The sequence below is a fragment of the Schistocerca gregaria genome, chromosome 7 (assembly GCF_023897955.1).
Source record: "Schistocerca gregaria isolate iqSchGreg1 chromosome 7, iqSchGreg1.2, whole genome shotgun sequence".
Classification (NCBI taxonomy): Eukaryota; Metazoa; Arthropoda; class Insecta; order Orthoptera; family Acrididae; genus Schistocerca; species Schistocerca gregaria.
This window is the reverse complement of record NC_064926.1, coordinates 294,437,375-294,509,463: the sequence shown is the minus strand read 5'-3', so window position 1 is coordinate 294,509,463 and position 72,089 is coordinate 294,437,375. Positions and strand designations below refer to the sequence as shown.

Genomic DNA, 72,089 nt, shown 5'->3' with positions numbered 1-72,089 from the left:
TCACAGAAAACGTATTAGGTCAAAACCATTGACAATTTTCAAGTGCAAAAATGTACACACAATATGACATTGTAGTAGCAAAAAATGTAGGATACTCAAGATATTGAGATATCATAAGGCAAAAATGTTAAAGTCGTTGTTTGTTATATCTTAAAAATTTTATAGTGCATATAGACAAAATTCTGCTTTCGAAAGTAAAACAATCATACATACACAAAAAAATGGAAAATGTGCACAGTCTGATGTCTAACGACAAGAAAAGCGACCTGCTAACCTTCCCTTGCCGGGCACTTGCAAAGAAAAAATACGATCATCAACAGTAAGTAGTCACATAGATATAATTGCATAAGTGGTCATACAAATATCAGGAAATAGCATTACAGTGTGATAAATCATAAAGTATGTTCATTGAATAAAGTGTTTAATGTTGTAAATATGGTGATTGCCCTTGCTTTTTCTGGTTCTTAGAGTTTCGATGTGTACCACATTGGGGTGAGGAATTCTGCGAATACTACATGGACCTGCATATAGAAGCTCAAATTTACTGCATCTACTCTTTCCTCTGTTGGATAGATAATGTGTGCGTACTAGTATCTTCTGTACGATGTAAAGGTCACGGTGTGTACAAACCTGTTTTTGCTGTCTTCTCCGGCTCTCTGCGGCACGTTTGATGTTGTTGAGCGCAATGACAATTATTTCATGGTGGCGTAGTCGACGAGATGTAGGAAAGGATACCAATTCTTTAATTTTGTTGGGTGGTTCAACATTTTTCAATATAACAATCGGAGATAGCATAGTAGATGCATTTAGTATGGAGTTAATTTCATCCTGGAATGAGAGTATATGTGTATCCCAATCAAGATGTCTTTAATGGCAGTATATTCTACACAATTTACCAATTTCTTTCATTAGTCGTTCAGAAGGGTTAGAAGAAGCGTGATACCTGGATATATAGATCATAGAAAGGTTTCTAGCTCGTAACATACGTGTCTATATGGCAAATCGAAAATGTGGTTCATTGTTAGAAATTACTTTCAATACATGACCTACATGAAATAAAAAATGTCTTACAAATGCATTCGAAATAGATTTCGCATCAGCTTTGCGTAACGGAGTGAAGGTAACAAATTTCGAAGTGAGTTCAACAGCGACAAAGATGTAACAAAAACATATATTAGATCATGGAAACGATCCAAAAATATCTACGAGGGTCATATGTCTCAATTTAATCGGTACAATGGGATGTAATGGAAGAATATGTGAAGGCGTGTCTCATTTATCTTTCTGGCAGATTTTACATGACGCTAAAACTCGTCGAATACGTTTCTCCTTGTTAGCAAAATAACAGTTCTGTCTAAGTATAAGAAAACATTTTCTGGCTCCATAATGTGCGTAACTTAAATGAGTATACCAAATTAATTTGTTAACAAGATCCACAGGAAATTCATAATAACCACTTGTTACTGTATGCGTGAGAGCGGCGATACAGAATGTTATTGCGTACAGTGAAACGGTTTCTAATAGTAACGTTACTCCTATATTGCCAAAGGTGTTTAATGTCTTTCCATACGTTGTCTTTGCTCTGCTCTTGTGCTATGTCTCGTAATGGCTACGAAATGAATTTTCAAATGCAACTCGTTGAATATACATGACGTTAAAATTTGCTTGGCACAAGTTGGTTGCAATGTCGTGCTGATTGTTGCTGAGAGAACGTGATAGGGCGTGTGCTACAATATTTTGTGTACGGATATTCTGAGTACGATAATGTTTAGCTTTAAATGTGTCATGCTGTTTAACTTGAAATTCATACATACAACCGGATATAGTACCAGGGATGTTGTCAAAAACTGGAGCTTACTGTAAAAGAAAATTGCGTAGATGAGTGCGTTCGTCATCTGTATTTGCGTTGCTCTGTTTCACTTTCTCAGAAATCGATTGCATAGCGTAATAGTCAGCTTCGTCTGGTGTATTGCAGTTGTGATCGTACGTATCTGTGAACAATGTGGAATGACAGTTCGTGTTACGCGATGTAGAAATGACCTGTGTTCGATTAATTGCCTGTACATCTGCAGATAAAGCGTGCTGAAATTCTAATGTCAGTTGTACATTTTCATCCTTTAACAGTAAATAGGAATTTTGAAAGTCAATAATTGCCTCGTGTTGTAGCAAAAAATTCTTACCTAAAATAACGTCTGTTGTCAATAAGGGAACAATCCAAAAATTTGAGTGGAAAGTATGACCTGCAATATAAAATGATAAGTGTGTCTGTAATTTTACATCTACTCCTTTACCAGGTACTCCTCCTTTTACTCTAATATTTCCTAATGGTAATGTAGGATAGCTATTTTCTTTGTTACGTTCGTTGAAAGTTTCTTCATTTGTAACTGACGTAGGAGATCCAGAATCGATTAATGCTGAAAATGTGGATGACCCAATCTTTACTTCAATAACAGGGTGGGAAATGTACTTTTGTAAAAATGGTTTTTCATGCAAAAGTGTGTCTCCGATGTCGTCAGAAGTAATAACATTTTCATGAACAAGATACTGTGTATCAAAAATATTGCTTACGTTGCTAGAAGATGCAACCTGTACTGTACCTAGTGAAATTCTTTCTGACATACTTTTATTTGCAGGAGGATGCTGTGGCATTTCGACTATTTGTACTGTTCTATTATTTCGTCCTAACGTATTTGACTGAGGATGATACCGACTGTCCGGTTCGTTCATGATAATCTGTTGTTGCGGATGATTCTGCTGCTGATAAGACCTACTGCTATTAAATGTACAGTGAAAACTGTGCTCATTACTTTTACGTCTGTCATAATAATCATTGCTATACGGTGCGTTGCTATATGAATTGAAAAGATATGTTTTCTGTACATACTGATTTCCTTGTTGCGGTGCGTTATTATTTGGTGGAGCTGACGCTATACGTGTAGGCTGCGAAACATTGAAGCTTGGTTGACCTAGTACATTACATTGTTCGTTAGGTATGCTAACCGGCTGGTTTTGTTGTTGTTGTGGGGAAAAGCCTCTATCGTTGCCAAAATGTGTCTGCGGTTGCAAAAATTTTGTACATGCTGATGATTCAAATTTTGTCTGTTATTAAAATTATGCAGGTATTTCTTGTCATTTCTGGAGTGTCTAATGAAAATTGCCACTTTCAGGTAAAACTTGTCATATCAGGTTTTCTTTACTCATCCTTATTCCTCGATAGATCGACAGTTGAAGAGTTACTATTATAGATATAGATGATAGTAAAAGAGTAGGCAGCAGTGCAGAAAACTAAAGAAGAATTGGCACAAATACGCCTCGGGGCTCTGTGCACGCTACGGCACATATTCATCGAAGCGTAATGATTCCCCTGACGCACTGGAAATAAATTTTAGTTTCTGCGTTACAGGCAATGCCGGTGAAAATTCAAAAGCAAGTTGTTTTATCCAATCAAAAGGATGAATCTGTTTTCTGTCATTCTTAAATATCTTAAATTTTCTCATTGATAAAAAGTGCTTATAATCAAAGTTATTGTCTCTACATGACTGAACAGGTACAGGAATGTATGATAATCTGCTTGTCTGTGACTGTACGGAATCTAAGTCACGTACTCTCTGTAAATTATCTAAATTATACTGGCTGTTTAAGTGTGAGAAATGTTTGGAGAGTGGCGTATGCTGTGTCGTGTTAGAAGCTGAGATATTTTTCACTTCTTGCAGTAGAGACGACAATTTTCTACGTAATATATTATTGGACAAACCTATCTCACTAATTGTTTGCTGTATGTTTTGGAATTCTGGTGTTTGATTAAACGAAACTGGTGACGTATCGTTTGATTTGATGTCATTGTAATTTTCGATAACGTCAATACGACTGGACAATTTATCCAATTTTTCAGTCAGTGCTTTTACCTGATCGTCGTTTTTAGTGTCACAAGCATTAACTTGTTTCTGCATTTTACGTGTGGGTTTGTTTAATTTCTTAACGTTTCCTTAAATGGGATCGGGATCTTGTATTAATTCTAATTGTTGAAGTCTGTTGGTCGTTGAAAGTCTACTGTGTGTGTATCTGTTTTTGTTTTAAGATCAGAGATTTTATCATACAATTCAGTGTTCAGCTGTTTGATAGTATTGATTTCGTCTCATACTGTACCAATGTTGTTGTCTACGTATGTTTTGGTTTTCGTAAGTGACTTACGCTTATCTTCCTGTCTCTCTATAGTAATATTTCCATGACTTATCTCTTTACTTAGTGCTATTCCTGTATAAATTTACAATAACGCGTTTCACTGTTTTGTTGGTGGTGATTAAAACGTTATTCAATTTGGCTGTATTGTTGTTCAAATGTCTTGTCGACTTTCAAATCCAGTGTAAGTGAAAGTTCTGCTGACATTAATTTAAACTCGTCGCGGAACTGTGTTTCGTTTTCAGAACATTGTTTAGCTACTGCACTAAATTTATCTCTAAGTAATTTGGTTGTGGCTGCATGTGTATTACTTAATTCTTGTGCAACAGATCTAATTTCTTCACTACTGTTCCTAGAACAAGCTTTATTTTCCTCACGTAATTGTTCTTTAGTATTATGACATTGCACGGCAACGGCTGTAATCTGTTCACTAAGTTGTTTGAAATTGTTGTCTTGTTTTTCATTCGACTGTTTGAGATTTTCATTGAGTTGTTTGTTCAATTCATTAAGTTGTTTGTTCGATTCGTTAATGTTGCCCTGTCTTTTATTCAACTGTTTGAAATTTTCATTAAGGTTGTCTTGTTTTTCATTAAGTTGTTTGTTCGATTCATTAAGTTGTATGAAATTTTCATTAAGCTGTAGCAATACTGCCATAACTTGATCCATGCCAAAATTAGGGACTCTATTTTCTGTGCTGTGTGATGGTGTATCTGGATGTGTCGCGTTTTGTGTAACCATTTGGTCATTGCCTGATTCACAAAGACGTTTGCCAATCGGATGTGCACTGTTGGTCACTACATCGGAATCACATAAATCTGACATATTTTGCGTACATTGTTCACCTTCGTTAGAAACATTTGTCTGTTCACTGTATAAATTTTGCAAATCAGATGTGTCTAACTGGGCAGCGTTTATTGTATCGGAACATGCCACTTCATCAATTGTTAAATTAAATGTAGACATAACTGAATTTGTATGTTTATCATTTGGAATAAAATCATTACTGGTGGTCGGCACGAACAGATTGTCAGTAATTGGAGGATTATTATTAAGACACTTATTGTCGCTAGTATTATCCGTGAAATTATTGAGGTCGGCTTTTTCGCTCATTACACATCGCTATGTACTGTTAGCAGTTTTTCGCGGCATTTTCACAAATCAAAAGGTAAGGATAAAATAAAACAAAGACAAAGCAAAATGGAACAAATACAATAACCACAAAGAACAATAAATTTCCGAAGATCTGTGAAAGAAAGAGTGAAAAATTACTAAATGCGTGGCGCCAGATGCAAACTACATTTAACATTAAGTAAATAAGAGCAGATATATAACAGACTTCTTCTCGGAAATCCACAAAAAATACGATCCTGGCCGGTTGTCGACCAGTGTAACCTCCCAACAGAATTATTCCGTAACCTCCCAACAGTAAAAATGTAAGTATAACCTCCCAACAGTAAAATATATAAGTATATCATTCACATTCAGTGTAACCTCGCAACAGAAAAATTCCGTAACCTATCAATAATAAAAATGTGTGAATAATTTCTCAATAAAATTGTGGCTCATATATAACCTTCCAATAACTGACGGTGAATTTAAACTGGCAAATTTTGGACGTCAGAAGTGCTGCGTCATGGCCCTGGATGATCATACTGAAAAAATTAAAAATTCTTACCTCAGTTAGTTTGCCGGATAACGCATATGTATCTGCTCCTATAAGAAATCTTTCTGGCACAGCCCAGTGCAATGCTGGCCGATAGATTGGTCATGTATAAAAAGGAACTACTAATTTTTCTTTACAATTATCGGGATGACCATGGATTGGAGGAATTAGTACATTCTTTAATTGAGCTGAATGATTGTCAAAAGTTACTTTTTATGAGCAAGATTATGATTAAGACATTTTTTTAAAACATTTACATGGTACTTCATATAACAATACTACATATGCGCGAGGCTGCTTTTACCTTATACTACAATGCTCAGGCACCGCCATCGCTCCATACTACCGGCCCAGCCAACTCCATACACCAGACTGCTCCCTACTACTAACTCCTACTACTACACAGTTCCCACTCCAGTCAACACAGCTCTCTCGTCTCAGATTCTCTTATAGCTTACATATGGCAGGCAGCCCGTGGGCAATCCACCGAAATTACATATGATCGAGTGCGCTAGCAACAAATTCCTTAATCATGGACCTCTTACTATATCATTGATCAGAAATGACAGCAGCGTTTCAATATCTGGGATCAAGAGTCTTGGACACCTGTATATCTTCAGGTGAGACCCAGGAAAGCGTTATGGGACCTTTGTAGGGCCAGACTGACTCCTGGCCAGGGTATTCAGTGCTGTGGGTATCCAAGGGTGATTTTTAAACAAAAGTGGTCTCCAAAATATCTTCTGATTGTATTCACTAGACACAATATTGGTGCTCCTAAGCTGCCCTATGAGGCCATCAGCTAGTCATCCAGTCAGATCTTAGGTGTAGTTACTGGCTGCCGGAGTCAGCGTTCATAATAGATCCGAGACTCTACCAACGGACTGCAGAAAATGCGTAACATCTTTTCCACACCCTCTATTGGCTATTCAGAATGGTGTATTGAGGCTTGTTTGTCAGCACGTTTCACAGAAACCAACAAGTCCTTCTGAAGCGACGATCCTACTCGGCCCTTAGGCCACAATGGAGACTAAAATTTAAGTGAAATGTTTTACTACCCTGTAGATTGGTGCACGACTTAACAGATGCTGTTTGATATTTTTTACTAACAGAGTATTAATGGTAACCCCATACTCTTCACGGATGATGCAGTCGATATTTGATGATGTTATAACTTAAAAAACTCGAATTACTAATGAGATCTTCACAAGGGATTGAAGTGGTCCAAAGTTTAACAACTTGCTTAAATGTAAAATGTTTTTAAGTTGCTTAAATAATGAAGCGCAAATCACAGTAGCCACAGGCAATCAGTATGTCACATTTGGAATCAGGAAACTCATACAGAAATTTGGCTGCAGCAATTTGTGATATTATGGAATGCAGCAAATAGACGTACTATCAGACTTCGTTTCATTGTTATAATGGGAAAATGCAATCAGTTTACATAGGCGATTTCTCAGACATTTATTACATTATAATTCCAGTCACAGACAACAAAATTTTATTAATCAGATAATTAATTTCGATCAGCGATGACTGTCTTCAGGCCTTAAAGTAATATACAGAGTTAGCTTGATGTACAATATTTCCCAATTACATGAATTATAAATTCAGAAATCATTATTACCAAACAGGGCCAGATCTCTGTACCTGAGCAAATCCATTGTTCTACACAATTCGTGTTTGTTACAGTCATATTAATCAGCGATGCAAGCTTCGTCACAAAGCCACTTCTGTAACGTAGTTTTACACTTTTAATAAAGCCTCTTTTGTTACAGATTGTGTTAGTTGTAGCTGACAAATAAAAGCTGTGAGACAATAGCGTTGATTATGTCCAGTGACAAGTTTTTGGTTTCCTTGAATGTAGTTGACTGCCAGTATGTCGGACCTTGTTTGGAAGATGCAATTTGTGGGTGCAGTGTGTGCACTTAGATGAAGTGTTTTTTTGATCTGTTACATTAACGTGTTTTAGATTTTGTTCCAATGAACAATTTAACTGTATAATGATAATACGTAACTTTTAACATAGTATTTTTAACGAACCCTCTTTCCTGTTTAGGTTTTATTACAGAATATATAAGCACAGTGATCTACGTTTTAGAGATATATTTGCGCTTATTCTGTGGGGAAGATTTTGTAGACTTAATCAAAAAGAATATTTCTTTGAAGTTATGTGAAGTGACGTGCAGCAGCGCCGCTTAAACTGCCAGAGTACCGGAACGTCATTCTTCGCTGTATGGCGGTACACGTAATGCCCTTAAAATGTAAATATGTAAGGCATGTTGATGTCCATGGTACTGAAAGTTATGATTATGTGGTATGTTTATTGTTTTTAGGTCGTAAGAGGGTCATCATTGACCGAAATTAATTACTAGGTTAATAATTTTTTGCAATCCGTGACTGAACACATAATAAAACAAATACTTCCAGGATCGCTGTATAATATTGTAGTGGGCACTTCTTAACCCATATTTCTTAAATAAATGTTCAGTCTTACCTGGAACAGTTGGTTTTATTCCAGCATCCGAAGACCATATTGTCTGCTCTAGAAACCCTTAAGTATTCAGTTTTGTCTTAGTATCTGACATGGTACATTTTTAAGGTGCAATACCTCTTTGCATGATGTCCAACGACTTTTTTGGTATCTGCTAGCCAGACACTCCTCACGTAAAACATGATATAGTCCGAAAGCTTCTTTCGTGCCAAAATATTTTTGACACATAACTGTAGACACAGCTTCATCAAAGGAAATAGTACCTATTCATTTCACAAGTATATTTACCTGCTGTTACTAATTACTTCAGATGATACCTGAACGAGATATATACAGGGAAGTATATCTAAGCTTCATTCCTTTTTCGTAAAACAGTTTAATTTCACAGATGAGAAACTCTATAGTGTTTTGAATGTCGTGTAATTTCCCTGTCCATTTCTAGGCACGTTCCACGGTTTTGTAATGTGATATAGGATAATTTAAAGAAACTAGTACAGAACAGTAGCAAAGAGTGTTAGTCCTTATGGAACTCCAACGATATGCACACCACACTTTAGAGTTATGGCCACGTTTAATAATTTGAAACCTTTTCAATTGTAGACAGAATAATGATCAGCTTAAAAATACAAACATCACTTCCTATCTGTAATGTATGTTCATGGTCGTGTGTATATGCCAACTTCACTGCCAATACAGAAGGATCTCCTACTTGAAACGCCACTGAATATTTAAAGCGGAAGACTTTTTCTCCATTAGTCATAATATCTGTATGGGTGTTGGTTAACCTAGAGCTACGTTGTGCAGATGAATTAAGTAATATTTATTGTATTGGTACGCAAATGCTTGTACACACTTTTTCCTCTATTCAAGACGATAGAATAAGATCAATAGGCGCTACATGGAGAAGTTTAGCTTCGATCGAGATGAGTGTAGCTTGTATATCATCCCCAACGGCGCCCATATATAAACGACATTGGACACGTCACAGCCAGCACTCCATTTTGCTGCAATCGCTAATCACTGACACCACTGGCACAACAACGTACGTGGCTGGCAGTTGATATCCGCCACAAGCGGCGGATTAAAGGCGTTCACTCTCAGGATACCCCAGCGTATCCCTCTCGATAGGCAGGCCGCGACGCAACGGCTGCGAGGTGTCACGTTTAAAGTGGATGGTGGCACACGAATTCCATGAGCTACTTCTAAGAGCTACAGAACTTGGTCTGCGCTACATGTACGACTGTGACGTAACTTTACTTGCGCAATAAGAATGTTTAAGGTGTGAGACACTTTCAATACTTCCGTTTCTTAGAGATTCGTTGCTACTCCCGTACTTTATTAGCCAATAATACGAAAGTAAGTTCTCTCAGTAACGCATGTATGGAAATAAAATCAAAACTGAGCCAAATCACACAATACAGAAGAAACGAGCACACGCAGAAAATTTTGCTTTATACGCAGAACGGCTGAACATTTTTATCAAGACGATAGGAGCAGCTACATACAAAAGTACATAAGAAAATGACGAAGAGCGTAAGATGAATAAGGGATTCAAAAGAAAAGACAATTACAGATTAAACCAGAGAAAAGAGGGCAGTTTAAGCAAACTATAACTGGGTCACAGTGGAATACAGAGCATGAATAAAAACTAGCTTGAATTAAAATTTCGCGAGATGGCGCAAAAGACACAGATAACTGAGTAGCAATCGAAAAAGAAAGACTTGTGGTGGAATTGATGATTCAATGGCAGTAGTTAATGCTCGAGGCATAGTACTAGAAATGGAACTCGAAAAATTATTTTCAGATTGTGTACAGTGGAAGAGAATACCGCAAAACAAGAACAACGATACGTGAGTTGTACTTTATCCTTACCCACCCATCCAGATTTAGATTTTCCAAGATTTCCCCGAATCGCTTAAGGCGAAAGCCGGGATGGCTCCATTGAAAGGACATAGCAGACTTCCGTCCCCACACCTGTAATGTCCTTCTCGTCGACGAGACGTCAAACTCTTACTACTGTCCTCGTTCTACTTCACAATAAGGAATCCAGAGAAGACACAGAATTATAGGTACACTAGTGGAAATCAGTATAAAGGCATGGAGATTTGTGTGAAATTTGACGTTCTTGGCTAGAGTAGTTGTGCGCAGTACAACAGTATGAGATCCATAATACCATGGAAACGGTTACTTTTTCGCAAAGCAAGAGCTACAAACATGCTTCTCAGCTTACTGCTGATTTACAGTGACCCATACCTGTCAGACGTGAACGACAAATTATGTCAAATGAGAAGCTTCTTGCATTCAAGAAACGATTACAGAAACCTGCTCTAACACCCAAACATAAACATGCTATACTGGAGTTTGCTGGAAAACGTACTCAAGGACTTCATAACGGGATACAGTAATCTTCATTCATGAGAAGAAGTCGAATTTAGATAGAGGGGATGGTTTTCAATATAACTGGCATGATCTGAAAACGGATTAGCAGGTCAGAAGGAGCAGTAATTTTGGTGGTGGATGAGTTATGATTTGGACGGCCCTCTGTGCTAAAGGTAAATCACTCATTACTCGTTTGAACACTGGAACGAAATCTAACATGTGCACCAAGATTGTAGTGACACAGCTTATTACAATGTATGATGGCCTAGCGATGAAAGTGTAGTATTTCAACAAGATAATTCATCTGTGAATGTTTGTGTTACAACCAAAAAGTGGTATGAAGATAAAGATATCGAAGTCTTGCCCTGGCCTGCGCGTTGCCCGGATTCGAATCCCGTGGAAAATCTTTGAGTATATTTGGAAAGCGTGTTTATCGCAACGGAACGCTATTTCAGGCCGTATGTGAGCCGTAAACAGCGAAAGGAGAAGCGGGGGCGACCATTTCTCTGTAATAAGTACAAATCTTAACAAAACCAATGTTGAAGAGAATTGGCGAGGTAATTAGGAAGAATGGAGGTTGGACAAAGTATAACACAATAGCAGCGAGTGCCTTGATACAAACTGGCACCCTGGAAATGCAAAAGCCTTATTATGTTACTCGTGCTATAAAAGGAACTGTGTATTTTCATGATTGATTATCTCTTACATGTTTCTATTAAATTCTTATAAATTCGGTATATGTATGCTTCAGACATTGTACTAGTAGTTTCGTAGAAAACCTACCATTGTGCAGATTTCCACTGCTCTATGTCATCCTCGACTCATATACAAAATTCTCACGAATAGCAAAAAAGTAACATTATAAAGTGGCTATCAAAATAATTGTTACACAATAGACCATTTACGAAATGTGACGAAAATTTTAGAGCAATAATTATGTATCATTTCTATGTCTGGGATTCATCAAGAATGACAAAGATTTTGATTCAGGTTCATTAAATTCTGTTTTAGTAGTCCTTGTGGAACAGGCCATGTCTCAGTCGGAACGATGATAAGCTGAGCAATCCACGTCTAGGAATGTAGAACATAAGTGCCTTAGAAGAACTTTACAGATGATTACACTGGTTAATTATTGAAGGAAAAAATCTTAATGGATCCTACTTGATTCACCTTCAATTTGCTTTTGAGTATGTGGTCTTGTTTTATTATCCAGATGTTCAATTAATGAAAAAGTTTGATATAATTTGTGTAAATAAGTTTGTTTTCACTAATTAAAACGTGTGTGAAATAACATCAACGGATAGAAAATAAAATCGTATAACACAATAGAATTGAGGATATGTGTCTATATTTATGAGTTTTGTTTGGTGAACCAGAAAATATTTCCACAGTCTAGGATTCTAAAGATTCCAATAACTCTGAAAAACGTCTGTTTAAAACCAGTTTGTGGTACCAGTTCTGGCTCATGGACGGAACTGGTGATATTTTAAGGTGGACACTTCGGAAACTTCCGTTAGACCTGCTCTTCGACAAATGGAGAGACGCATAATGGAAATTAATAGACGAGACAGAGACGTCAATATCAGAGAAGAGATTGACCTTGAATGTATGATAATTATTTCAAAGAAAATTTAATGCAAATGAGTGAAAGATGAAACGAGTTATACTTGTGCCACTAATCTGCATTAGTAACAGTTTGAGCTCCGAAATAAAAACCTGCGGGCACTACCTCCCCTTCGCCACAATAAACAACTTTGCATTTTATGAAACAGTGCGTTAATAATTTGGCCACTGCACACAACCAAAACATAAACATATTGAATTTACACGTTAGTGTATTTATAAGTACATTTGGGCCGGCCGTGGGGGCCGAGCAGTTCCAGGCGCTACAGTCTGGAACCGCGCGACCGCTACGGTCGCAGGTTCGAATCCTGCCGCGGGCATGGATGTATATGATGTTCTTAGGTTAGTTAGGTTTAAGTAGTTCTAAGTTCTAGGGGACTGATGACCTTAGAAGTTAAGGCCCATAGTGCTATTTGAACCAAGTACATTTGGTAAATAGTGGTCATCAAATCGTCGGAGATGTTGTAAGAGGTACGGGTGATAAATGAAACTATTCCACGAAACACTTAATTTTTATTCAGATTAAGGCTACATGGAGCCTTATAGCAATGTGGCTTTTGAAAAACAAACACAGAAAACTACTCTGAAATACTGAAGTTAAATATGTAGGACTTGGATATCGTTAGGAAGACTGAAGGAAGAATAAATTCAGATATCCTCATCTGCACAATTTGTATTTTCAAATAAACAAGGGAAATAACTGAATGAACCCCGCATCTACTAGGTCTACAACTTTGCTTCCGCCGTTTTTTCTCGAAGTTCGGGTCTTTATTTTGAAAAAATTACAGTAAAATTATAATTCATAGTATTGCCCATCGCTGGCCCCTAAATTCTCCCCTCTTTCGGGTGGCGTACGAATCCCGTGGCGGTAGAATTGGACGTCTTTTGTGGGGATCCATGAATCGATTCAATTTTCCACTTGTTGATAAGATCGGAAGTGCCCATCAGCCAGACTCTATGTCTCTGATCGAAAAAGGTGGCAGTCACGCAGAGCAACGTATGGAGAATACGGCAGGAGGACAGGACTTCTCATTTCAACGTTTCCATGTACATTTGGACGAGTTTTTCGACATTAGGTCGAGCACTGACCTTCTGCAAAATTATCTTTACGTGTTTATCGCTGTATTGCGGCCATTTGTGCTTTACTGCTGGGCTCAAACGCATCAATTGCTATCGATAATGATATCCTGTGATTGTCGTCGTCTGTTTCAGTGGCTACAAAAGCATTCTGCTTTAAAATCACCTTTCTTAAGGTGTTGAAAACATTCTCTGCACGTTCTTCCAAAGCTGTTTCACAGAGGAAGACTGCACTGTGCTTCCTTCTCTAGATTGTCGCACAGTTGACAAAATGGTAGATATCGAAGTAGACGACAGAGGGATAGAGAAACAATTAAAATCGCTCAAAAGAGGAAAGGCCGCTGGTCCTGATGGAATACCAGTTCGATTTTACACAGAGTACGCGAAGGAACTAGCCCCCCTTCTTGCAGCGGTGTACCGTAGGTCTCTAGAAGAGCGAAGCGTTCCAAAGGAATGGAAAAGGGCACAGGTCATCCGCGTTTTCAAGAAGGGACGTCGAACAGATGTGCAGAACTATAGACCTATATCTCTAACGTCGATCAGTTGTAGAATTTTCGAACACGTTTTATGTTCGAGTATAATGTCTTTTCTGGAGACTAGAAATCTACTCTGTAGGAATCAGCATGGGTTTCGAAAAAGACGGTCGTGTGAAACCCAGCTCGCGCTATTCGTCCACGAGACTCAGAGGTCCTTAGAGACGGGTTCACAGGTAGATGCCGTGTTTCTTGACTTCCGCAAGGCGTTTGACACAGTTCCCCACAGTCGTTTAATGAACAAAGTAAGAGCATACGGACTATCAGATCAATTGTGTGATTGGATTGAGGAGTTCCTAGATAACAGAACGCAGCATGTCATTCTCAATGGAGAGAAGTCTTCCGAAGTAAGAGTGATTTCAGGTGTGCCGCAGGGGAGTGTCATAGGACCGTTGCTATTCACAATATACATAAATGACCTGGTGGATGACATCGGAAGTTCACTGAGGCTTTTTGCAGATGATGCTGTGGTGTATCGAGAGGTTGCAACAATGGAAAATTGTACTGAAATGCAGGAGGATCTGCAGCGAATTGACGCATGGTGCACGGAATGGCAATTGAATCTCAATGTAGACAAGTGTAATGTGATGCGAATACATAGAAAGATAGGTCCCTTTTCATTTAGCTACAAAATAGCAGGTCAGCAACTGGAAGCAGTTAATTCCATAAATTATCTGGGAGTACTCATTAGAAGTGATTTAAAATGGAATGATCATATAAAGTTGATCGTCGGTAAAGCAGATGCCAGACTGAGATTCATTGGAAGAATCCTAAGGAAATGCAATCCGACAACAAAGGAAGTAGGTTACAGTACGCTTGTTCGCCCAATGCTTGAATACTGCTCAGCAGTGTGGGATCCGCACCAGGTAGGGTTGATAGAAGAGATAGAGAAGATCCAACGGAGAGCAGCGCGCTTCGTTACAGGATCATTTAGTAATTGCGAAAGCGTTACGGAGATGATAGATAAACTCCAGTGGAAGACTCTGCAGGAGAGACGCTCAGTAGCTCGGTACGGGCTTTTGTTAAAGTTTCGAGAACATACCTTCACCGAAGAGTCAAGCAGTATATTGCTCCCTCCTACGTATATCTCGCGAAGAGACCATGAGGATAAAATCAGAGAGATTAGAGCCCACACAGAAGCATACCGACAATACTTCTTTCCACGTACAATACGAGACTGGAATAGAAGGGAGAACCGATAGAGGTACTCAGGGTACCCTCCACCACACACCGTCAGGTGGCCTGCGGAGTATGGATGTAGATGTAGATGTAGATATTAGTTCCGTCATCATTAGTCTTACGCACCATTTTAAGTGCCATAGCCGGAGATTTCTTCATGTTAAGCAGAAAATTTTAACTTCCCGCAAATGGCAAGAAATTGGCACGTACGTTGTCGTACTTAATCGCGAATAACCTTATGATCCAATCACAAATCAACTAATGTTATTATGTATACGGATTCCTAAGCTTATTGCATTACACCTATGACCAACCACCCGAACCCCACTAACCAGTAGTGCTGTCTATTGCGAAATGGCGGAAGCAAAGTTGTAGAGCTAATAAAATGAACAAACAACCAGATAAATGGGAGCTGCTCGGAATACGAACTCTGAAATATGAAGCTAACACATGCTACACCAAAATGCGACACTGATATCAAGAGGCTGCGCCGTGACCACGGGATAACAACTAACATGCAAATGATGAGAAACGTATTGTAACCTATCTACAAGTCATCTTTTATTTTTTTATTCTAAGATTAATAGAATGGAGTATCCTTAAGTGAACCCGAGTGTCATCTGCACTGACAAATTACAGTTAAAGTAGTTCCATGAGTTCCATGTTTAACGGTTGCTTTCCTCAGTCGATACACAGGAGCCATCTAGGTAACAAGAGGCGCAACTCGCTGATGAGTGTCGCTAACGCCTCCAAGGCGGCGTTGTGGCATGCTGTACTGTGGTATGAGAATTATCAACGTCGCGGCATTGTCAGCACGCGTTATGTGGTATGAAAGTTACCCAAAGTAAAATATGAAATTTTCCTTAGTTTATTTATAGTTTACGTATTTCTGATACTTGTAAATGTTACTTGTAAATGTCACTGTATTGTCGTATATGCTGTGATCCGCTGTTTAAACCCATGTGATTAAAGAGTGCGACACAGAACATTCGAAGTACTATTGTTCTTCGTAAATGGATTAAGAGCAGACAGACTGCCGAGAATGGAAACACTTTCAAAGGAGTGAAGACTTTTAAGATTATGGGTTGGCACAACAGCCGATGAGGACTAAGGACTGCCATGGATAAGGCAGACGGCCTAACAGAATATTTAAGGACTGCGCTGCACGTATTACACCTGTACTTACAATATTTGTAATTTTTCCTTTAAGATTGATTAGTTTTCTGAATGACTGAAGTATTTAGGACTAAAGCCGCTTTAAGAAAGGAAGAAAGTGATAATGTAGACAATTTTAGATCTATTTCTATCTCATCAGTGTTTGATAAAGTCATTAAATAGGCTGTGTATTGAAGGATAATTGATCACTTTATATCACACAATTTGCTATCAGAATTACGGTTTTAGAAAATGCTATGTTCTCTTTTCTCTGTGAGTTACTGGATGAATTAAACAAAAGGTTTCGAACCCTGGGAATTTTTTTGATGTAACTAAGGCGTTTGATTGTGTTGATCACAAAATATTGTTCCAGACGTTTGACCATCACGGAATATAGGGAGTAGCTCACTGTTGGTTCACCTCTTACTTTAACAACAGACAACAAAAGTCATTATTCATAGTGTTGAAAATGGCTGTGATGTGGGGTCTGAGTGGGGTGCAGTCAGATGTGAGGTGTCCCAGGGATCAGTGTTGAGGCCACTCATGTTCCTTATGTATATAAACGATATAACCTCTAGTATTACGCGTAATTCTAAGATATTTCTGTTTGCTGATGACACTAGCTTGGTAGTAAAGGATGTTCTGTGAAACATTGGCTTGGTTTCAAATAGTGCCGTTCATGACATAACTTCATGGCTTGTAGGAAATAAGGCTAAATTACAGTAAGGCACAGTTTTTACAATTTGTAATATCCAATTCAACAAAACCTAACGTTTTATTTCACAGAATGGGCATACCATTAATGAAACGGAACAGTTCAAATTTCTAGGTGTTCAGATAGACACCTAACTGTCGTGGAAAGCCATTTTCAGGATCTTCTTCAACGACTTAATGCTACCATTTTTACTACTCGAACGATGTCTGTAGTAAGTGATCGTTCGACACGGAAATTAGTCTGCCTTGCTTATTTTCGTTGGATAATGTTGTATGATATTATATTTTGGGGTAACTCTAGCCATTCTGAAAGGACATTTTTTTGCTCAGAAACAGGCAGTTCGGGCAATAAGTAGTGTAAGTTCGCGAACTTCTTGTCGAACCCTGTTCACTGGTCGATATTTTGACGTTTGCCTCTCAATATATGTATTCTTTACTGTCGTTTCTTGTTACCAATATCATATTATTCCCAAGAATTAGCAGCTTTCACTCAGTTAATACTCGGCAAAAATCCAATCTGCACTTGGATCGCCCTTCGTTAACACTAGTGCAGAAAGGTGTGCAATATAGTGCTGCATTCATTTACAATAAGCTACCACAAAAATTCAAAAATATTATCAGTAATCCAAGCGCTTTCAAATCGAAACTGAAGAGTTTCCTCATGGATCACTCCTTGTATTCTGTTGAGGAGTTCCTTGAAAAATTAATCTTATTCTTATGTTATTTTGTTGATTGCGTTTACTTAAACTTATGGCTTGACTTTTTGGAGTTCATAAATATTTTATCTGTTACTACTCTTATGTCGTAATTTCATGTACTGAACTTTCCATGATCTAGGGGATTTACTCCTCAGTTTGGGCCTGCGGAACTAGACTTGTAAATAAAATGAAAAAATGAAGATATTGAAGGGGCATAACAGTATGCAAAGGAAAATGAAAACGAAGTAATCATGGGTGACTAAGCTTGTTGGGAAGGACTGGAGGAATAGCTTATGTGGGAATGTGGACTAGGCAGTATTAATGACAGTGGAGAACGACTAACTGAGTCTGTATGCACCTGGTAATAGCGAATACCCTTTTGAAGAATCACAAGGAGGTACATTTGGGTAGTACCTAGAGGCAGAGGAAGATTCCAGCTGGACTACTCATTGTCAGAAAGTGTTTCCGAAATCAGGTAGTGGACTTTAAGGCGTATCCTGGTGCAAGCATAGACAATCAGAGTAGACTGAAGTTTAAGAGAAGTGTCCAGAAGAATCGGTGTGCATGGAAGTAGGATAATGAAGAACTGAGGAACGATAGATGCGTTCGAAGTTCTCTAACTACAACTATAAGGAATATCAGGGTAAGAAGTTAAGGAAAAGAAGTTAGCTGGAACAGGAGTGGACGTCTGTAAAAATGGAAGACGCAGATGGTCGAGATCCAGAGTTACAAGAAAAGCAACTCTGACAAGAAGCTTAGCTAACAGACTACATGCTTAAACTGAGAGGTGAAAGAGGTTATCAAAATATAATGGAATACTGCAATATAAAACACTAAGGAATGAAATAAGTAGAATGAGCAAGTCACCCAAGGCGAGCTAGCTGCAGGAAATAGAAAACAAAATAACTGTCGGGAGGACCGAGTCAGCGTATAAACAGAGAAATCAAACTTTTTTGAAGTTAAAAGTAGAAATGGTAAAATTTAGAGTGCAGTGGTAATTCCACGGTTTAACGAACAGGGAAGAGCGGACAGATGGAACGAGTATATTGAGGGGGAGGACTTCCTGGAAACCTGGTACGAAATGAAACTGCAGTCGATAAGGAAGAGGCAGGGGATCCAGTATCGGAGTCAGAATTTAAAAGAACACAGGGAGACTGTTGTTGTTGTTGTTGTGGTCTTACGTCCTGAGACTGGTTTAATGCAGCTCTCCATGCTACTCTATCCTGTGCAAGGCTCTTCATCTCCCAGTACTTACTGCAACCTACATCCTTCTGAATCTGCTTAGAGTATTCATCTCTTGGTCTCCCTCTACGATTATTACCCTCCACACTGCCCTCCAATACTAAATTGGTGATGCCTTGATGCCTCAGAACACGTCCTACCAACCGATCCCTTCTTCTAGTCAAGTTGTGCCACAAACTTCTCTTCTCCCTAATCCTATTCAATACCTCCTCATTAGTTAAATGATCTACCCATCTAATCTTCAGCATTCTTCTGTAGCACCAAATGTCGAAAGCTTCTATTCTCTTCTTGTCCAAACTAGTTATCGTCCGTGTTTCACTTCCATACATGGCTACACTCCATACAAATACTTTCAGAAACTACTTCCTGGCACTTAAATCTATACTCGATGTTAACAAATTTCTCTTCTTCATAAACACTTTCCTTGCCATTCCTAGTCTACATTTTATATCCTCTCTACTTCGACCATCATCAGTTATTTTGCTCCACAATTAGCAAAACTCTTTTACTACTTTAAATGTCTCATTTCCTAATCCGATTCCCTCAGCATCACACGACTTAATTCGACTACATTCCATTATCCTCGTTTTGCTTTTGTTGATGTTCATCTTATATCGTCCTTTCAAGACATTATCCATTCCGTTGAACTGCTCTTCTAAGTCCTTTGCTGTCTCTGACAGAATTACAATGCCCTCATCGAACCTCAAAGTTTTTATTTATTCTTTCTGCGAAGCTAGAGATCAAATAAGGGAGAAGGGACGCATAAAATTCGATCAGACTTTCTAAAATCATTGGGGAGAAGTAGTGTGTACAATCTACAGGACTGGCAACGTACTATCAGACTTTCAGAAAGACATCACTCACACTATTCGGAAGATAGCAAGAAGAGATAAGTGCGAAAACTATCGCACAGTCAGATTAACAGCTCATGCATCTGAGCAGATGACCAGAATAATATACAGAAGAATGGAAAAGAAAACTGGGGATGTGTTATATGACATTCAATTTGGTTTTAGGGAAAGGTAAAGGAACCAAAGGAGCAATTCGCATGTTGCACGTAATACTGAAAGCAAGTTTTAAGGGAAAATCAAGACATGATCATAGAATTCGCCGACCTAAAAATAGCGTTTGATAATGTATAATACTTCAGGATGTTAGGTGTTCTGAGAAAAATAGGTGTAAGATACCGGGAAAGATGGGTGATATGCAACTTTTATAGCATCTGTTTTCCGAACGCCTCAACACACTGGAAGTATTCACTATACTTTAGTCACCTCGTCGTGTGTGATACGATGTGACAAGTTCCAGACGATTAGCATTAATGGAGGAATCAGATTCAACAGCCCATGATCTGCATTCGTAATTACGACGGAAAAAAATAATTATTATCTGGTACAATAACAAGCGGCCAGTACCATGCATTGTGATTATTAAAGAACACAATAGTCGTTAGCCGTCTTCCTGTTTTTGATCATGCCAATTACTTCTAGAGTTTTTCCGTTTTCAGTGGATCTGTATTGTCACCTAATTCTGATACGATTGGCTTTGCGTCCTCGTTACTGGATCAGGAATATCTGATATAGTTTTACGAAGATTTCTCTGGTATCCCATTAATCGATACGCTTGCGACAACATGCGCTACCTTCCATGTTCCAAAGTGCCGCATGTTAAAACAGTATTTTTCCGTGGCTTACATCTCGGGATCTCTTGGTGACAGAAGCGTAGGGTCAATGGTGATGGACAGCGTTTAGGCTAGGTACCATATTTGTACGCACCAGAGGGATCCTCCTACTGTAATTATCCTGCAGTACAGGGTCGAAGTCTCCAGCTTAGATAAATGGCGGGAAGTCGTTGCTTTTTTTTTTATTATCTGTCGTGTGTTGTCCAGCTTAGGTAAATGGAGGAAATCGGTTGCTTATTTTTCCATTTTATGTCGTGTGTGGTTTGCCTTAAGTTGCTTGTGGAGGTATATTTTTCTTCGTGGGCAGTTCCTTAGAAAACCTGAGAAACATGGTTCTTGGGTACAAGAACCGAACCACGGATTTCAAGTCGGTTATGCACAGCAAATTTCTGAAATTTTGGCAGCATATTTCTAAGATCCGATCTCGGACTAACTTGAAAATGTTATTAAGATCTTTATTCTTTTCCAAGGTGGAGAGGTTCAATCTTACTCTGTTGGCCACGTAAAATACAAACGTAATATTTGGTGTGAGGTGGAAAAGAAATTTATAAGATGAGATAACACGGAGAAGAATGCTGTGTCTCCGTTACCATCATAAGTGTTCTGGGAACCCCATTTTGTAGCAATGAAGCAAATGCCGAATTTTTGTGCACATAGAATCCAATATGTTGTGTAAAATTAGTTTCGCTTTGTTTTACTTTCACGTAAATAATGTATAAATATTTTACTGATCCATAAAATTCTTTTCATATGAGTGACATGCTCCGCTGTAGCAAAGAAACGACAAGAACCAGTGGAAAAGTCTCCTATCTGACAAAACGGGCAAATATGCCCCTGCTTGAAAGACACTGACTGAAAATTGGACCGAGTAATGTGGCGCAGTGTTTGGCATAGTGCAGTCGCAAAAGGGAGGTCGACATTTCAAAACCGCGTCCGGCCATCCTGATATAGGTTTTCCGTGACATCCCTAAACAGCACCAGGCAAAGGCCGGGTTGATTTCTTTGAAATGGTACGGTCGACTTCCTTCCCCGTCCTTCTAATCCGTAGTGACCGATGACCTCACTGTTTGGTTCCCTTCACCCAAATCAAGATACCAGCTGAAAGGTGAGGGACCAGCTGCCTCTTCTACCTTCGTCACGGTCTTTAAAAATTGTCCCAAAGAATTTGTCATGTGAGCATGTTTGCGCCATTTTTCATGGAGGGAGAAGGAGACAGAGACACCGGCGAAGAGACGGAAAAGTAGTATATACTGGAAGATAGTAGACAGTTGCTATGTCATAGAAAGAGCGAAGGAGGCAGTGACAGTGTGTAAGAAAGTGACAGTGGCAATGGAACATAGTTGGCACTGGCAGAACAGTACGGAATCTATGACAATGCCAACGAGGAAGAGAGTGATATTCACAGTGAGAAGAGACAGCAGCAGTCGGAAGGAATGAATTACCTAGTTGTAGGCAGCTCGTGATCGTGCGGTAGCGTTCTCGCTTCCCGCGCCCGGGTTCCCGGGTACGATTCCCGGCGGGGTCAGGGATTTTCTCTGCCTCGTGATGACTGGGTGTTGTGTGATCTCCTTAGGTTAGTTAGGTTTAAGTAGTTCTAAGTTCGAGGGACTGATGACCTCAGATGTTAAGTCCCATAGTGCTCAGAGCCATTTGAACCATTTGAGCCAATTACCTAGTAACACAAAGAGAAAGCAACTGGGAGACAATGCTAGTGAGGCACAACCAAGGAAATTCTGGCTGTGAGATAGGAAAGGCTGCCGTTAGAGAGACACAAAAGTACACTAACAATGAACTGTGCTGAGCGAGTGAGTGAGAACGGGCGTGAGTGACTTACAAAATTGTTCAAATGGTCTCAGCACTATGGGACTCAACATCTAAGGTCATCAGTCCCCTAGAACTTAGTACTACTTAAACTTAACTAACCTAAGATTATCACACACATCCATGCCCGCGGCAGGATTCGAGCCTGAACCGCTTGGCCACCGCTGGCGGCGGATGACTTACAGCGATGGACTAATGGATGTGAACGAGTTACAGTTATAGCAGTTTGTGGGAGCTACACTACTGGCCATTAAAATTGCTACACCACGAAGATAACCTGCTACACACGCGAAATTTAACCGACAGGAAGAGGATGCTTTGATATGCAAATGATTAGTTTTCAGAGCATTCACACAAGGTTGGCGCCGGTGGTGACACCTACAACGTGCTGACATGAACAAAGTTTCCAACCAACTTCTCATACACAAACAGCAGTTGACCGGCGTTGCCTGGTGAAACGTTGTTGTGATGCGTTGTTTATGGAGGAGAAATGCGTACCATCACGTTTCCGACTTTGATAAAGGTCAGATTGTAGCCTGTCGCAATGGTGGTTTATCGTATCGCGACATTGCTGCTCGTTTTGGTCGATATCCAATGACTCTTAGCAAAATATGGAATCGTTGGGTTCAGGAGGATAATACGGAACGCCGTGTTGGGTCGCAACGGCCTCGTGTTACTAGCAGTCGAGGTGACAAGCATCTTATCAGCATGGCTGTAACGGATCGTGCAGCCACGTCTAGATCCCTGAGTCAACAGATGGGGACGTTTGCAAGACAACAACCATCTGTACAAACAGTTCGACGACGTTCGCAGCAGCATGAACTATCAGCTCGGAGACCATGGCTGCGGTTACCCTTGACGCTGCATCACAGACAGGAGCGCCAGCGATGGTGTATTCAACGACGAACCTGGGTGCACGAATGGCAAAACGTAAATTTTTCGGATGAATCATGGTTCTGTTTACAGCATCATGACGGTCGCACCCCTGTTTGGCGACATCGTGGCGAGCGAACATTGGAAGAGTGTGCTCGTCATCTCCATACTGGCGTTTCACCTGGCTTGATGGTATGGGGTGCTATTGGTTTCACGTCCCGGTCACCTGTTGTACGCACTGACGGCACATTGAACAGTAGACGTTTCTTTCTAGATATGTTACGAATCGTGACTCTACCCTTCACTCGATCCCTGCGAAACCCTTCATTTCAGCAAGATAATGTGCGACCGCATGTTGCAGATCCTGTACAGGTCTTTCTGGTTACAGAAAATGTTCGACTGCAGCGCTGGCCAGCACATTTTCCAGATCTCTCACCAATTGAAATCGTGTGGTCAATGGTGGCAGAGCAACTGGCTCGTCACGATACGTCAGTCACTACTTTTGATGAACGGTGTTATCGTGTCGAAGCTGCAGGGGCAGGTGTACCTGTACACGCCATCGTAGCTCTGTTTGACTTAATGCCCAGGCTTATCAAGGACGTTATTACGGCCAGAGGTAGTTGTTCTAGATAGTGGTTTCTCAGGAGCTATGCACCCAGATTGCGTGAAAATTTTATTACATGTCAGTTCTAGTATAATATATGTGTCCAATGAATACCCGTTTATCTTCTGCATTTCTTCTTGGTGTAGTAATTTTAATCTCCAGTAGTGCAGATGTAGATGTTTAAAAGTGCATGGATATGTTCGCATGGCAAAATTTTGAACGTGCTGATGAAGGTAGAACGAAGCAGCTAATATAACACTTTTCAGTTTTTTAATAAACAGGAATATATTACCTTTTTTTGAGCTCCTGAGGGAGCATTTCTACGTGGTTCAGAATTACCTGTAGTTCCTTTACTTGGAACTTCCGTTATTTTCACTACTTTTCTTTAGATCCAGTAACAGTGTTACAGATTAGAGCGTCGATGAGCACAAGGTACCATAATTTGACGGAGAATAGTCTGAGTTAAGGAACCGCTTAATTCCATTGTAAGCGTCACACTTTTTGTAGGTTCATGTTACGCGAATGGTGAGTCGAGCCTAAGACCGCATTGTTTTGCTGCGCTGGCGGTACAGGCTCTTGCGATTGACAGTACTGATCCGCATTCCGCCGTGCATTTCGGCAGAGGGTGAGGCGACAAAAATAGCCGTGTTCCCGCGGCGGCTCTCTCTTCCGCCAGCGCCAGCCACGCACATGTCGCGCCGTGTCGCCGTGGCGGTGAGCGGCCGTGCGGCCCGCCCCAGGGAGAGGCGCGGCGCCGCTGCCGGGTTTTTGCAGCGCGCTGCGCCCAGCCGCCCGCCCCGCGGGCCACGGCTTTCCTCCTCGGGTCTTTCCGGTCCCACGGCGCGCTGGAAAGCCTCCAGCAGAGGAAGCGGCGCCGCTGGAGAGGAACGCGCCGGTATAAAGCCCGGCAGCGCCCGGCCACCGACAGCGGCGACTGCTTGCGCTCGACAGTACGACGCCACAAGACACAGCGAGACACACGGAGATGGCGGCTGCTACGGCAACCAGAGTCGCTGCTGCGACAACGGCACTTGTGCTGCTCCTAAGCTGTGCAGCAGCTGCGCAGGAGCTGGTCGAGGACATGCAGGTGCGTCTGTGCATACGGCCACCCGACACTCACCAATACATCCACTCACCGCCAGAACGCTTACCAGCATTGCCAATTTTTCACGTACACACTCCCTCCCCTAAGGGCCGATTGCACCAGCATCGATTAAAATGCCAAATAACTCAGGGTCACGTGATCGCGGTTAAAACTTAATCGTGATTATGTTGTCTGTACCGAAGTTAAATGTCGGTTATGAAAATGCGTTCAGCTACCCAGAGATTTTAACACTCTTAACTGATTGTATTACACAGAAAAGCGCCCATTATACAAGCAAGATCATCACAATCGGTGTCTGTAGTGCTTGTCTCTAACCTGTTTGTTCCTTTTGTGGGATTTTCAGGTTGTTCTCCTAACGTAGGTATTCTTATTGCGCTATGAAGTTCCAGAAGAGGAATTTCTGAAAATATAAGACTGATTTCCTTTCACAGCTAGTCAGCAATAATGCGAGAAATTTTAAACGCAAACGAATGGACAGGTAAAAAAATGTCGTGTGAGTAGGGCCTTCCGTCGGGTAGACCGTCCGCTCTGTGAAACTCTTTCGATTTGACGCCAATTCGGCGACTTGCGCTTCTATGCGGATAAAATGTTGACGATTAGGACAGCACAACACCACAACACCGAGTCCCTGAGCGGAGAAAATCTCCGACCCCGCCAGGAATCGAACCCGGGCCATTAGAACTGACATTCTGTTGTACTGACCACTTTCTCTCTAATTTTTTTTTTTTTTTTATCTCACTTTCTTCTCTTTCGTTCCTCATGTCTGCTAGCGACGGACGTCGTAAGACATCCGTTTAAGTTCGTTGTTGATCGATTAACTCATTTTTATTCAGGAGGGCTGCTAACCTTCTGACCGAACACGCTGAGCTACTGTGCCGGCGCCACTCAGCTACCGGGGGCGGACAATTGACAGGTGCAACGTTAAGGAGAAACTGGAAGCTTGATGAACTAAGACAACCCAATTTAATTCCACTCCACGCTGCCGAGCAACGGTGTCTCATAGGCTGTTATTAAACTGTGGTCACTGATCATTTGGCATTTAAATGTAAAATATAGTTTTCTGTTGCGGAAAAATTCTACATTATATCCCTGGGGAAAATGCATTTTCTTCTGAGTACAATCCACTGTACCAGTGACTCCACGATATCCATCCACTACTCTGAAACACTCCCTCAAGGAAAATAATTCTGTTCAAGAATGAAACTTTGTCTATTACACAGGCATTGCTACTACGATCATCTATGCAATACTCATAATTCTTTCCGCTGTTGTACTATGAATATCAGCACTATCATCAATAACTATATTAAATGCAGCAGATGTGTATGTCTTTGAAGTCATTAGAAGCCTGTTCACGTGAGAGACTGGATTACTTCCATGATTAGGAAATTCCAATCTCTCCCACATTTGACTTAATAATCACTACACGTATTCTTTTGAAAGACGAAGTTGTCTTTGGATTTCCATTTCCCATAATCTACGACAGGATTTTTCATTGCCACATGTACACCAGCACGGTTGCAGCAACAGTGTACATGGTCAACATATAATATTTGTTCTTCTCTTTTGCCATCTGAAACATCAATGCGCAATCATCTTAATACTTCACGTGCTTACTTCATAATAATCGCGGTGGATTGAGGATAAACGAGTCTCTAACCACGGTCAACGTTAACTGCAGTTAGCCCATTTAACCGAGGTTGGTGCAGTCCAGTTTTGGGTTGATCAGAGTTGAATGCTGACTTTTTCTGCGGTTAACATTTAATGGCCCTAAGAGTATTAGCTTCGTCGCTTCTTATAGGCGAAGATCAGATCTTGCTTCTCGCTACACAAACTTTGGCATACTAGTCAGTTGCCAGACGGAAGTAAGTACTAGTTTTACAAGCTGTGACATAGTCGCAAAGAAGGACAGTTACCCATGTAGCACAGGATTTGTTTCTTAAATTCCAGTCTATGGTTAAAAAAAAGGTCACCAGTCTATCGGTTGCAGTCTGTAATGAACGTTTCCAGAAATAATCAAAATAGGAGAAGCCTTATGCAGGATGGCGAACGATATTTCTCTCAACTTATGATAGGCAGCCCAGCATAAGCACCTAGGGAGGATGATGTAAGCTGGGCTGTCTGTCTTAAGGTGAGTGAAATATTTTCCAAGCCTATTTTATTTTTCCAACCCTATGTTACCTTAATATTTAGCCAGCGTATCAGAATCAAAAGTAATAAACAAGGTTAGTCTAGTATTGTCTAACACATATAACGATGTAGTGCCAACTGTGAAACAATGCTGGTGGAATTTTGATGTGGAAGTTACTTCTCTTAACAGCAAACTGATGATGTCACAACGGCACATTAATTTGTTTGTCTGTGATTTGTTTTAGGGAAGGTGGTTTTCAACAGCTCTAATATGTCTAATAGTATTTACTGGAATGCGCTAGAGGTTTTCCCTACATGAACCATATCCAGGCACTGTCGAGTGACAGAAGATGGCGCAAATAGCCATACTAGTAGCACAGACCAATAACGTTTATACAGCAGCCAGTGGTGTACATAAACATGTATTTCATTAAAGTAATTTTATTTTTGTCTATTTAGAGGATAATACGAAGAACAGATTATTCACTTTCATTTCTGATAGCAATCACAGCTCTGACCCAGCTCGGAATCTAGTCGAACTGAGCTTGATTGACAGATATGGATATATCATTCAACACTGCTTCGGTTTCATGCCAGGGCACATCATTTGTAGTGCATGGAAAGTGACCCTGAGCCACTCTCTCTGCAAACCATGACGACATCAAATCAATGGGCATGGGCGAGAGAGCTGCAGAACGGGCTGGCTTTTTAACTATGTCAGGACACCACACCACAGACATCACACTGTCTCGAGGTATCTTGTTGGATTATGTCATGGGCACGTCGGCTTCTCCACTTCATAAGTATCAAGGTTGTGGTCCAAATTATCAGCTATGCAGACCATAGGTGATCGGGTTGTATACACATATCACATTATCATCACAGGTATTGGGCCGGTGTGGAAATAACTAATGCAATCTGGCAACATTGACTCTCCTCACAGTATCCACACACTGGTATATACATCGTGATGTTGCAAAAAGAAATGGTACCCTTCTGAAAAGACGAAATGCTGCTACTTACACGTTATTTGTCGTTAATGGGTGCAACATTGTCGACTGCCGTGTCGAGGGAAGCTGCAACACTGGGCTGAGAATCAGCAGCTCTCTAGATGTAACCGCATTGTCCATGTGATAGTTTCCATGCTGAAACAAATCCATTCTATTTTGGCAGATGAGAAGTGGTTGTGTGATCCTGCATGGTCGCACTAATAACATCTTGGTCTCGTCGGGTGTTAACCAAATGGGCGGTTGAGAACCATCATGAAATTATGGCCTTCAATGTTTGCATGATTGTCATTGAATCTAGATTGTGAATAAAGCATTGTGGAATGCTACATAGTAATGTGTCTGCCTACATGTTGGAGTAGTCAGCTTAGATGGCTGCGATCTAATGTTCGATTCCTAGTACTGCCAAAGATTTGTGGTTTTCTGGTGGACGGGTATGGGGTGCACTCAGCCTCATGACGCAAATTGAAGAGCTGCTTCACAGAGTAGTAACGGCTCCATGGTCTGGGAAGTCTAAAAAAAAAAACGGCCAGGAGAAGTCTAAAAATCAGCCAGATGGCTGTCCATGCCGCACATGCATGATGCTGCAAGGTAGTTGATGACATAGCAGCGGATAGACACCCCTTGGGCCTTCAAGGACTGGACAGGAGTTCTTCAAACCTGTCTCATATGCCACAATCCTATATTTATGGGTCAAATATTATGATCACTATTCACTATCCAATGGTAGGTCGAATGTCACCTAGTGGCGTTGCATAGCATTTAGTGTCGTTTCGTGCATAGATATGTAGAACAGGGTAGACTGGGTCAACAGTTTGAGTGGCAAACAGTATAAATCCATTGACATAAGTGACTATCACCAAGCACAAGTTGCTACTACCCAATGTCTGCAAGTGAGCATATCGGAATTGGCTCGTGTCTTACTGTGAGAGCATCTATGGGAAGTGATTGAAGGATTGTGGAAGTATGAGGAGGAGCCAAGGTGTTGGACATCCAAGCTGTTCACAGGACAAAAAGATTGGAAGCTTCCTCCCCCCCCCCCCTCCAAAGTAGAACAGACATCGATCTTTGACAGATATAAAGCACAAGTCCTTCGTAGCACACTATTTAGCGCACCTTAATGAACTTGCGGATCTGCGCAGACCTACCCAAGATGAACCAGCGACGTCGTCATCTACGACTGCGGTGGTATGAGGTCATCGGCAATGGACCGTGGATTGATGGAAATATGTCTCGTTATCAGATGAATCAAATTTCGAGTGACACCAGATCTATGGTCATGTCCAAATGCACTGTCAGTCAGGCGAACACTCGTCGGAACACGCGTTTCACCAAGGATTCATGCTGATGATGGCCATGTGATGGTATGGAGAACAGAAGCATGGCGTCCTTGGCATCTGTAAAAATTGTTGACCACCCACAATCTTCATGCATGATGGGTTCTCCAAAGACGGAGGAGGAATACTGTCCACACCACAAGACCACAGTTGCGATATGTTTTCAGGAGCTTGATAGTTAACTGTCGATGTCTTGACCACCACGTTCACCTCATCTCAATCCAACGAAACAACACCTGCGACATGACCACGAACAACTAGCCCGCACTTACAGGAATTACAGAATCTGTGCATAAACATCTGGTGCAACATGCAACGTAGGATTTGTCGAAACCATGCAGAATTAATGCTGTATTGTTTACAGCTATGGACCAACGCACTGTTAGTGGCATGTCATAGATTTTTGTCGCCATGTAAAATGGGTAGACTAAGTTCGAGGATCAACCAGACAGAGGCGGAGATCGTTCCTCCACGGCTCCAGATCCACAGAGAACCATGCATCTTCCCCTGGGAGTAAAAAGTGGCCCTTCACCCTTCCTGTCTTAGCGCTGCGGCGAAAAAGATGTTGCACTATGTTGTTAGCCAATAGCCTGGCCACATTCTTGTGCTTCGGATTTTACTTGTACGACAGGCTGTTGGCTTATCAGAGGACTATGTAGTTGGCGATGCTGTTACCTACCTCGTGTGGTTGCATTCAGTGCTAATCACTGTTACATGTGAGCATAACAAGCAGATGTTTGTTGAATGCCACCTTTGTGTGTATAATTTCTACGGACAGCAGCTGAAATTAAAGGAAGAGTTGCAGTCTTGCCGAAATTGGACTCATCCACTAACAGGGAGAAACCGGCGGCTTTTAAATTCCGTCGCAGCTACGGCGGAAACATTATGGAGGTATCATCTGGTGTCGTTCATAGAACATTCAGAAGCGACGACGGAGAGAAGAGGAGCAGAGCAGTTGTGAGTAGGAAGGGTGATTCTCGGAGACGCTGTCGCACAGTGGCAGCAGCTCCTGCCGGTCACGGTGTGGTTCCAGCAGCAGCGGTGTTAATGACGGCTGGCTTTCACAGTGCGCCGCGCCCCGTAATTACGGATTACCTCCCGAGGAGGCCACAGCGCGAATGGCAGCGCCGCGACGCCTAAATGGCCGACGGGCGGCGCCTTATTTACTGGCAAACAGCGCCGTAGCCGCTGCCGCAACATCCGCTGCTCTCATCTGGCCAGAGCGCCGCGGTGCACCGTAATTACTTTGGCGTACCGTTTCCCGCCCCCGCGGCAGCCAGGCCCTTCGCTCTCCAGGCGTGCTGAGGCTCCACGCTGAGCAAAAGAGACGAGACGGGACGGGACGAGATGGCCGAGACCGCCGCCGAGAATAGGAGGGCTGGAAGGAGGGAGAGAGGAAGGGAGGGTGGGAGAGGAGGTTTGCTCCCGTAATGGTCGGCCTGCTCCTCTCTTGCAGAGCAGTGCAGAGCAACAGCGTCTAATGGGCACGACGTTGCCCTCGCCTTGGCGCACCATTTCACTATGTTTCTTGTTTTCCTTAGTTCTCGCAATATGCTCACAGCCGTGTCTACCAGCCGACAAGTTTGTCGTTACGTTCTGGCCTAACTGAGAGGTCAAGTTTTTGTTTTCAACCTCCGATCTGTCATGACATTACAACTACAGGGAACATCCGCTGATGCCTTGTGCATAAGTATTGCACAGTGTCTCTATTACACCCACCTACCACGTCATATCGTACTTTTCAATTCTGAGCGCACAGTGAGTGCTTAAATATGCCTCCAAAACATAGTCTCAAGCAAGGCGAAGTGCCTGCTGAGAGGCTTCACCTGATTTCAAGCAGCCCACGTAACGTAGCTGTCATGTGTCTCCTTCTCTTCTTGACAATTCTGGGTCACATACAGCAGGTGCAAATAAGACGCTCCTGCAGGGTTGTCAATGGGAAGAGTTCCACCACCCCACCTTCCCCACCATACAGCCCGGATTGTATACCATCCGATTTTCATCTCTTCGCTCACATAAACTGCTGGCTATAAGTACAGCATTTTGGCGTAGACAATGAGCTGTAGACCAGTGTAGAGACTGGAAGAATGCACAAGTGGCTGTCTTTTACAACGAGGGCATTTGAATGTTGGTACAACACTACGACAGATGTCTAAGTCGGAGCGGTGACTGCATAAGGACGCAGCTGGAAGGCGTATCTAACTATAGCAGACAAAAAATTATTGATTTCCATTTCGTGACCGATCGGACCTTACTTCCGAACAGGCCTCATTTGACGAGGATATCGGAAAGTTGGTACCACACTATGAAAAATGTCAAAGTTGGAGTGAGGACTTTGTAGAGAAGTAGCTGGTAGGTGTACCTAAATGTTTCAAGTAAAACACATATTAATTACACTGTGGTTTTCTTTTAATGACCAATAGCAGATTGAAAAGCGTAATTCCTGTTACAAAAGTATGTGTTGCTTTCGTCGTCTGCACCCTTATAAATCTAGTTTCTGTAGTCAATTCCCCATCCACCGGTACAATTTTAAACTAATACACTTCCTACCGCTAGCAAACTGACGATTTCTTCACGTGTCAAGATGTGTCCTGGACAAGCAGTCCTTCATTTTAGCCAATTTGAACGACAAATTCCTTTCTCCCCAATAAGATCTAGTATTTTCAGATTATTTCGAAAAGAAAACCGTCTATACAGCTTAGCAACATCGTCAAATCAAAATGTAGATCTTATAAAACAACGTTCATTGTTAGTCAGTAAAATCTTTGTCTGACTGGGCGTCAGCTGTTGACAGTTAACGTAACACCTAAATATAGGTTCCGTTCACTAAGACTGAGCGGTGTCTTGATCTGATGACAGAAGTTTGTAAAACAACGTTATAAATAAAGTAACGCATTCAGCGAACTAGACGGCTCTGTTTACAATAAATCGAGAATGACGGCTTAACCTCTCCAACAAATTTGCTTCCTTTATTAACTAACTCCTCATTTGTTATTTCACCTCACCATACAATTTGCAACATTTATCTGTAGCGTCACATTTCAAAAACTTCTGTTCTCATTTTGTCTTAACTGCTCATCGTCCACTTTTCACTGTTACACAGTGCTATGCTTCATACAACCACTCGCTACACGGTGGTCTATACGTATAACACTTCTAGTTATTCTCTTTCCAATTCCATTCAGAAATGGAACATACAAAGAACGATTAACTATACGTGTTCGTACGGGCCTTGATTTCCCTTATCTTGCCTTCGCCTCTCCTACGCAAGATGTTCGTAAGCGGTAGTAAAATCGTCCTGTAAATTGTCGCAAATGTCGTTTCTCCACACTTCCTCAGTAGTGTTTCGCAAAAAGAACTTCTTCTTCCGTCTAGGGCTTACCATTTCAGCTTACGCAGCCTCTCGGGAATACTCTTGCGTTGGTCGAACCTACACGTGGGTAATTACTCCAGGGACTGCTTAGATGTATTCCTCTCATCTGCCCTGGTGACAAGCCCAAACACTAGAGCAACACTCAATTGTCGGTCGCACAGGTGTTCAGAATACGACGTCCTTTATAGATGGGCTACACATTCCTAGAGTTCTCCCAGTAATTCGAAGTCGACCATCCACGTTCCCTCAAACGATCTCATATGCTCGTTTCATTTCATATCGCTTTGCAGCGTTACCCCCAGGCAGTTAATCGTGGTTACTGTTCAGTAGCTTACCTTTATTTTTCTCATACTTTGTTGCTATTACGTCTGCATGTCGAACCATCGTATTTTGTTGATTCCATACTACCGCCTGGCACAGATACATCACATCAGTATTGACTAGTTACATGACCGCTTGGTTTCTAAACTTTCTTCTTCGCTCTAAAGCGACCGGTGAGCTCCATCCTGGGGCAGATTAATATTACGTCCCTTAAACATGTAACTCCGCACAGTATACTCCGATCTTAGCTGCTACGGAACTGGTCATTCAACACGTTGTCAACATTTAATTTCAGAATAGATTTTCTTCAGCAAAACGTAGTTACTATCATGTATTTTTTCCTTCCTCGTAAAACATCATTTTCACTTCTTTACTGAGTCTGCCTCTACGTTTTCACGTTTACTCTGCCTTCCAACTTCATAAAAATGTATAAAAAAGCCGTAACGCATTCTTTAGAAATGTTTCCCACGACACTGAAAAATAAAATATTGCAAAAAATTACCACAGTCAGGATAACTGGGCATTCAATGCTCCCATTTATTTATTTTGCTTATGTATATTGCTTATATTCGTGAAGCTAAGGAAGTAGAAAGTCAGGGTTTCAATTGTACTAGAAAAAGGTATTGAAATAAGCGAAAGAAATAAAAAGACCTCTCATAAAACCTCAACTGATATGTATATGTATAGCGTATTCGCCTACATTAATATATATTAGACTTCATTGTTCTTACTTTCATTATTTTTCGTCACCTGGCTGTTGCTTCCATTATCATTTTTTTTTTTTTAATCCAAGCCTGCTGTGGTGGCAGAGCGGTTCTAGGCGCTTCAGTCCAGAGCCACGCAGCTACTACAGTCGCAGGTTCGAATCCTTAGGTTAGCTAGGTTTAAGTAGTTCTAAGTTTAGGGGAGTGCTGACCTCAGATGTTAAGTCCCACAGTCCTTAGAGCTCATTTTTTTTAATCCAATGTTGAAGATAACATATGTCGTAGGAGTTACACCAACGAAGAAACCTTAGCATTAGCAGATTGGAAAAGAGCAAGACATATATCCCCAAGGAAAAAGTACGTCTAGTATTAAATATTGACACAGAACTGAGAATGCAATTTCTGATACATTGAACAAAATTCAAGAAAAGTAAACAATTATTTATCATCAACAAAGATCAAAAAACGAAAACCTATCGGATAAGGTGTTATCGTTACAGAAAAGTGTTAAATGAAATTCTACCGACAAGATGTAGAATTAAATTTCGCCCGAACAAGCCATGAAGGTCCAAAAGTGCCGAAGGGCCACCGTGTCATACTGAGACCCCAGGCGTCACTGGATACGTATGTGGAGGAGCATGTGGTTAGCACACCGCTCTACCGGCCGTATGCCAGTTTACGAGATCACAGTCGCTATTTCTCAATCAAGTAGCTCCTCATTTTGCCTCACAAGAGCTGAGTGCAGCCCATTTGCCAACAGCACTCTGCAGACCGCAGACCGGATGCTCACCCATCCAAGTGGTAGCCTAGCGCGTAACTTCGGTGATCTGAAAAGAAACATGTTGCCTCTGCGGTAAGGCCGACCATCAAGACTGATGACGTAATTATTATAGACTCTCAAGAGGTTATTTAGAAAAATGATCATGCACACAGATATCGTTATTGGCATTCGGAATTAGTGGTAACAGTAGTAGTATTAGCATTATACAGAGAACACAGTGCATTACGCAGGACTTCCGAAAATACCAAAGGTTTAGATGAACTAACTGAGACATTGAGAACTATCAAAAATATTGTTTTTCATGGACTCGAAAAATTAAATAATGTTATTCCCAACGGCTAGGGACAAAAATTTGTAGTCGTTATCACTTTGAAATGCCACAGTACTACAGAAAAGAGTGTTCACAGTAATGGTGAAAAGTGAATTGCATAATAAATATAACATGAAAATTAGCATTTTGAGGCCTATAAAAGACCAAGAGAGTTCGTGGGAACGACAGTAGTTTGCATTAGGCGACCCTAGAAATTTGAAATGCGTTATAGAGCGTTGACATTTTGACACCTAACTGTTACTATGGGCGTGCAATAAATCCCATTTAATGCATAACACAACAGCCATAAAATGCCTTATTGGAATTTCGTCTTCTTTTATGCAGCTGAATTTTCGTCGACAGGTAGAAACGACGACAACATTATTTTTAAGGATGCAAGTAGGTAATTTCACTGCATAAATCTAATCCCGAACCATCCTGATAGGAAATTAAGTTGAGAAAGGATTCGGCTTTAAATGGCGAGCTGTAATTGAAAGGAAATCGAGCAAAAAAGGCACAATGAACAGAGGCGCTGGCCAGTCATGCTTGACTGCCAGCCCACGCCTTGCTGGATCGTACTTCCTGCTCCCTAACACTCTAACTGTCAATGTTTCCTCATCCATGCAGGCGACACGTACAACGACGTTCTTCACTGTATCTCACCAGCAGCCTGGTAAAACCCATTCAACATATTTTCAGGTGGCAGCATTTTGTAGCTTTCATACTTTCAGCGACAGGCACAGTGAAGCAAAGAGTAAGTGCATGCAATTCAGAACAGAGGAGAGTGAATTCAGAGAGAAAGTACAAGTTTATATCGACAACGTAGAGAAAGTAATTTGACGTAGCTCCTACTGACGGAACTGTACCAGTACTCACCTATACTGATACAGGGAAACCGAGTAATTTCGGATAACAACTGCCGAACCGTTTCGAAACTCTCTCTCCCCAAGTTCGCTGGGCAATATTGCTTGCTCCATTACAAAACACTTGAAAATAAGTTTTAATAACAACGGTTCATAGTTAATAGTCATAATTAGAAAATAAGTTTAAATGTCTGATACGATAATAGCATTATTCGATTATCTGACCGTTTTTGAAAGAGAAAACGAAAACCAAGTTTTTGTAGATTGCACGCACACAATTATACGTCATATTGCGGCGGTGCAGCGAAGTGAATGATTCATGTAGTAAATAATTTCTGTACCTATGTAAAACATGCAATGGTAAGCCACAGAAACCCTGGGGCCTAGGTCCCTCTAAAGTCGACAGGAGGTGCCTATTGTGAGAAATGAACACTGTGAATAAATTATTAGAATTCACACATACATAGACCACAATTCAATACGAAGAAAACATTAAATGTGTCGACCAATTAAGAACATTCGTCCTCAATTAGCTAAGACTCTTCATATACCAGGTGATCAAAAAGTCAGTATAAATTTGAAAACTGAATAAATCACGGAATAATGTAGATAGAGAGGTAAAAATTTACACACATGCTTGGAATGACATACGATTTTATTAGAACAAAAAAAAGTATTGCTAGACGCGTGAAATATCTCTTGCGCGCGTCGTATGGTGATGATCGTGTGCTCAGCCGTCATATTTGGCCTCCCAGGATCCCAGACCTCAGTCCGTGCGATTATTGGCTTTGGGATTACCTGAAGTCGCAAGTCTATCGTGATCGACCGAAACATCTATGGATGCTGAAAGACAACATCCGACGCCACTGCCTCACCATAACTCCAGACATGCTCTACAGTGTTGTTCGCAACATTATTCCTCGACCACAGCTATGGTTGACGAATGATGGTGGACATATTGAGCATTTCCTGTCTTACTTTGTTATTCTAATTATTGACATTCTGATCAGATAAAGCGCCATCTGTCGGACACTTTTTCAACGTTTTTTATTTTTCTGGTTCTAATAAAACCTCATGTCATTCCAAGCATGTGTGTCAATTTGTACCTCTCTATCTACATTATTCCGTGATTTATTCAGTTTTCAAATTTATACTGACTTTTTGATCACACGGTATACTGAAAACGTATGAAAGCAGCCTAAACTGAAAGCTACTGACTATTGAATGAATGCTGCAGCCGAGTCAATGGCCGATAAATTTCTGGGTATTTACTATGATACTAGCATTATGTGAACAGTTCTAACGAGACTTGCCTTCTGAGGAACAGTCTTTAGAATCTCATTTCTAACTTGAACGACCACTTCCCTGTTCGAATACAGCCCAACAATGGACTCATGGAAGACAGCTAATGACTCTACTACTTGGCTCTTCAAGCACTATTTGCAATTCTAGAGGGTAGGGTGTTGTGTCCATTGAAATGCAGTCCGTGGCGTTCATCCTTTTAAATTCATCTTCTTTAACACCTGAAGAGGACACTAGGGAGATTGGGGAGTCAATAATCACTGAAGTCCATGTTGAAGTGACATTTACTGTAGATGCTGATTCGTGGATAGCAGGAACGCCACTGCTACACAGATGTAATAAATACAGTTGAACATATCTATGATATGGAAAGCGCAGTATCGTTCGCAAATGAATTGATACACGCAGTCCAGACGAAGAAGACGTCTGCAGTAATGTGATCAAACTCTTCGTTGCTGAGTTTCAAATCGTTATCGGTCGTCCTGGGTTAGATTTACTGTAGTTCCTGAAATTTATTTAGGTAATTACCTAAGTAATTTCTTAAACACGGTGGAATATTTTCTTTGGCACTTCCTCTTATTCATCTTAGATCATCATGTGCTAGAACCTCCACGTCGAATACGAATTTTAATCTTAAATTTATTTACTTTCTTGGAGACGTCATTCTTGCACTGTCGAATTTGCGTCTTAACTAGTTCTCTTTGAGGCAAGTTTTCTACATAGGCATCAGCATAGCAATCCAACGCACAAAAACTGTAATTTATAGAAACTAATAAACTGTAGTCCAGGAGGCTGCACATTGGAACTCCGAATCTTTGTCATGCGTCGCTATTTGGTGGTCGAGAAAGCACAGTTGTCTCTACTGTACTAGTAATTTAAATGATAGCCAAAGAACGATACATAAAGCTCGATGTGTACAGCGTTACTGCTGAAACTGCAATTCGCTTTCTCTCCCTGTAATTTGTCACTAGTATCTTTAAATGACCTCTAAATTCATCGGGCACCAGTTTCCACAAACTGTACATCATTTTTGCAATCAGAGCATCACCGTCATCATCATTATTATCATCATGCGGATTTCTTCAGGTCAGTTAGTGGTTCTTACTGGTATTGACGACTTCTTCAGTTGCGTACCTGTCTCCTTTGACCTTCTGATTTGTAGTGTGAAGGTGTTTTGGCTATCCTTCACTCACGCATTCAGTAGTAGCGCTGTATCCAGTATTTAACTATATTTTCGAAGAGACGTTCAAATCCTAGTTTCTTTCGTATGGCTTCATGGCTTTCGTTGTCAAGTAGTTAACCGACCATCACGCAATGCACGAAGTTCGTTTCCGTTGGTGCTACAGTGTTTGTTTCGCCTACAATGAATTTAGAGTACAGTGTACAACACCACACAGCAGTAATGGTAACGTAACTGCCGCATGTATCGTCTAAGTAAAGTCTCGTTCCGTCTTTTGTGGCCCGTTGTCCATTGTATTGTTCCCACGAGATGTCTAAATCCTCTACGATGATGTAATTTGTGATATTTGATGTAATTTATGATATGTGAAAGTCCCAAATCAGACATCTGCGATTTTTTGTGGTCAATCTAAATTTTTACAGAAAGTGTTCTCCTTGGAAGGCTATTACGATGGTTTTCGTCGCAATTACATTTTTATAGTATATTTCCTGACAACATCTTAACGCTCCGTTGTGTATACCAGCTACTGAACGAGCTGTGAGCAGCAAATAGTACTGTTGCGAGGTTATTGTCACCTATTTCTTTAAAAGTTTCTGTAACCATGTAGTGACTCCATTTACATACATTCAAATAGTTTTGCTGACAGAGGAAATCGTTATCTGGTTCCAGTCAGAATAATTTAAATAAGATTTGGAACTTGTGAATAGGTTGTGTTAATGCTTGTGTGGCCTTCAAACTTACTCGTGAAAGCGTGGTTATTCATTTGGGGAGAGTATGTGATAGTACATTTACTTAGTCACGGAATTCAATTAAAAACTAAAATAGGAAACCTGGACTATTGATTTTCGATATGTCCTCGAGGCGAGAGCGAAACCAAAATTACCTCTTACCTTCTCTCAAGACCAAGAGAAATTTTCGGGCCGGTTAATTCTAATACAAAGCTTTTAGAAATGTATTTATTGGCGGTGCCCTAAAGGGCAGTGGCCGTTAGAGAGGTTCTATGGTGTGTTGAAGGACGCCAGGAGCGGAGGAATGCCTTCGTGGGACGTATTTGGTCATTAGGACCAGCCTGGAAATGGCAACTTAACAGATCTCGTTTGTCATAGGGTTGCAACTTCTTGTAGAAACGGTCGTTTAGGATGTCGATAGAACATAACGCCTACCCTTAAGGTCGGTGTCTTGGATGAGTCATCAAGTAGCGTCAATGTCCTTCAAAGAGGACCTCTGAGTAAGCAGCATGTTAGCGAAACTGTGGCTCTGAAGACTCACGCTCTTATAGTAGTAGTGATAGCTCTTGAAAATCGAGTATGATGTCTACAATTAGCGAGACGTAAATGGTCAATGTGATTAACATGATGAAAAGACAACAGCCGGCCTCCGTCTGCAAACCACGGCCTTATGCTACTGCCTACAGGATGGGTAACAAGCCATCATGCTCAGGGTGTTGCTCCACATATATATCTGTCACTTCCCTGATGACTATACAGGCATCCCTCATTTCATTTTATAACTTTTATTTGATGTTGATGTTTAATGAAATGTGAAACGTGGTAAAGAATATTAGGGCTCAATATCGCTTTCCTGTTTGTCAGTAAATGCTTAATGTGGAATAAATTATAATTATAGTGTGCAGAAAGGCAGCATAAGACTCCTTGGTTATTTTTCCACTTGAAACTTGATTTTTCTCACTCAAGCATTTTTTTAACGAAAATTGATCTATGCGTTTTAATATTCCATCATTTTTAAAGCCTACAAAGAAGGATATACAACGTATCATAAATATTTACTATCCTCTCGTCTTCCCTACTTACACTTCACCGCTGTTCTCCTCCCTCTCGCAACCCACCCGCTTCTTTGTTCCTTTACCTTTGTGCGTTATAGCGACTTTTTCGTAACTTCTTTCTTTGCATTTCAAATTTACATGAAGAACAGTAGCTATGAAAGTATACATAGCGTTTAATGCACACCCACTGGGAGATACGCAACTTGTATTGTTAATTAACGAATTTTATGTAATTAAAATAAGTTCATAGCATCGTCCATGACGAACTACATACTGTAGTAGTCAGTATTTACCTTAAGGCTACGGTCACATACAGTTCATAAGTCAACAAGTCTGTATCTACTACAATATTACACCCATGCACGTCATGCGAAGAGCTACGCTGTTACGTCGATCTGTTAAAGAACATGTAAAGTAATATTCTCATTTCATCACGGTACTTCTTGCATTCGAGTGCTTGCATTTGTAAAGACGCTCGACTGGGAGATTGTTATGAGTTTGTATTGCCTTATAGGTACACGCTGAACTTTGTCTATCGTTTTGTGATGTAACTCTGCTTAGTACTTTTCTCCCTTAATTCTTTTACAATGCTGTTACATGTTGGAAGAATGTAATAGACAATTTACCAGTATTGTCGTTACTTCTTTAACTTTTTTAAATTTTTTAAAATTTTGTTGGACAGGTCTATAAGCAACTGGTTGACATTTAACAACACCAGCACTCGCTTGTGACTGGCTACAATTAAGACCACTTAGGATTGAGTCAATTTGCACTTCGTTGTGGTACACATCAGATGACTAGCAAAATGTACCCATATGTCAAAATTATCAGCACTATATTAAAGTGAAGATTTTTTGTTTTTAATATTTAACTATCCCCATATACCTTAGCAGATTCATTATGACATTAATGTACCCATTACCTATTTATGTAGCCTTGTATATAATTTTTTAGTAGCCTTTGGATACGATGTAGTAAAGGAAGGCATAAGGCAATTTTTACCCTGTAAGATATGTGGCTGAGGGAAGTGAAGTTTCGAGTTAAATTAATGAGTCGAATTAGGATTACCCCAGTTAATGTGATGGTGGTACTGCCTTTCATATTCAAGTTAGCTGTCTAAATAACGCCGGTAGGTAGGATCGAGGCAAATGCTTGCAAGGCCACACGGGACGTCATCACTTTCATTGAGTTCCACTTGTTTGGGGAAGTCAGGTGGCAGGGGTGGGGATGGTAGAGGGCGGGGTACACGAATACAAGTAGGAGGAGGGGGGGTACCGACCAGGAGAGCGCGCTCATGGGTGGCGGTGTTGGTTTCCGGCGGCTGCAGATGGTGTCGTCGGGTCAGCGAGAGCACTACGTGCACAAGGACGGCGGCGACCACGGCACCGTCGGATACCTGCGCACCAAAGACAGCCGCGGCGACGACGGCTACAAGAAGTTCGACAGCTTCCACAAGAAGGACGGCGACTCGTACGGCTACGAGCACCACACGTCGTACGGCAAGGCGGGCGGCGGGGAGTCGGGCGGCTCGCACGGCGACAGCGGCTCCTACAGCCAGGTATTCCCCTCACCATCCACCCAAAACCCACGGCAGGAGCAGGCATTTTCGGGGCGGTGGCCGGTGGTGTAACTCACAGAAATCTTCAAGCATAAAAGTAGCTCTGTGGGTATACCTACAGCGAAATTACTGTTCACGATATCAGCTCAGCAGGCGAAATATTAGTCACCATTTAAATGTCGTGCTGGTCGGTTTAGAACAGCGCATATTCACTATAGAAAGCTATAGGGGAAGATGAGTAATACAAATTATGTGGAAAACTGAAAAGAGAAGAAAAAGGAGTAGAAGACTGGATAATATAGCGGGTGATCAAAAAGTCAGTATAAATTTGAAAACTGAATAAATCACGGAATAACGTAGATAGAGAGGTACAAATTGACACACATGCTTGGAATGACATGGGGTTTTATTAGAACCAAAAAAATACAAACGTTCAAAAAATGTCCTACAGATGGCGCTTCATCTGATCAGAATAGCAATAATTAGCGTAACTAAGTAAGACAAAGCAAAGATAATGTTCTTTATAGGAAATGCTCAATATGTCCACCATCATCCCTCCACAATAGCTGTAGTCGAGAAATAATGTTGTGAACAGCACTGTAAAGCATTTGCGGAGTTATGGTGACGCACTGGGGTCGGATGTTGTCTTTCAGGATCCCTAGAGATGTCGGTCGATCACGATACAGTTGCGACTTCAGGTAACCCCAAAGCCAATAATCGCACGGACTGAGGTCTGGGGACCCGGTAGGCCAAGCGTGGCGAAAGTGGCGGCTGAGAACACAATCATCACCAAACGACGCACACAAGAGATCTTTAACGCGTCTAGCAACATGGGGTGGAGCTCCATCCTGCATAAATACCGTAAGTTCGAGCAGGTGTTTATCAGCCAGGCAGGGGATGATGTTGAAACGTCCTCATCGAGGTACCTCTCACCCGTCAAGGTAGCAGTTACAAAACCAGAATCACGCATTTCCTCGAAGAAAAAAGGCCAGACAACTTTATTTTTCGGTTGTGATAAAACCCCATGTCGTTCCAAGAATGTGTGTCAATTTTTACCTCTCTATCTACATTATTTCGTTGTTTATTAAGTTTTCAAATATATACTGACTTTTTTATCACCCGGTACATTGCGTACAAGATCCGCGAGGGAAATATAAGAACGGAGGACCAGGGATCAGTTCCTCCAATTAGAAACGATGTGGCACAGAATCGGGTCTTTTGGCCCTACTCTTCAGTCTCTACATGGAAGAAACAACGATGCAAACAAATGAAAGTCACAGTGAGATTAAAATTCAGCATGAAAGGATATCAGTGAAAGGCAATCCTTACTGAAACTCAGGAAAAGTTGCAGGACCTTTGAAATGAAATGGACAGTCTAAGAGCACACTCAATGGATCTGTAGTAAACTGAAAGAAGATGGAACTGTCGAGTAGTAGAATCGAAATTAGCAATAAAATGAATATCGAAATTGAGGACTATGAAGTGGAGGAAAGAATGAATTCTACTACAATGGAGGCAAAATAATACATGATGCACAAAGCAAGGAGAAAAAAGTAAATGCTATCACAAGACGCCTAAAAGCTTCAAATGTCAGAGTTTCTTTGAGGAAGAAATTTCTGAGCTTGCACCTCTGGTGCTGACTGCTGTACAGTAGTGAATAGTAGTGAGTCACTGGCTGTGGAGAAAATGGAAACGGAAAGAATCGAAGCGTTTCAGATATGGTGCTGTAGGAGGTTGTTCAAAATAACATCAACTGTTTAGACAGTGAATAAGAATGTTATATACGTGGAAAATAACGAAAACTAGAAGGGACAGGGTGGTAGTAACGCGTTAATACATAAAGAAATCACTTCCGTGGTGCCTGAGAAAGCTGCAGGGGATAAAACTGTAGAAAAGACAGAGATATGAATAGATCAAACAAATAATTGCATATCTTGAGTGCAAGTTCTCCTCTGCCATGACGTGCTTCTTTTAGGAGTGAAATTCGTGGCGGGCTGCATCTAACTAATCAGGAGAACTATAAAGGAAGATTGTATAACTTGTATCAGGCGGTCACGTGACCCTTCACAGGTCACTATCTGATGACACTAAGGCTGTTTGTATGTTCCAGTTAGGACTATGGCATAAGCGTAGTTAAGATGGGTCCAAGTGTTCATTTTGTTTAGAGCGGTTCTGGAACTGTCTTGCCATGGATATATCCCCACTTCTCAATTTTATTTTTGTATTTTGTACCGTCTTCGCCTTACTGTTTATTTATGTCAATTTCTTATAGTTCTTCTTACACCTCTCCAATCAGTTTGATTGCCCTTCAATGTTTCTAAATGTTGTACAACCTTCCTTTTCAGTTATCTAGAACAGCTTCTACTGTGGGCCTCTGTCAGCGATAAGTCGAACTGGATCAAAAAGTTGAACGTAAAGATTAAAGGATTTCGAATTTTTCTCGAGAACCTTATTTACTTATTTACGAGTTAGTATTTTAAAGACGAACACTGTTAGTGTGTTAATAAAAGGGTGAAATCTTCGAAGTTGTTATAAGCAATTGCAGGAAGTTTCCAAGTATAATACGGAATGTACGTGGCTCTATTGCCGAAAACAATTAATGATATCTCTGAAGTAATAAGGAAATCCATACAGAGAGCGTGATGGCTAAGCTCAGAACAAACACGTGATAAAAATTTCGCCTCCATCGAAGGGTATTTCTCACAATAGAGAACCCGGATTGATCAAAAGAAAGGTGGCTTAGTGAGGTTGCAAAGCAGCTGGAAGTAAAGAGGCAACATGACCCAAAAAAGGAGACGTAATGGCAAATCAGCAATGTGGCGAATGGCGCAGAATACAAAGTCGGCACTGAAGTACAGAGCTGTATCATAAAAATGGAATGTGTAAAGAAAATCTTATTTCGGTACGGTGGAAATATGTAACAGCGTGAATCAGAAATTACCAAGCATGAGTTCTGTAACGAATACATACGAAGATCTATGTAGTTAGGCCACTACGAAGCGTTAATGTTGTAGTGGGAGAAACGGGAGGAGAGTTTAGCCAGTTCCAGAAATTTACCATTTCATGGAATGTTTCTAAGTAATGCGTTATCTACTAAATTCTCTTTTCAACATCTACTCCAGAAATGCATATTAGGAATTGTGTAACGCTGTTGACAAGAATTCTAGTTGATACGGTGAAGCCCTTTCTAAACTCTTTTTCACTAATAACACCTTCAGTATATTGCTAGTGTGTGGTGGATTAGTATTGTATAGGAATGTCTCCCACCTTTGTAAGTATATACTGAATTTAAAGTTTCCTACGATATCAGTTTTCATGTATACGCTAAAAAGAATGGACGAGCTTAAAACTCTACCCATACTCAAGTAGAGGCAGAAACACAACCGGCGGTTAACGAGGTAGTGATTCTTTCCCGAGACTGCATAAGTCGTCAAAACCATTATCTCGTGCACTTTAATGTGGAAATACCTTCCTAGATATCTGGCGCATGAAGAAGTTTTCATCACCTCGCTGGCTGAGATGAATAACAGGAATACCTCTGTAAGCGTTTTGACGAACAGAATGTGGACTCAAATCTAGGGCTTAATCCTTTATGTCTTACCAATAACGTATCGTATCATGACATTTGTCAATTTTGGTTATTATTCATTAATCAAATATCAATGCCAGGCTCTCAAGTCGTTTTGATCGTCCTCTGAAGCTGTACACTACCTTCGGGGAGAGTGTTCTGTCTCCTGCAGTTCCACCTCTTCCCTTCTCTGATTGCTATGTTTTGTACAGTAGCCAGTCTCTATCGGATAGCTGAAAATAACATTGTAGATTGTAGAAATCGGAACTGACACAATGGAATGCTCATTACGACGAAGAGCAAGAACCGATAAACACCGACAAGAAAAGCCAGACTCATTGCAAACAGTAGCTTCCACAATTAGAGTTCCAGGTTCGAAGGTTTGGTCTATGAAGAGAAGCTATAGCTGCATTTGCCAATCGTCACACTGAAACTTCAACGTCAAGGAACCAGCTGCAGATGCACCCACCAGAACATGTGATTATCTTCTGCAGTTAACCAACAGGTATACCACGGAGCGTGATCCGCAGCGACTCTTGCAGTCACGGTCGTACACGCCGGAAATGATTGCTAAATCGATGCTATTGCTGAAACTTTTGGTCAGTTTTCATACGGATGTAGTGGTGGGACGTAAGATCACTTGGAGCACAAACTCAGCGACACAGTCTCCAATTACGTGTCATACTTGTATGACACATCTCACACCTCATCAATGTGGTGCAGGAAGACGTTGCAAAAATATCTCCAGTAGGAGTTTGCCAAGAGAACAATCTGTGATGCCTCACATTTACATTTTGTTCAGTGATGAGACTTGTATATTTGCTTCGCATGAACATAAAAAGATTCTGTTCATCAGAAAATGTAAAACGTACGAAAGAGAATCAGCATGACCAGAACTCGTAATTTGAAATATTCTGTTGAAGTCATTAACACTTGAGCGATAAATCTGCCATTATTTAGACTAGAATTTAAGTTCTTCTTTTCACAGTAACCCACATACACATTCTACAGTAACTTCAATTACTTGTGATTTATCTAGTATAACTTACAGTATGATCAAAAAATTGAGAATTATCTGTTTCATTTGTTACTGGGATAACAGCAATCAACGTAATGTACAGGAAGTGCTACAGACAATCCAGTACACATTTATCTGTAATGTTATTATAGTATTCTTCATTGTGTGTTTGCAACGAAGGGGAACCTCATTTGTTTTGAGCGCAGTGTGGTTGTTTTGTAAATAATTGTTGGCATCTGCATATAGACAGGTACTCTTAATCAATATGATATGTCTAATTAAAATATATTTTATCCTCCATGAACCTTGTTGGGATCTTTATGAACCACTAGAACAGACACCCATATACTATGTGGAGCTTTAGAGTCTTTAGAATTAGTAGATGAATCTGACGCTACTAAGGTTTCGTTTCTTAGTTAGGTGCAAAGTGATTCTCACTGTTGGAGTTTTCTGCTTATTGCTGAGTTTGATCGTAAGTCATGGCAGCGCAAGATTACAGCTTCCGATTGCATTATTTTTCATCCTAACATGTTGCTGACCTGTCAGGTATCAAACCACGAATTTAACTACAGCATTTTCTGTGCCACATTTAACTGCCATATATACAGTGTTGTTTATCATATAGTATGGTTTATTGTTCCATGCGGATTCCTTTCAAACATTATATTCGAATGCATGTATTAACTTATCTGAAACAAATTAATGGTGATACAAATATTCCGTCGCCAATGTTTTCGACATTATGTTTATGTCACTTTCAGTGTATTTCCATTGTTAAATATCAAATTTTCGATTCGTTACTGGAGCTTGGACGAAGCTTTCTGTGGCCTTCGTGTACATACATCTTCAATATGATGCTTTTATGTATAAACTAGACTCTTTCCTAAGTTAATCGTGTCTGTTTCATTACTATCATTTCTAAACACTATTGCACTGTCTCTTCCTATTCGCCTTGCATTTTATGAGATAAAACTTCTCATTCATTTAACTTCAGGTCTTATTTTAGCATTATTTTAACAGGAATAGGCTACGAAGTTAAATGGAAAAACTTACGCGCCGAGATGCTCACAGAAAACTGAGAGGGAAATGTTAACAACACTTGCACGAACACACTTCTTAAATTTTATTTTACGATGTCAGAGGTTAAGTTATTGATGACATCGTTACATTGATATTCAGTATGAAGAGACTCTTTATCAATATATTATCGACATTTCAAAAACGTTTAGAGTTTTTTTTCTCGGCATTTGGAAACCTTTTCAACTCTTTTTAGGTGTTCTAGAAAGGAATATTTCAGGCTGATGTAGACTTGATGACGTTGAACATAAATTAAATGAACAGGCAATTTTAAACTGGTAATTCGCAATGGTACAAGCTTTGTGAATATTAAGTGACAACATGTGGAGTTTTCGGACTTAACCTGACAGTTTCTCTGTGTCGGACAGTTCCTGCAAGTACAGATTTCCAGTTGCTTCTATAAAGAGGCGACAGCGCTCTTAGCCAGTGCGTGCATGCCCACAGGGTGACCACCACGGCGCCGGATCGGAGCACTACCTGCGCGCCATCGACGGCGGCGATTCGTACGACCACGGCGGCGAGCACTACGAGACCCTCGGCGGCGACTACGGCGGCGGCCACTCGGCCCACTACAGCAGCGGCGGCGGCAGCGAGGGTCACTACGGCGGCGCCGGTCACTACGAGTCCGGCGGTGACGGCGACGGCGGCCACCACTACAGCGAGCACTACTACTCGAGCGGTGACGACGGCGGTCACTACACAGGCGGAGAAGGCGGCCACTACACAGGCGGAGAAGGCGGCCACTACTGAGCGTCGCTAGCGATCTGCGACGCCTCACGCCACCTACCGCCATCTACCGGCGCCACGCAGTACTACTCCACGCCGAGTGTTTCTCTAAATAACCTCGCGGGGCAGTGGACTTTCCTGTAACTTATACAGCAGCCAACTCACTAGGAAAGCACTTTTAAAATATGGTTCAAACGAGAATCAACGGCTTTTGTCACAGCATGCTAGTTGTGACGCAGTAAAACACTCTAAGCTCTTAGAGACGCTGTTCTCCAAGTTTACTAACAAATTCGGACTTGTTCAGCTGTGTGCAATTTTTAAAGCTAACTACACGCGCTACTACAGAACCAGAATGTGGCATACGATCTCAGCTTAAGAAAACACAAAACCACCCCATCTTCCTCTCTGTTCGGTCAATTAAGCTCCATATTAAATTTATCACAAGCATTCTATTCTCTTCTTTTTGAATGTCTAGTTTCAGAATGGGCTATTCTCTTCGTGGTCTACAGTCTCGTTCTGATATTTATGTAAGTGAATTTGCATAACACCAAAGCTTGGATCTCGTCCAAATCCCTCCGAATGCTGGCAGCTGACTACATTTTCTCGTTATTTATCTTGTGCTCTAGTCCCTGATTTACACAAACTGAACGAATTAATGCGTTTCATCGAAAATGTTACACCAGAGTGGCCCCACAAATCTAGCTTCACTTCTTGCAGTACTGAAGCAACTTTCAAATTTAGTTGACGTTTCTGGAGTAGTATTTACGTACTGTCTCTTAACGATAATGTTGTTTGTTATTAAATTGTTATCTGTTACTAATAAACTTTAAAAATAAGATCATGGTGTCTACATTTATTTACTCTATCAAAGTTTACAGTATTAGAAATAGTGACGATAGAAAGGCAATAGTAAATTAGTTACACATTACCGCATTTTACACACGCTTGAGCGTATGACTATTAAAAACTTCAAAAACTGAGAAGTAGCTAAATATCACAAAAAATATTTTGGAATTCCATACCAAGCATTTCTGTTGCACACATAATTGATTTTATAAATTAACAACAGATTAATGGGTAGGTACTGTCATAATGTTCAAAAATGCAGTTCTCACTTTGGTTAACGTACCACTTATTAGTTACAAAACATCGTTTATAGATCACAGAGACGGTGTCTTTGCTGACAGCAATCTACAATGGAGGAAAATTTATTAATTTTACAATGCATAAAAAAATTATACCAAACTGAATGTAAAAACGTTCTCTCAATGAATATCCCCCTTCCTTGCTCTCGCTCTTTTATATAAGACCAGTCTGTAGTGTTTAGGAAAGCTGAATTTAGTAACCTTCAGAAAATTTTCGTTTAGTTTCTCCGTGATTTTCCTACGTAACTCCTAGTTACGGGTTTAAGCAAACAGCTCACAGTTGATTTCTGCCAATACCCAAGTTCAACTAAGTTCCTGCACAGGCTAATAACGGATCTCATTTAGTAAAATACAATATTTATCCCGTTACGTAAGAAAAAATTAATGCGTCTCCGCCATAGTAACAGGGAAGTATTACCCTAATTACATCTCACATAACGGAAGAAATATGTCTTACGTAACGACATAAATCCGACCACATACTTTCCATGATATCAAATGGAGCAGTCTTGCAAGAGGCCGCGCATGAACTGGCGAAATTTGTCATCGGTATCGGCTGTACTTCCCGGGAGCCACAACGCTCATCACTTATTCAGATACATAATTTAAATTTTAAGATGATAAAGGAAGAAGCCCTCGCAAATGGCAAAATCAAGTATGTCGGGGGCAAGCATTATCCAACTGTAGTTATAGTTGTTGTTGTGGTTTTCAGTCCGAAGACTTGGTTTGATGCAGCTCTCCGTGTTAGTCCTTTCTGTGCGAGCCACTTCATCTACGAATGACAACTGCAACCAACATTATTCGGATTCTGCTTACTAAATTCATGTTTTGGTCTCCCTCTATGATTTTTCCCCCTACGTTTCCCTTCTATACTAGACTCGTGACCCGTTGACGTCTCAGAATGTGTCCTGTCAACCGACCCCTTATTTTGGTCAAAGTTCTGCAACAAATTTTTGTCTCCCAGTTATGTTCAGTACCTCGTCTTTAGTTACGTGATCGATCTAGTTAATCCTCAAATTCGTCTGTAGCACGTTTTGAAAGCTCCTATTCTCTTCTTGTCTCAACTGTTTTTCGTCCATGCTTGCTACACTCCAGACATATAACTTCCGAAAAGGCTTCCTAACGCTTAAATCTATATTCGATGATAAGAAATTTCTTCAGAAAGTATTTTCTTAACATTGTCAGTCTATGTCTGTATCTTCCCTGCTTCGGCAATCACCAGTAATTTCGTGGCCCAAACAACAGATCTCATCTACCACTTTAAAAGTCTCCTTCACTAATGTAATTCTCTTAGCATCACCTCATTTAACTTAACTACCTTCAATTATCCATATTTTGCTTTCGTTGATGATAGCCTCCTTTCAAAACAGTGTCCATTATGTTGTACTGCTGTTCCAAGTCTTCCGCTGTCTCCGGCAGAATGAAATGTCATTGGCCAACCATAATGTTTTTAGTTCTTCTCCCTGATCTTTAATTCCTATTCCATTGTTTTCTTTGGTTTCCTGTACTGCTTGTTCTCTGTACATATTGAACAGCATCGAGGATCGGCCACAACACTGTCTCACTCTCTTCTCAACCCCTCTTTCCTTTTCATGCCCTTCTGCTTTTATAACTGCCCTCTGGTATCTGTAAATGATTCAAACAGCCTCCCGATCCCTGAATTTTACTCCTGCTATCTTCAGAGTCAAAGTTGTCAAATTCTTTCTCTAAGTCTACAATTGCTAGATATGTACGTTTGTCTTTCCTTACTCTATCATCTAAGATAAGTTCCAGCGTCAATATTACCTCAGGTGTTCCTACATTTCTCCGGAATCCAAACTGATCTTTCCCAGAGTCGGCCTCAACCAGTTTTTCCATTCTTCTGTAAGAATTCGTGCTAGTATTTTGCAACCATGACTTATTAAATGAGCAGCTCGATAATTTTCACACCTGGGAGCAACTGTGTTCTTTGGAATTTGAATTACTACATTCTTATTTGCGTCTAATGGTAGTTGGCTGTTTCATTTACCTTGCACGCCATGTGGAGGAGATTTGTCACGGCTGGCTCTCCCTAGGCTGTCAGTAGCCCTGAAGGAATTCGTCTACCCTGGGGTCCCGTTTCGACTTAGATCTTTCAGAATTCTGTCACATTCTTCTCACCGTATTATACCTCTCACTTTCTCTTCATGCCCGTCCAATTCTCTTTCTATAGTATTGCCTTCAATTTCATCTTCCTTGTGTAGACCCTGTATATATTTCTTTTACCTTTCAGGTTTCCCCCTTTTGCTTAGAATGATTTTTCATTTGAGCTCTTGATGTTTAGACAGCTGCTTCTCTTTTCTGCAACGGTGTCTTTAATTTTCTACTAGGCGGTTTCTGTCATTGCCTAGTGAAACATGTTTAAAATCTTTACATTCGTCCTCTAGCCATTTTTGCTTACCCATTTTGCACTTCCCGTCATATATAAATCGGATTTTAAAACACTTACAAGTTAGCAGCAGGGTACGAGGGAACGAACGGAAACATAGCAGAAATGTCTGACTCTCAAATCTACTGTCATCTGTAGCACAAAAACAACTGCATTGACCATCCCGTTGGCACTGGACAGACATAAAAATTGGGTTAAGAGTGATCTGTTGGCAGCGTAATGCGTAATCACTTCGAACAACCAACATGGGGATAGCCAGACAGTAACAAAAACCAGAGTCGGAATGTACATTAAATCTTTCGCAAATTGGCGTGATTATTATTCACAGCATAGATAATAATTTTGAAAACTGTTGAGTAAGTAAACTCTTGCCTCCAGATGCTATTGACTGCAATAAGTAATTGTTCTACGTGTTTCTAATGGACAATAAATCTCTAGGAAATACATCACAGTATGTAGTGAACCCCAAGAAGTTATTTAATGTAAGGTTAATTCATTCCAAACTAAGAAAGGGGTGTCCGAACTTTCCTAATGACCGCGTGTAAGCAGGTTTACAAAGACTCATCGAGAAACTGAGGAAAATTCACTTGCGAACTGCCAAGGTTCAGGTCAACCATCGGAAAGACAGCAGAGCGTACCCTGGCTATATGCGGTTCCCACCAAGCCAGAAACTAGTGTGTCTATGTCAGCTGTTTGCCCTCAAGGCGCTCCTGCGAAAAAAAAAAAATCACGTCCAAACTGACGACGCTTAAGCGGGACACGTGACCTGTTGCTCCATACGAACGTAAGAGGAGACCATCCGAGTGATACCCTCTGACCAAAGATGAAAACGAATACCCCAATACATGTCGGGACTTTAAAAAAATTGCTGAAACATCACCTGTGCGAAATATATCTCTAGTTACCCAAAAGTTGATGTGTTGTAGTGCTGCTACTTGCTTGTCCTTAGAAGTATTTCTGTTAGTCTTTCTTGTTCACTTATTCACGTGTAATCAAAGTGACAATTCACATACGATTAAACACGTCAGCCACAAAACTAGCTACGCGTTTAGTAGTAAATAATAGCATTCCGCTTATGAACCGAATTTTCTAAATTCATACTGTTGATCCATTCATTTCGTCTAAAGATTACTTTATCCTCCCATCAAAGTATTTAACTTTGTTCTTAACGCATTTCCTCCCTAACAATTTGTGACAGTCAAGTATCAAACAATTCTTCCTGGCCTACTCCATTATTTTAGGAGATTTTACGTGTAGGTCCATTAATCCAGTCAATTTGCAGATACACCTTGCAAAAGGTGGGGTAGAAGATATTATTTTTTTAACTCGTTCATATTGTTGGAAAGGTTACAGAACAAAGTTTTGCCAACAAAATTTCTCTTGGGAATACTTTCTGCAATCAAAAAACTTCGAAAATATCGGACTTTTTAAAGTTTTTTTCCAAATATCTCAGTTTCTTTTGCTCCTATCGCTTTAACGTCTGTTTTATTTTTTAAAGGGCACCAAATTCTCTACAAATTTGATTCTTACCATTTTTTCTACTCCTAGTACCAAAGGCGCTATAGCGCATCACAATATATCCAATTTTTCAAATTTTGAGCATAGTGGCAAGATACCTTATTTTTTAACACTATTTTTTCAGTTTCTGTTTGTGTAGTATAAATACATTATACATCATGCTACATGTTGGAATTTACCACCTCACTTTCAGGTATTCAATTTCTCTGTATACAACATGAGGATTGCTGGGCACCCAACTATTGTGATTCTTTCATCACTACCGGAAGTTCACTATGGGCCACCTCAGCCCTGGTATTTGTAAAACTATAGATATAAAAATACATCATTAAGACACACACACACACACACACACACACACACACAAAATAAATTGTCTCAGGAAACTGAACTGTTATTAATGCAATAGGCAACGTAATTAGGTAGGTAATTATTCTTGTATATAAAGGCCACACAGTTGACATTAAAAATAAGTAGCTTTATTACAATTAAAATGCATTGTCAGTTACTAAAAAAGTTGACAGTTCTGGGTGTGTAATACTTGTAATATCGCACTTTAGCGCACTTGAGGCAGGTATGAGCATCACTTCCAACGTTTTGATGGGCCAGGTTCCTCAGTGTCACCAGAAATACCTTGAGTTACGGACTCAGGGTCTGTACATAGAGTTGATGCCAGATTAATCTCTTCTTTAAACAGCGAGTCAGCCTCAGTACGTTCGTTGATTTCGTCAGCGGTTTCCTCAACATCCTCCATAACATCTTCTTCACTGTCTTCATATAAAAATTTTGACACGTTTTCACAGTTGACCCCAATACATTTCTTGCAAAGTGAAGAACATTTCAAACCCGATTTTCTGCAGGAGCATGCTCCGCCACAGTTCAGGTTGCATGAGCATGAAACAATGTGAAGAAGTGCTTCAGTTACTGGATCTTGGCTCATTATAACGAGTATTGGACCGTGGTCACCGTGATTCCAGCCCCATTTCTCAGGAGGTTTCCAGTTTCCCATCCAACTTTGGACTTGTTGGGAAGTCCGCAACGAATGATGTTGTGCAGCATCTTGTGTAGGTGGCAACTGTGCTAGATTCAGTTCGCTTTTTGTGCAGACTTGGCGAATAGCTGGTACCGCAAATGGTCTAGAATGTGGGAACTGCTGACACCTCCACTATACAATGCGGTAGTAACCTGTTCTCCTGCTGTTATTATTTCTTCACGGGTAGCATGTGGTTTATTGAACGTGCAACAATATTGCAGCACTTAATTTTTCCTTGACCAAAAAAAAGTGGATGTTGCATCACATCCGCTAAAGGCGTGCGTGAACAGAATCTATTCACTGTCAAACTTGTAAGATGCAGTGGAAAACCACTTGTCTTCTGCATTTCCTCTTCCTGGCTTTAAGAAAAATAAGTTTTCAGTGCCTTGCCCCAAACCGGTCACAAGCAAAAGCAGGTCAACATCTTCTCCTACAATGACAACACTTCCAAAATCTTTGGTCCTTGAAATGGCAGATGTTACAATCATAACGTCAGCATCTTCTTGTGCATGGCTTTGAAGCTGTTTCAGCTATCACCACATCGTCACCATATTTCTAGTTCGAATATCAGGACGAGGTGCTGTGGGTATTTGCTCTAATAGATCGTCCATAGAAAACTGCCATTCTTCCGTACTGTTTTCCAGGTAGGCAAATATAGCGTCCATGTCTTCATCTACTTGTGTTGCAGGTAGGTAACCTCTATTCTGTCCAGTAGATGAAACACGGTGAAAGAACTTTCTGTAGCTAAATCTCTGGTGTCACCCATCTGCAGCAAACAAATCATTTACATTTTGAATCTGCTCTATCACTTGTTGACCAAATTCATCACCACGTCGTTTAGCCTGTTCTAATACTGTCGATTGCACTTCCAATTTCATTACATTGTAAACAAAATTTCGTTTGGCATATGGCAATCTTAACTGCTTGGTTAAAATGTTATCAGAATTCCCTTTTGCAAATAAGAAGCATTTCTCTTTGAAATTGAACTGACCTTTTTCCTGCGACCGACGTAGCACGCCTGTTGGTTCCTGAGGATGTCGAAGGCTAGCTTCTTGTAGCATGCTTCATGCAACATCACTTCACTGAGCATTTTCAAAAAACGGGTGTGGGTAGACTCCCTGCGTTGAGCACTACAATCGATAAGAGTGCTCAGTCCTTCCTTTTTCACAAATGGTTCAAATGGCTCTGAGCACTATGGGACTTAAGGTTTATGGTCATCAGTCCCCTAGAACTTAGAACTACTTAAACCTATCTAACCAAAAGACATCTCACACAGCCATGCCCGAGACAGGATTCGAACCTGCGACCGTAGCGGTCACGCGGTTCCAGACTGACGCGACTAGAACCGCATGGCCACACCGGCTGGCTTCTTTTTCACATTGCGTCCACCACTCACCACAGTCTTTCGCAAATGAAACACATATTCATGTCAGACATACTCATTTTCAGCATCACAACATATACTGAATGGAGGCGACTCCAAACTGTAGGACCCTTATTGTTGTGTCCTAATAGCTGTCAGCGCGCTGTGAACAATCACCAGAGATAATAGCCTTCCGCCCGCCAAAGAATAAATACGCTTTTGTTCGCTAAAGAACAATTCCTACATACTTTTTCTTATAACTGATCATTAACGTCAATCAACTGTAGAAAATGTACGGTACCTGCATGCAATCGTATTACATATTGTAACATAAATAAACCACGCAATCCGACGTGAATGTGTTCATTGTTACTGAATATGATGCTGTTTGTCCTGGCCCTGCAGCAGAGTGAGGTGGTAAATTTCAATGAATAATATGATGAGTAATATGTTTATACTACACAAATAGAAACTGAAATAACAGTGTTCAAAAATTAGGTTATTTGCCACTTTGCTCGAGATTTGAAAAATTGGTATTTTTTGACGCATTGTAGCGCTTTAGATACTGGGAGTAGAAAAAAATGGTAACAATCAAATTTGTAGAGAATTTTGTGCTCCTTAAAAAAGAAAATAGACGTTAAAGCGATAGGAGCAAATGAAACTGAGATATTTAGAAAAAAACTGAAAAAAGTCCGATATTTTCGAAGTTTTTTGAGTGCGAAAGTTTTCCCAAGAGAAATTTTGTTGGCAAAACTTGGTTTTGTAGCCTTTCCAACAATATGAAGGAGTTAAAAAAGTAAAATCTTCTACCCCACCTTTTGCAAGATACAGGCTTCTTTTTTGACAGTTTCACTGGACTACATAGTTGACATTTTTCTGAGAGTAGCGGTTCCATAGTACACTACTTTGCTTTAATTAATATTTATTTTCCTAAGACTAGACGCGCATAAAAATGTATTCAGTAGTACAAATCATTGCAAATACTTTCCTGAAAATTATTAATCTAAAATGCATCCTAAGTGCATACAAAGTTAAATGTCCCACATGTTTATCTTGCCACTCAACTTAGCGAAGAGACTCTTTAGTATTACTTTCCGTATTGGTGATGGAGTCAAAGTTTCTGACCACTTGGTTAACCCAAACTCACTGATTCGTTTAAGGTCATCTGTTGACCGTTGATGGTTGGATAGTCTTCTTGGAAACAAATAGGGGATCGCAATCCTTATTTACAAACTGTGGTTACTTGTATTTACATACGTTATTTGAATAACTTTGAACGAATTCTGTTCACTTTTTTAATCATGCCTTTGTTTGCAAAGATGTGGTAGAAATGTGAGTATGCTTTATTAAATTGTAGGCACGCTATTTTCATATGTTATCCACAGATGAGCAGCCTGTACTCACTTTGCTTTATTCGTTCGTGTCGTTATAAGCAGACCCAGAGGGATGGCACTCCTTACAGTCAGAAGGATTGTCTACCTAAATCAATTCAGAACATCATCAATGCAAAATTTAGATTTCTGTCGAACACCGAGACTCCAAAGGAATCTAAAAAAGTCTATGAACCCTCTTGTGTGGAAAAGTTGCCATAAAACAATATTTTGCTGTGCCAAAATGGTTAAAATTTCGGTTTATAATGCAGTCATGTATTTATTGGTAGCAGTTAAGTTCTTTCAGGGAATAGGTATCAAGGTTGGAGCATTCACTCGAGACATTAACACACAACATATAACTGCTGCTGAGAAATTAATTGAAGATCCAGCAAAGACTACAAGACAGAAAAGAAGAGGACAGAAGAGGGGCCTTGAAGAAAAGGAGGAGACTTTGCACAGTTCTGGAGCGTTTAATGCAGGGAATGGAAAGGAGAAAATGTTCAGTTTTCAACGGAATTTTCTCACAATATCATTTTCATTGTTCGGGTAGTTTTCTCGCACACTAGAAAAGATGGAGGCATGATTTTTGGCATTACTTTTGCAGTATGTATAACAAACTTAATCACTGGGGTAATTTTTTCAGTGAAAAAGGCAACATAAATATTCATTAAATATCAGTGTATTAAAATGCTTATATGGATTTGTTTCTGTTAATTATGAGGCTATACTGTAATATTTACAAGGCAATTTGTTGGAAAAGATCTGAGGAAGTGGTTCCTTTGTGAATCATAGTGTCATAAAACTTAAAAATTAAAACGAAAAACATCATAACACAAAATAAAACCATGGGTATAACAAATGGGTATAAGTATGATGTGGAACTGTTCCCCTATCAGACTTATCGTCACTACACGTATTCCGTTTCGTGAGCTCGAAGGGTAAACGGGTTCGAAGGGAAATCGTTAGAAGAAAAATACAGATGTTTCATTGGGAATCTCGGGAGTTTGGACTAGAAGGAATATTGATTACTGCTCGAAAACAAACCATTCGTGATTAATAATTTACATCACTATGTACATCCACTTATTGATTGATAATGTTAAGCTAAGTCTACGTTGAGTAATCTATATTGGCATGACGTGAATAACTGTTTTTTTATGTGTGCCTAAAATAAATTTAGCAAACGACGATATACTTATTTTTATGCGAACAGACTCTTTCTAAATAAGTAACAATGCCTGACTTGTAAACAGCTATCCTACCGTTTATTAAGGAAAAACATTTGTTTTAATTGCACTTTACATCTGACAAATATAGAGAGTAAAATATTACTGAATTATATTGGAAAACACCACACGTGCATGTCTGTAATTGTCAGTAACTGTAATTAAAAAAGATGTCATTCATCTGAGAAGCAGAAGAATACCTATGACATGCAGGTCAAGTAGAGGCTATGAAACAATAAAATAACGGTGTCACCTCAAGTCAAGTCTTGCCTGTTTACTCGTTGTAAATACGTAAATATCAGAAGACGTATACTTTTAGTGCCAATCGATGGTGAGGCCAAGGCAAAATTATGTTTTAAATTTGCTATGCTACTTGAACTACGTTTCATGATATTGTACTTAGTCAGTGGCTCAAGAAAGTGTTCGCCGTTAACTGCATGAAATAAAAGACACTTTTATAAATACAGGGTGTTTCAAAAATGACCGGTATATTTGAAACGGCAATACAAACTAAACGAGCAGCGATAGAAATACACCGTTTGTTGCAAATAAGCTTGGGACAACAATACATTTTCAGGCAGACAAACTTTCGAAATGACAGTAGTTACAATTGTCAACAACAGATAGCGCTGCGGTCTGGGAAACTCTATAGTACGATATTTTCCACATATCCACCATACGTAGCAATAATATGGCGTAGCCTCTGAATGAAATTACCCGAAACCTTTGACAACGTATCTGGCGGAATGGCTTCACATGCAGATGAGATGTACTGCTTCAGCTGTTCAATTGTTTCTGGATTCTGGCGGTACACCTGGTCTTTCAAGTGTCCCCACAGAAAGAAGTCACAGGGGTTCATGTCTGGCGAATAGGGAGGCCAATCCACGCCGCCTGCTGTATGTTTCGGATAGCCCAAAGCAATCACACGATCATCGAAATATTCATTCAGGAAATTAAAGACGTCGGCCGTGCGATGTGGCCGGGCACCATCTTGCATAAACCACGAGGTGTTCGCAGTGTCGTCTAAGGTAGCTTGTATCGCCACAAATTCACGAAGAATGTCCAGATAGCGTGATGCAGTAATCGTTTCGGGTCTGAAAAATGGGCCAATGATTCCTTTGGAAGAAATGGCGGCCCAGACCAGTACTTTTTGAGGATGCAGGAACGATGGGATTGCAACATGGGGCTTTTCGATTCCCTATAAGCGCCAGTTCTGTTTATTGACGAAGCCGTCCAGGTAAAAATAAGCTTCGTCAGTAAACCAAATGCTGCCCACATCCATATCACCGTCATCAATCCTGTGCACTATATCCGTTAGCGAATGTCTCTCTTGCAGTAATGGTAGCGGCACTGAGGGGTTGCCGCGTATGAATTTTGTATGGATAGAGGTGTAAACTCTGGGGCATGAGACGATAAGTGGACGTTGGCGTCATTTGGACCGCAGCTGCAACACGGCGAACGGAAACCCGAGGCCGCTTTTGGATCACATGCTGCACTAGCTGCGCGTTGCCCTCTGTGGTTGTCGTACGCAGTCGCCCTACCTTTCCAGCACGTTCATCCGTCACATTCCCAGCCCGTTGAAATTTTTCAAACAGATCCTTTATTGTATCGCTTTTCGGTCCTTTGGTTACATTAAACCTCCGTTGAAAACTTCGTCTTGTTGCAACAACACTGTGTTCTAGCCGGTGGAATTCCAACACCAGAAAAATCCTCTGTTCTAAGGAATAAACCATGTTGTCCACAGCACACTTGTATGTTGTGAACAGAACACGCTTACAGCAGAAAGACGACGTACAGAATTGCGCACCCACAGACTGCGTTGTCTTCTATATCTTTCACATCACTTGCAGCGCCATCTGTTGTTGAAAATTGTAACTACTGTAATTTCGAAAGTTTGTCCGCCTGAAAATGTACTGTTGTCCCAAGCATATTGCAACAAACGGTGTATTTCTATCGCTGCTCGTTTAGTTTTTATTGCCGTTTCAAAGATACCGGTCATTTTTGAAACACCCTGTATATGTTCACATGAAAATACATGTTATTACTAATTGCACAATTACCTGAAAGTTAATCCAATTGTCGCCATTATCGACTGTAACTTGGTACCTTTTCCCTCTCTCCCCGGTAAATCATCCACGTTTCCAACCTCTAAATACCGTATGACCAACTTCGAGACGAATGCCTTTGACTTTATAAGAATTTCAGCAGTAGCTCCATATGAAAGTTTTGGTGTCTTTGGATGATTAAAAGGAACACTGCCTTGTGACGCTTAAGATATTTTGAACTCAGTTTAAATTGCAAGCGACAAAACAAAACAGTCTACTCTCACACTGTTTATCTATACACTTCAGAATAACGGATTAACGAATCATTTATTTGTGAATAACTCTAGACATAATGCCTGACCATGTATTAAACAAGAGATATTGCATTCTAACGTCAGGATGGTTTTCTTTTTCTTTTTTTCATCTTCACTCCATTTCGTGCACACACCCATGTGTAAGTGATTTTGTTTGCCGTTTATTTTCCTCTTTCATTCGATGCGTGGTTAGAGATGAGGATGTTTCTAACTTGCGAAAGTAGAACAATGGTAACCTAGGATCACCACACAATCACAATAGGTATAAAATCAATTTCGTTGATATGTACGAGGCAACGCACGGGTAAAACACCCAAAAATGCTGCCATGTAGCTGGTAAAAAGGATACCTGTGAGCATAAAACTGATCCTGTAAATACTATAAATGTATTTTAGCTTGTGTAATATAAGGGAAATACACTATGCAACGGAATCATGGGATTAGTTTTTTGAAAGTCCATTAACGTGTCCCTTGCGAGACAATTGTTTGAAATTTGGCACAAGAGAGTCTACAACTTTCCTCTTTAATGACAAAAAAGTGTGGAACCCTGCGATTGCATCCTGAGGCTCCACTACGCTGCGCCGGCCGCGGTGGCCGAGCGGTTCTATGCGCTACAGTCGAGAACCGCGCGACCGCTACGGTCCCAGGTTCGAATCCTGCCTCGGGCATGCATGTGTGTGATGTCTTTAGGTTAGTTAGCTCTAACTGTTCTAAGTTCTAGTTGACTGATGACCTCAGAAGTTAAGTCCCATATGCTCAGAGCTATTTGAACAATTTTTTGTCCACGACGCGTCAAACAGAAATGTGTCGACACATGCAGAAAAAGGGGCAAAGCTAAGAAGCTCATTTAGCTTGTAATGTGCTATAATTATGTCACAGTGGCATTAAATTTCGCCAATGTTCTGCCCAACGCCACAGTGGAGGTGTCACACGATCGGAACGTTGTCATAGCTCCCTATCAGCCACATTTCACCCCTTGTTATGACGCCGCTAAGATGGAGATCAGAACCCCGACGCCCAGCACTGAAACCACTAGCCGTGTGGTCTAAGGCGCCTTGCCACGGTCCGCGCGACTAACCCCGTCGGGTCGGAGGTTCGAGTCCTCCCTGGGGCGTGTGTGTGTGTGTGTGTGTGTGTGTGTGTGTGTGTGTGTGTGTGTGTTGTCCTTTGCAGAAGTTAATTTAAGTTAGATTAAATAGCGTGTAAGACTAGGGACCGATGACCTTAGCAGTTTGGTCCCATAGGTACTCACCACAAATTTCCTAATTTACTGAAATCTCGCGGTGTTCTTGTTGGTGGTCGAGGGAAACGTTTAAGACACCGCCGCACAGAATCGGAACAAAGAGGCCTCAGGGGATCGCACACGGGGCATCAATGAAGCGACCTCTTACCTTGGGACCTTGATAAGCACACAGTTCAAATTCCAAGCCCTGTTCTTAGTGCGATGAGCAAAAGGAAGACGCTCTTGACAACATCTGACACTGCTGACCCCTCGGACATTTCAGCACTTATCTATGGACATTGTGGGGCTTCATCCCCATTGAAAGAGATCGCACGGCTTTGAGCTGCACTCTAAAGTGCCTAGGTCACATTCAATAGCTTTGAAGCCGTCGAGAAGGATTCAGTCGCCTAAGAGGTGAGGTGTTAGAAGTGATAAGGGTTGTCAAGAGCTGAACAGTTCCGGCATAAGAAGTCACCCCTCATTCTGCCAAAGGCCTTGTCAAAGAGGGCAGGGGAGCAGACAGATGTTCAGCGCACTCTATTGTCCTAGGGATGGGAAACTCTCCCTAAAGGCGGAAGAATCAGCAATGATCAACGGCATGAGGATCCAGAAGGCAATGGAGACCACGGCAATAAAGGCACGTAACGTGTTTCCACAGGACATTTGGCATGTAGCTGAAGAAGTGTCATGATGATCTCTCCACTGGAGAAGGATTGCAGAAAGTCACCCATTCGGATCTCCGGGAGGGGCCTTCCAAGAGGAAGGCTACCATGAGAAACAGACTGAACAATCAAGGATAACGTTCTACGAGTCGGGGGGTGGAATGCCAGAAGCTTGAACGTGGCTGGGAAACTAGAAATTCTGAAAACGCCAATGCAAAGGCTCAATGTAGATATGGTATTGGTCAGTAAAGTGAAGTGCAAGGAATACAAGGTTATCAGGTCACATGAGTATAGGGTAATATCAACAGCAGCATAAAATGGTACAACGGGAGTCGGATTCGTCATGAATAGGTAGTAGGGCAGAATGTGTGTTACTGTGAATAGTTCAGTTATAAGGTTGTTCTTATCAGAATCGACACAAACTAGCATCGACAACGATAGTTCATGTATACATGCCGATGTCGCATGTGACATTAAAAGTAAGGCTGATAACGTTAAGAGTGCAACAGGAATTCCACTGTCAAATGCAGAGTAGATGGCGGAGAGGTGGAATGAATACATCGAAAGCCTCTTTTTTAAAGAGGTAGTGAATGTGTATGAGGATAATGAAATGGTTATACAGTACGTAAAGGGATATGAAAATCTAATTGTCATAGGAGACTGGAATGCTGTTCTGGGAGAAAGAGTAGAAGAAAAGGTTACAAGAGAATGTGGGCTTGGTACAAGGAATTAGAGAGGAGAAATACTAACTGGGATCTGTAATAAGTTTCAGCAAGTAATATCGAATACCCTGTTCAAGAATCATAACAGGAGGACGTATACTTGGAAAAGTGCGGTTGATATGGGAGGATTTCATTTATATTACATCATGGTCAGACAGATACCGAAATCAGATACTGGACTGTAAAGCGTACCCATCAGCAGACAGAGACTGATATCACAATACAGTAGTGTTGAAGAGTAGGCTGAAGTTTAAGACGTTAGTCAAGAAGAATCAATACGCAAAGGAGTGGGATACAGAAGTACTAAGGAATGACTAGATACGATTGAAGTTCTTTAAGGGTTTAGATGCATTAAAATGGAATAGCACAGTACGCAGTACAGTTGAAGAGGAATGGACATCTCTAAAAAGGGCCACCACAGAAGTTGGGAAGGAAAACATAGGTACAGAGAAGGTAGGTGTGAAGAAACCATGTGTAACAGAAGAAATAGTTCAATTGATCGATGAAAGGAAGAAGCACAAAACTGTTCCAGGAAACTCAGGAAGACAGAAATACAAGTCGCTTAGGAATGAAATTAATAGGAAGTACAGGGACCTAAGACGAAATGGCTGTAAGAAAAATGTGAAGACATCGAAAGAGAAATGATTGTCGGAAGGACAGGCTCAGCCTACAGGAAAATCAAAACAACGTTTGGTGACATTAAAAGCGAGGGTGACAGCGTTAAGAGTGCAATAGGAACTACGCTGTTAAATGCAGAGGAGAGAGCGGAGAAGTGGAAAGAATACATGGAAAGCCAATTTTTTAAAGGGAAGATTTGTCTGATGTGATAGAAGAAGGAACCGGAGTTGATTTAGAAGAGATTGGTGATCCAGATTAGAACCAGAATTAAAAGAACTTTGGAGGGTTTAGATCAAATAAGACAGAAGGGATACATAACATTCCTTCAGAATTTTTAGAATGGAAGTGGCAACAAAACGACTGTTCACGTTGGTGTGTAGTATGTAATTCATGTGATCAAAAGTATCCGGACATCTGGCTAAAAATGAATTACAAGGTCATGGCGCCCTCCATCGGTAATCCTGGAATTCAATATGCTGCACAGCTTCCACAATCGCAGGCAAACGTTGAGTCAGGTGCTGGAAGGTTTCTTGGGAAATCGCAACCGATTCTTCACGGAATACTGCACTAACGAGGGGTATCGATGTCGGTCTGTGAGTCCTGGCACGAAGTCGGCGTTCCAAAACATCCTAATGGTGTCCTACAGGATTAAGGTCAGGACTTTCTGTAGGCTAATGCATTGCCGTGATGTTATTGTCGTGTAACCATTCAGCCACAGGCCGTGGATTATGAGTAAGTGCTCGATCGTATTGAAAGATACAGTCGCCATCCCCGAATGGCTCTTCAACAGTGGGAAAAAGTGGCTCTGAGCACTGTGGGACCTAACATCTCAGGTCATCAGTCCCCTAGAACTTATAACTACTTAAACCTAACTAACCTAAGGACATCACACACATCCATGCCCGAGGCAGGACTCGAACCTGCGACCGTAGCGGAGGCGCGGTGCCAGACTGAAGCGCCCAGAACCGCTCGGCCACACCGGCCGGCGTGGGAAGCAAAAAGGTGCTTAAAACATCAATGTAGGCCTGTGTTGTGGTAATGCCACGCAAAACAGCAAGGGGTGCAAGCCCTCTTCATGAAAAACACGACCACATCATAACACCACCACCTCCGAATTTTACTGTAGGCACTACACATGCCGGTGGATGAAGTTCAACGAGCATCCTCAACACCCACACCCTGCCGTCAGATCGCCACATTGCGTACAGTGATTTATCACTCCACACAACGTTTTTCCACTGTTCAATCGTCCAATGTTTACGCTCCTTACACCAAGCGAGGCGTCGTTTGGCATTTACCGGCGTGATATGTGGCTTATGAGCAGTCGCTCGACCATGAAATTCAAGTTTTCTCACCTCCCGCATAAATGTTATGGAACTTGCATTGGATCCTAATGCAGCTTGGCATTCCTGTGTGCTGGTCTGGATAGCTGTCTGCCTATTACGCATTACGACACTCTTCAAATGTCGCCGGTCCCTGTCAGTCAACAAACGAGGTCGGCCTGTACGTTTTTGTGCTGTTTGTGTCCCTTCACGCTTCTACCTCTCTATGACATAGGAAACAGTGGACCTACGGATGTTTCGGAGTGTGAAAAACTCGCGTACGGACGTATGACCCAAGTGACACCAAATCACCTGACCACGTTCGAAGTGTGCGAGTTCCGCGGAGCGCGCCATTCTGCTCTCTCACGATGTCTGATGACTACTGAGGTCGCTGGTATGGAGTACCTGGCGGAAAGTGACAGCACAATGCACCTAATATGAAAAACATATGATTTTGGTGCTTGAGGATACTTTTGATCACATAGTGTATGAGTCTGGCGACATGCCATCTGACTTTCGGGAAGCGTCATCTACACAGTTGCGAAGACGTCAAGAGCTGACAAGTGCGATAATTACGGCCCAATCAGCTTAACAGCTCACGCATCCAAGTTTCTTAGAAGTATAATATACAGAAGAATGGAAAAGAGAGAATGTGCTAGTTGACAATCTGTTAGGCTCTAGGAAAGCTAAAGGCACGGAAGAGCCAATTCTGACGTTGTGGTTAACAATGGAAGAAAGACCAAAGAAAAATCAAGACACGTTCATTGGATTCGTCGACATGGAAAAAGCGCTCGACAGTGTAAAATAGTGCAAGATGCTCGAAATTCTGAGAAAATTACGGTTAAGCTATAGGAAGCGACTGGTCATACACAATATGTACAACAGCCAAGAGGGAATAATAGGAGTGGAAGACCAAGAAGGAAGTGTTCGTATTAAAAAGGGTGTAAGACAAAGATGTAGCCTTTCGCTCCTACTGTTCAATCTGTTCAGCGAGGAAACTATGATGGAAATAAAAGGAGGTTCAGGAATTTAATTGAAATTCAAGGTGAAAGGCTATCAATGTTAGGACATTGGTATTCTGAGTCAACGTGAAGAAGAATTACATGTCTGCTGAACGGAATGAACAGTCTATTCAGTGCAGAATACGGATTGAGAGTAAATCGAAGAAGTAGCAGAAATGGGAACAGCGAGAAAGTTAATATTGATGGTTACTAAGTAGATGAAGTTAAGGAATTCTGCTACCTAGGCAGTAAAATATCTAGTGACGGACGGAGCAAGGAGGACAATTAAACTGAGACTAGCAATGCCAAAAAGGGCATTCCTTGCCGAGAGAATTCTACTAATTTCAAATAGCTGCCTCAATTTAAGGAAGAAATTTCTGAGAATGTACGTCTGGAGAACACCTTTGTATGGTAGTGAAACATGGAATGGGGAAAAACCGAAACAGAAGACAATCGAAGCACTGGAGATGTAGTGCTACAGACGAATGTTGAAAATAAGGTGGACAGATAAGGTAAAGAATGAGGAGGCTTTACGCAGAATCGGAGAGAAAAGTAATATACGGAAAACACCGAGAAGGAGAAGGGATAGGACACCTGTTAAGACTTGAGGGAATGACCTCCGTGGTACCAGAGGAAATGTAGAGGAAGACAGAGATTGGAAAACATCCAGGAAATAATTGAAGACCTAGCTTTCAAGTGCTACTATGAGATGAAGGGTTTATCACAGGAGAGGAATTCGCGGCGTGCCGCATTAAACCAGTGAGAGGAATGATGACAGAAAGAGGGACACCCTTTTGCTCATTGCTCTGCGCGGCGAAATGTGTGGGAATCAACGTCCCAAAGCAAGCAGTTGTTTCATTGACGCTCTGAACCCTTTCGTTTCGATTCTGAGCAGTTCTTTGCCTGTTTTCCTCAGCCAACCATAAGAATCCAGCATGGTTTAAATACTGCGCGTCGCGGTTATAACCCCATTGCAGAGATGCTACAGGAAAGGGTGAAACGTAGGTAAGAAGAGCTGTGACGACCTTCCTGTCGTGTGCCATGTCCGCTCTAGTGGTTAGCAGGATTCTAGTGAAATTTGGTGTCAGTAATAATCCTTGTTACACGTCCCATGAACTTCTGATGTCTGGACTTTTTTCTAGATGTGTCAACACCTTCCTGTTTGATGAGTTGTCGAGTCTGAGGTGCCATCGCTTGGTACCAATCTTTCTCGCCATTTCAGGGGAAGGTTGTAGGCAACATTGAGCCAAATTTCAAACTTACGCCCTGGAATGAGAGGCAATTATGACGTTGAAAAGAAAGTGACGCTTTAATTCTGTTGTGCACTGTATTTCCAATCTGGCTTGAAGTATCGTTCAGAGAACGCGGTATGGCACTTAAGTCAGTAGCACATGTCGATACCACAGAACTTATAGAGGGTCTCGCCGCAAGCCACGACGACATATGGGAGACGCTACTGGAGACGACTCCTTCCCTCCCAGCACAGCGGCGCCCTTACGCAGAAGTTAATATAGTCCCGGGCATGCAATAACACAGCCCATTGTGTGACCTGAGCTTCAGCAATCAGCATCATCTAGTAGTGTTAGTGGAATTCTCTGTAGAACATGTACTTGTGTTAAAATTTAACGTTTTATTTCAGAAGAACAGTTTGTGATTGTATGCATCAAGTGAAGCTTTCACGGTCAGTAACACGTCTAAATATTCTATGTTTCCCTGTGGGAAAGTACTATCTCAAGGAATTCTTTTTATTCGTTTGTGTAATACGGTGCACTAATAATTCACCTGTTACAGTTAAAATGATCCAACTCCCAGAGCTATCCGAGAACCCCCTATTTTGGCCGCATGATTGAAGTTTTGCTCGGTCACAATACAGAGTAACTCCGAGGATTCAAGGAGGTAGTGGAATGTTACCTTTAAAGTCAATAAAATTTAGTACGTTCTATGAAAGAACACTTAATTTGACTGCATGTTCTTGGAAGTTTTCACCTTATGCAGAAAAGACAAAATCTAACAATTTATGAAATCATGCTAGTGTTTACTCCGTGCGAATCTTCTAAATATAGCAGACCGAGTTACGTCTATCGAAGGAAAAATAATAAAAATCGTTCTTTTTCTGTTTTCAGACTGCTAATGGTCAGTTACTCCATTTCTCTCCATTATGATGTTTTCGGTGCACATCATGTATGTCATTCTGTACGCTATATTTTTTGAATGATTACTTTTTGTGTCTGGTATATTGCTGTTTAAGTTACTTCATTTATATGATTCAGATCCTTCTAGGGAAGGCATAACTCCTTGCGTTTCTAAATTGTTAATTCAGGCTTCAAATAAGGGAGGTGGTGATGATTTGTTGGATGGTGAACGTCCAAATGCTCACCACATTCTCTCAATGTTCATTTCTTTAAATAAAACTAAAGCGTCCCTGAGATCAATCGTCAGTAGAGTAGGCACCCGTCACCAAACAAGGATGGTAACCAATTTTCTGACTGACTTGATAAGGAACTATGAGAAGATGGAGCCTTTGAGGTAAAAACTATTAAATGTATGTTATTTGCCTCTGTCATGTTGCGATACATTGTATACTAAATGATATTCTGGCCCCCGTCTTAAATGCGGCTATAATTCTGTGTTGCAAATGATTAGAAATATGAAAGCTGTGCCTCTGGGTGTGTTACAAAAGGTTGATACAGCAACTGTACAGAATGCAATCGCCTCGAATGTCGAAGAAAAACAAATCTGTCTTGCAGTAAGCCGGCCGTGGTGACTGCGGTCCTAGGAGCTCCAGTCTGGAACCGCACGACAACTATGGTCGCAGGTTCGAATCCTGCCTCGGGTAGGGATGTGTGTGATGTCCTTAGGTTAGTTAGGTTTAAGTAGGTCTAAGTCCTAGGGGACTGATGACGTGAGATGTTAAGTCACATAGTGCTCAGAGCATTTGAACGATTTTGCCTTGCAGTAAATTCTTTTAAATGTATTGTGGCCAACTTTTACTGTGGAGAATATTACAGCCTATTATTGCCAAGGCGGAAATCACGTACGACGAACGTTTGAGAAGTGCAGCATGTCACTAAGTCAAGAAGTTCAAAGAGTAACCAATATAATGATGGCTTAGAAAAATGTTGATGGAGCCAAAGGTATAGGAATAATTGGAAATGTATATTCATTCTTTAGTATTTTGTGGATGTAACTCTCTTCATTTCTTTGATTGTGTGACTGGTTTATTACGGGTTAGCATCTTCTCCAGAGTGTGAGGGTTTCCTTTGTGTAGATTTGGATTATTTTATTAATATCGGACAAGTGCCGTATATAACGAGTTCTCCTAAGGATTTTCGTTGGTTACAGAGTATATCAAGCCATGTATGAGGACGTTTGGTAGAAAGAAGCCTGCTGGCCGATTAGATGTGGATACAGGAGCAGGGTTTACAGCCATTTTTTCCTTTTTTTTCCTTTTTGCCAGACATGCAAGTTGGGCTGTGTGGTGTCACCGCCAGACACCACACTTGCTAGGTAGTAGCCTTTAAATCGGCCGCGGTCCGGTAGTATACGTCGGACCCGCGTGTCACCACTATCAGTGATTGCAGACCTAGCGCCGCCACACGGCAGGTCTAGAGAGACTTCCTACCACTCGCCCCAGTTGTACAGCCGACTTTGCTAGCGATGGTTCACTGACTTCTACGCTCTCATTTGCCGAGAAGATAGTTAGAATAGCCTTCTGCTACGTTATTTGCTACGACCTAGCAAGGCCATTATCAGTTACTATTGATATAGGAATTAGGTACCGTCAATACCGACGTTCGTCATTAATGGATTAAAGTTAAGTATTCCACTAGCTACGTCCGTTTTACTCAATTCTAATTCCCTTGTCATGTTCCAGACCTCACGCCAGCCTGCGTGAGCTAAAACGCGTGCATTTCAGCCTCCTTTAGCAACACGGTGTTGGCTCTCATGCCAACCACAACAGGTTGCGCTTCTGTGAGAGTTGAGAATTTTTTGTGATATATGTTTGAATTGCAGGACATGGAATTGCGCTGTCTTTCTAAGTGGACATGAATGGTATGAACTTCACAGCATATGTACCTATGGTAAAGAAAGTTTCTTCAGCAAGGAGGACATTAAGGAGAATACCACAGAGGGACTACCTATATGGAGTATATACTGACCCAAATTGACAGAGCATAAGGATGTAGTGTTGAGGCCAAAAAGAAAGAGAAAGAGAGAAGTATGGGGAAGGGATGGAATGTTAGAAAGTTATGTCGACACTTTCCTTCTTCTTCGTCAGCCTACAACAGTTCACGGCCTTGTATTATTATTTTTAACTGAAGAGCTGGGTTAATTCATGCTTTGTTTCGGATCTCTAATTCAAGAGAGAGATTTAGAGTCACGGAAGTTGCGTGTCTGACAACAGAGCGAAATCAGTTTGTGGTGGATTTAGTGAATGCTTGTCACAATTAGACAGCTTGGGGATGCTTAGACATAGGACTGATATCAGACAAGTGCAGTAAGTGAACCGTGATGCTGAAGAGATCTTATAAGGAACTGTGAAAAGTATTAGAGTACTAGGTGAATGGGTGTGTTGTATATACCTCGTGTACATAGTACAATACTGGCAATTAAAATTACTACACCAAGAAGATGATGTGCTACAAACGCGAAATTTAACCGACTGGAAGAAGATGCTATGGTATGCAAACGATTATCTTTTCAGGCCATTCACACAGGGTTGGCGCCGGTGGCGACACCTACAACGTGCTGACATGAGGAAAGTTTCCAACCGATTTCTCATACACAAACAGCAGTTGACCGGCGCTGCCTGGTGAAACGTTGTTGTGATGCCTCGTGTAATGAGGAGAAATGCGTAGCATCACGTTTCCGACTTTGATAAAGGTCGGATTGTAGCCTGTCGCGACTGCGGTTTATCGCATCGCGACATTGCTGCTCGCGTTGGTCTACATCAAATGACTGTTAGCAGAATATGGAATCGGTGGGTTCAAGAGGTAATACGGAACGCAGTGCTGGATCCCAACGGCCTCCTGTCACTAGCAGTCGAGCTGACAGGCATCTTATCCGCATGGTTGTATGGGATAGTGCAGCCACGTCTCGATCCCTGAGTCAACAGATGGCGACGTTTGCAAGACAACAACCATCTGCTCGAACAGTTCGACGACATTTGCAGCAGCAGGAACTATCAGCTCGGTGACCATGGGTTCGGTTACCCTTGACACTGCATCACAGACAGGAGGGCCTGCGAAGGCGTACTCAACGACGAACCTGGGTGCACGAATGACAAAACTTCATTTTTTCGGATGAATACAGGTTCTATTTACACCATCATGATGGTCGCATCCGTGTTTGGCGACATCACGTTTAACACACATTGGAAGCGTGTATTCGTCATCGCCATACTGGCGTATCACCCGGCGTGGTGGTATGGGGTGCCATTGGTTACACCTCTCGGTCACCTCTCGTTTGCTTTGACGGCACTTTGGACAGTGGACGTTACGTTTCAGATGTGTTACGACCCGTGGGGTCTACCCTTCATTCGATCCCTGCGAAATCTTACATTTCAGCAGGATAATGCACGACCGCATGTTGTAGGTCCTGTACATTCCTTTCTGGATACAGAAAATGTTCGACTGCTGCTCTGGCGAGCATATTCTCCAGATCTCTCACCAATTGAAAATATCTGGTCAATGGTGGCCGAGCAATTGGCTCGTCACAATACGCCAGTGACTACTCTTGATGAACTGTGGTATCGTGTCGAAGCTGCATGGGCCGCTGTACCTGTACGCGCCGTCCGAGCTCTGTTTGACTTAATGCCCAGGCGTATCAAGGCCGTTATTCCGGCCAGAGGTGGTTGTTCTGGGTACTGATTCCTCAGACACCACACACAAGAAACTGGAAAACTCAATGTCTTATGATGGACATATGACTAGGAAACTGTTATTTTGATGGATCTCTATCCAATCCACACGGCGTGTCCTAAATCATCATGGTTTTTGCTAACGATGTAGGTTAGTATTAATGTTGAAATATCGTTCAATCATCAGGCACACATTTCTTTGA

The 72,089-nt window shown here is 41.1% G+C and overlaps 1 protein-coding gene across 1 annotated transcript; it reads left to right on the top strand.

Annotated features, from left to right (window-relative positions):
* The first annotated feature begins 24,816 nt into the window (after positions 1 to 24,816).
* Positions 24,817 to 48,893, top strand: LOC126281693 (keratin, type I cytoskeletal 9-like). Its single transcript, XM_049980861.1, has 3 exons — positions 24,817 to 24,999; positions 41,436 to 41,666; positions 47,774 to 48,893. Exons 1-3 carry the CDS (start codon positions 24,898 to 24,900, stop codon positions 48,077 to 48,079), a joined length of 639 nt encoding a protein of 212 aa, XP_049836818.1. The 5' UTR covers positions 24,817 to 24,897; the 3' UTR covers positions 48,080 to 48,893.
* The last annotated feature ends 23,196 nt before the right edge of the window (positions 48,894 to 72,089 follow it).

What these genes read in the sequence shown, in the direction of transcription:
- LOC126281693 (XM_049980861.1), top strand. Translation starts at nt 24,898, where the DNA reads ATGGCGGCTGCTACGGCAACCAGAGTCGCTGCTGCGACAACGGCACTT. An exon ending in AGCTGGTCGAGGACATGCAG is followed by an intron (nt 25,000 to 41,435) that starts GTGCGTCTGTGC and finishes CGGCGGCTGCAG; the next exon opens with ATGGTGTCGTCGGGTCAGCG. An exon ending in ACAGCGGCTCCTACAGCCAG is followed by an intron (nt 41,667 to 47,773) that starts GTATTCCCCTCA and finishes GCATGCCCACAG; the next exon opens with GGTGACCACCACGGCGCCGG.